The 72,089-nt window shown below is 45.3% G+C and overlaps 3 protein-coding genes and 1 long non-coding RNA gene across 4 annotated transcripts in view; 2 read left to right on the forward strand and 2 right to left on the reverse strand.

Annotated features, from left to right (window-relative positions):
• Nucleotides 1-1,858: 1,858 nt before the first annotated feature.
• LOC132461774 (uncharacterized) lies at nucleotides 1,859-20,326 on the reverse strand. Its single transcript, XR_009526677.1, has 2 exons — nucleotides 19,608-20,326; nucleotides 1,859-4,927 (listed from the first exon to the last, which is right to left on the reverse strand). It is a non-coding gene; the product is annotated as an uncharacterized LOC132461774 (long non-coding RNA).
• Nucleotides 20,327-20,450: 124 nt separating this feature from the next.
• tmem218 (transmembrane protein 218) lies at nucleotides 20,451-25,300 on the forward strand. Its single transcript, XM_060057172.1, has 3 exons — nucleotides 20,451-20,837; nucleotides 21,004-21,106; nucleotides 24,549-25,300. The coding sequence occupies exons 1-3, from the start codon at nucleotides 20,725-20,727 to the stop codon at nucleotides 24,681-24,683; spliced, it is 351 nt and encodes a 116-aa protein (XP_059913155.1). The 5' UTR covers nucleotides 20,451-20,724; the 3' UTR covers nucleotides 24,684-25,300.
• Nucleotides 25,301-30,027: 4,727 nt separating this feature from the next.
• On the forward strand, nucleotides 30,028-54,134 carry robo4 (roundabout, axon guidance receptor, homolog 4 (Drosophila)). The gene is given in 21 exon segments (XM_060056484.1): nucleotides 30,028-30,271; nucleotides 34,710-35,048; nucleotides 36,910-37,067; nucleotides 37,682-37,802; nucleotides 38,563-38,701; nucleotides 39,133-39,260; nucleotides 39,567-39,676; nucleotides 39,928-40,159; nucleotides 41,134-41,255; nucleotides 42,079-42,250; nucleotides 43,666-43,866; nucleotides 44,368-44,410; nucleotides 44,705-44,823; nucleotides 45,361-45,419; nucleotides 45,422-45,707; nucleotides 46,381-46,465; nucleotides 46,764-46,798; nucleotides 46,939-47,068; nucleotides 48,036-48,236; nucleotides 48,575-49,005; nucleotides 52,387-54,134. Coding segments are annotated over 21 exon segments (3,516 nt in total). The 5' UTR covers nucleotides 30,028-30,042; the 3' UTR covers nucleotides 52,563-54,134.
• A 3,731-nt stretch (nucleotides 54,135-57,865) lies between these two features.
• The window catches only part of robo3 (roundabout, axon guidance receptor, homolog 3 (Drosophila)), a 96,045-nt gene continuing 81,821 nt past the window's right edge, over nucleotides 57,866-72,089 (reverse strand). Inside the window, exons 11-22 of the mRNA XM_060056485.1 lie at nucleotides 72,052-72,089; nucleotides 71,179-71,218; nucleotides 70,657-70,802; nucleotides 69,947-70,246; nucleotides 69,386-69,530; nucleotides 68,339-68,551; nucleotides 67,789-67,958; nucleotides 67,070-67,165; nucleotides 64,964-65,125; nucleotides 62,940-63,094; nucleotides 59,575-59,655; nucleotides 57,866-59,008 (exon numbers count right to left, since the gene is read on the reverse strand). The exon at nucleotides 72,052-72,089 is cut by the window's right edge and continues 268 nt beyond it. Of these exons, the coding sequence (XP_059912468.1) occupies nucleotides 59,623-59,655; nucleotides 62,940-63,094; nucleotides 64,964-65,125; nucleotides 67,070-67,165; nucleotides 67,789-67,958; nucleotides 68,339-68,551; nucleotides 69,386-69,530; nucleotides 69,947-70,246; nucleotides 70,657-70,802; nucleotides 71,179-71,218; nucleotides 72,052-72,089 (1,498 nt within the window). The 3' untranslated portion in view covers nucleotides 57,866-59,008; nucleotides 59,575-59,622. The remainder of the gene's footprint in view (nucleotides 59,009-59,574; nucleotides 59,656-62,939; nucleotides 63,095-64,963; nucleotides 65,126-67,069; nucleotides 67,166-67,788; nucleotides 67,959-68,338; nucleotides 68,552-69,385; nucleotides 69,531-69,946; nucleotides 70,247-70,656; nucleotides 70,803-71,178; nucleotides 71,219-72,051) is intronic.

Raw genomic sequence — 72,089 nt, forward strand, 5'->3', positions numbered from 1 at the left:
CAATAAAACCATTCCAATGGGGTAGAACGGCTACTCCGTGTTGGATGGACAGTTTTTCCATGTGTATCAAAGGGGTCAATAGGTCCTTGTTGGACCATCCACTCTACACCCGGTAGTACTCCTAATCCAACGGATAAGATGTAGTCACGTACAGCGCATGTATTGAATTTATGAAGGAGCCTACGTACAGCACTGCATCGCAATTATTGAAATAGACGTGCAAACATATACGTTGCAACACGTCCTTACTCCTTGTTGTCTAAACGTTGGTACATTTTTATTTTATTTTTTTTGCTGGATAGTTGCTGGAGAACTATCAAGAAAAGAGAACTTTGCAGCCCATGTCTTAAAGTCACTTAGTCACTCCCTGCTTAAAGTAAGTGCGAAAAATGTGGATGCAATTGCTCTTTCCTAGGAATTGATTCTGCAACTGCCTGATTCACAACGAGTGTGGCTAAAAATAGCAATATCTCCTCGCTAACCTGATAACCAAACTCATGGTGTACTGTTTGAAATGTATCTTTTCCCTCCCAGCAACTGCAAAATGTTGAAATGGTTTTTTGGTTAGCCCAAAGAACACTCCATTGTTTTAAATCAGCCTGCTATAGAACAACAACAACCCCTCGTTACAAAAGCAACGATTTGGGCTGCCATCTTAATTTTTCCCCCCCCATCTGTTTTGTTTTTCCTTCCATCCACTTCCTTTTTGATGAGCTGGGTACCCGGCCTCCCTCCCCCTCACACCCGAAAACCCCCCCAAAAAATCCCATTAGCTCTTAATGAAGTCGGGCTCCGAGCCCCTCGGCCTCACCTCATTTAGCACAATTGTCTGGCGGCCATTAGCATGGAGGCAATTACAGCGGCGCAACAAGAGTAATGCCGACAGGGACCCTGAGAAATGCGAATAAATAAATATAAATGTTACTATATAGGCCTATGTGTGTAGATATAGACGCTAGTATAATTATATTATCTATGGTGGCACATGCCAATACCAGTACAATTACCACTCTTTCAGCCACACATTTTCTAAGAAGCTCTTTGTAATGCACACACATACTCACACAAACATACACACATATATACATGAGGAATAGTCGTTCCTAAATTCTAATTCTAATATCGGTCAAAGTTTGGCTGAACTGCCGTGATATTTACTCAGTTTCTGATATTTAAATTAGTTTTGGCAAGGGTTTTCACTGGTGCCAACTGTGAAATTTGAAATGGCAACCCACCATGTCCCTAATAGTAGAAGTTATCACTTTTACAGTTAGGGTCCAAAAACAGGCCTCTGTTTTGTTTTTGTTTTTTTAATAAGATATGCATTAAATCCATTATTGGTACTCCCCGTACATTGTACTCCTTCAGCAAGAATACTTTTATTCTGCACGTCTGTCAATCTGTATGGTTGGTGTAGAGTGCAGAGGACCATATGCAGCAGAAAATAGTTGATGCCTGTGTTAGATGTGGCTTAATGTTGCAAATAAGCAATAAAGCAGTCTGCTGGTATGTCATTTGTCCAGCCAATGAAACAAGCTAAACAGTAGAATGGAGCGGTCTGGTGTCTGAACAACACCAGGCGCTTGGGCAGGTGCCAGATTGCCATTGCGTGTCGAACCTCTGCGGACCTCCAAACCTCAATACGACCACCGACCCCGACGTCCCCCCGGCCCCGCCCATGCTCACCCTCACCCGCCCCACCCTGCCAGTCCAGCCTCTCTCCCTCCCTTCCCTTCTTCCCTCCCGCCCTAAGCTGGGGGACAGGTGGCGGAAACCCGATCGGCTGGTGGCCTTCATGGTGGAAGCACTTCCATCATAGATGGGCATGCGGCCCAAATATGCCGCCGTCCCACCCCTATGTTTGTGTGTGTGTGTGTGTGTGTGTGTGTGTGTGTGTGTGTGTGTGTGTGTGTGTGTGTGTGTGTGTGTGTGTGTGTGTGTGTGTGTGTGTGTGTGTGTGTGCGCGCGTGTGTGTGTGCGTGTGTGTGTGTGTCCGTGTGTGTGTGTGTGTGTGTGTGTGTGCGCGTGTGTGTGTGTGCGTGTGTGTGTGTGTCCGTGTGTGTGTGCGTGTGTGTGGGTAGAGGGAGAGAGTTGTTGGAAGAGAGGGATTGATGGTTGAGTGAATGTGGTAGAGAGCCTGCCCAAAAAGGGAGAGCGAGAGGGAAAGAGAGGGCGTAGAATGGACCTCTAAGGTCAGAGGAACCGTGGTGCGGACCTGGCAACGCTCTCCACGTAACCAAGGGGAAACCGGAGGGGCCGGCGTCCAACAATAGTACCGCTCAGCGTCCTCTGAGGGTCAGCTCGACAATAGCAGGACAAGCGGCCCGCACATTGTCAACAATGACCCAAAGCGAGGCTCCGCCACCACTCAGCGCCACACAAAAGTACCCTTGTAGCCTCGCAACGCGACCGGGAGATTCCAGGATATTCACTTTATACAAACAAGGCTCGCTGACACATAATGCCTTATTCGTCTGGGCTCGGAGGCTCATGATCACTTCCCCAGGTCAAATTGACTAGGATACGGGAAGAGGGATGGTCCAGATGTCTTCCTTAATCACAGTGAATGCTTCGCTTAATGCTTGGGAGGTAGGTTTCTTTATCGGGGAACTGGTCTCTATTTAAAAATATAATGACCACAAAACAACATAAAAAGCTTAGGGAGAAGGCATTGGAATGACACCTCCCCACCACCCCCCGTGCTGGGACCCCCTCCGAGCCCCCCCGCCTTGGTGCTGAAACGCTGGAGGCTATCAGACATGCAGCGAAGCAGTTTGCCGCGAAATTGGAAAAGACGATAGACGGAAACATAAGCCCCCCTTGACCCATCGTAGCGATAACCCGCCGTACCAGGTCTCGCTAATGAAAATGTTTTGTGTAAAATAGGGCCGCGAGCATCCCCTGCCTCCGCCTGGAAGAAAGAGAGAGAGCAAAGGGGGCCGTGTAGCATTAAGCTAGGTGGGTGCCTGTTTTAGAGTATAGGGGGCAGGGGGGCTGCTGGATTGCGGGGGTCTCCAACTGAGAGGATATTTAATTAGTGAAATCACATTAAGGCTAACAAAATTACATGTAAACCTATCCTTGGCGGGGACTCTGGAAGCGCGGCAGGAATTTGAGGTCCAGGCCCGGCGGTGGGGAGGAACACGACGTGGGTTCATGGAGGGCTGCTATCACCGCTGTCAATAGCAATTAGGATGGGAGGACTGAGGCTATCAAGTTTTACTTTGAGGAATTAGATGGTGTGAAACAGCAATTGGGGTTCCCTAGTAGTGCTACTAAAAGGCATTAAAATACACTGAACATACAATCCACAGACCGTCGCTTAGAATCAGATTAACTCTCCCCTCGTTAGATTTCGTCATTTAAAAGCAGGAATAAAACCTTCTATTTTCATATTTTAAGGTTTTTTTCAACTTTTTTTATTAATTGTATATGTTAATTAGTTTTCAAGACTTAATAAGAAAAGCATGTGAAAGGAGTCGTCCTTCATGTTTCTGTTAACAAGCTTGAAGTCGTAGATCAGTCATCGCTCTTTGAAGTTAAAATGGTCTTCCCTCCAAATGGGCTGAAATCACATGCGGCCCATGCACAATGAATCCTTCAAAACCACTGACACCAGCCGCTTTAAGTTATAATTGTGTTTTACTACTGTCTATATAATAAGTCAAAATATGTATTTAGTCTGTGCACTCCCGTCAGGTATAATTGAAAGGGTGTATGCTGAGCTACGGTGATTGTTTTAACATATTCACTCATTTAACTCTGAAGGACTTATTATGAACCATGAGATTTAATATGTCTAATCCCTGTGCTCCCAGCTGTCAGCAGGAGCGAGGAGGAGGTCTGGGAAGGGGTTGCGGAGGTGGTTGGGGGTGTCGAGTAAAACCATCATCACCTCGAGCGAAAACGCCTCACACACACACAGACACACACACACACACACGCGCACACACACACACACACACACACACACACACACACACACACACACACACACACACACACACACACACACACACACACACACACACACACACACACACACACACCATGTGACTCGAATCTCAGAACTTTAGACCGTGTTGTGAAGCATGCCTCCCTGAAACTCAGCAGTGTTGTCTAAATTGAGTGTGGTGTCAGAAGAATTGACGTCTTTTATTTTAACAGCAGCACCGTTCCCCGGCCCTCCCCCGGCCCCCCAACTACAACACACACACCCGGTACCCTCTCAAGAGACCACTCTTCCACAGCACCTAGCGTGTTAAACAGGGAACACCTACAGTAATAACCACAGTTTGAAACAAGCACACAGAATTTGTGGGACCGAGCAGGAAGCAGAAGAGATCATTTTGGATGGCAGGCATGTAAGGAAGATGTTTCGGGGTTGTCGTTTGTTTTTTCCCTTATTGAAATGATTATTTGGCTTTGGCAGACTCGGTTGCGCAGCGACAGGGAATGGGAAATCAATAAACATGAGTCGGGCGTGAATCGGGTTTATAGCGTGAGTTACATTTGATTGTGTGCTCCTAAATTAATTCACAGACTGATGTTGGTGACTACAGAACCATTATCTCTGCAAGATGTGCCAACAGAGGGTGCAACAAGGCAAAATGAATATGTTTGAGCGCACGCACGCACGCACGCAAACACACCAACACACACACACACACACACACTCACACACACACACACACACACACATGCACACACACACACACACGTCTAAGTACTACTTCTGTGGTTGGTTGAGCATGTTGGCCTGGTATTGACACACACAAATAAACACATTAAGTAGAAAAAGAGCTTTTCCATTTAATATAAAGGTGGCAGGAGACTTACAGTTGCTTTTGGCCCACAGCAATACAGGAGCGCTCGACGTACGTTCTTCTCCTCTGGATGATCGCTCACACAGCTCTCCACGCAAAGCCTGTTAACAGATGAGCACCGGCGTCATATCAACAACCCAGAGTCCCATTTATCACGTCTCAGCCGACTTCTAAATAACCGTAAATCCAAACAAAACCAGGTTCATTGCCGCATTCAATTGGTTTCTCATCTCAACGACAGCAAAATATTGGTTGCATTTTTCTTTTTTTAAGTCATAACAAACATTATTTTTCTTTTACTGAAAAAGGTAATTCATGGAATGTCATTTTAAATGACTCTCAATGAGCACATTCGCCCGCCCGGACCCAGCCACCCCCGAAGTGTGAAACGGGTCGAGGAGCCGCGGTGGTGCACATGTGAACGATTTAAGTTCAATCAACCATTGAGCGGTCGACACCTGATCTTTCGCTTAAACCTCTCCGAGCCAGTGGGAGTGTGGCAAGGCCTCACAGTGGGCTAGCGAGCTCGGGCTACCTGTTAACAGAGAGCCTCTCAAGGCACTTATTTACCCAGCCGGGCACGAAGCCCTGGGCAGACCTGTATGTGGTGGGTAGGTATGTCGGTAGGTATGGGTATAGGTATTAGGCTGCCTCGCAGGGGGCAAGGACAACGGGGGAATAGATTGGAATGAGAGTTGTGTTGATTTTTTTTCAACCAAGACTTCTTTTGGTCGTTTTCTGAATACTGCTGAAAGATAAGGAACTATAATTAAAGCCTTATAACTGATACACTATGTTCATGTCCAGACTTTAACACACATACTTCCCATGTAGATGACAGTTTTTTCAAGTTATATCCAATTCAGTTAGTATGATTACTGGTGGTATTAGTATTATTATAATACAATATAAAACATATCTCTATTATCTCTATTATAATATATAATCTATAATGAACTCATAAACAAACAAACCTGAGTATTTGTGATAATGGATATAGTATGCATCAACACATTGCCTTAAATGTTTATTTAACATGAAAGGCAAAAAGTAACAAGAATTGAGGAACCAGTAATTATTGGCCATGAAAAATAATTTCAACAAAAACAGTAAAGTTGAGTGCATCCTACGCACTCTCACTTTCCGCCTCCTTTGCATGCATGTCAAAAACAAACAGTTTGGCCCAAACTGGGTGTTTTGAAGCCAGATCACACATTGCTAACTGTAACACAAGAGATAAGACACTTTTTTAGTGTGTTGTTAGTTTTCTTAAATAAGGGAAGCCTAGAAACCTCCCGCCGAAAACAGAGATCCTCAGTCCATGGGAGATTTGGACGAGGGTCTTTCCTAGGTTTCCTCCAGCTACTAAGAAAACATTTTAACCCTCCTGGTAATCCTCTGGGAAGCCCTCCCTAAGCTCAGAGGGTCCTTCCTTTCCCCGGGACCCTATCCCAAACCCCCTTTCCCCCTGTCTGTCCGTCCGTCCGGGAGATCGGACTAGTGTTTCTTCCTAACCCCACCCAACTTCTCCACCTCCACCCTCTCCACTCATCCCCCCCCCCCCCACACACACTCCCTGGAAAGAAAAACATCTCTCAGTGACCCTGCTTGTGGGAGCTGGCCGTCCTTCCTGTTGATGCTGGAGTAAATCAGAGCGAGGCCACCGCTGCAGCGAGGGGCTCCCCCCAGGGGACTGGAGGTCTAATCGCGGCGCTCAGCTCAAAACAATACAACCCACTGAGGGAGATATTAGCCCTGCGTGTCATTCAGACCACACCGTTCTACAACTGGTTGACCTTACCGACCGTGTGCATGTGTACACGTACACGTAAAAACACAAACATACCTACGGGGATGGCACAGGCACATGACCCACGCATGCGCGCGCGCGCACACACACACACTGGTAGACGCAGGCACACGCAATCAGCAATTCATGCACGCACACGCAAACACAAACACACACACACACACACACACACACACTGGCACACACAATCAGCCACGCACACACACACACAAACTGATACACGCAGGCGCACGCAATCAGCCACGTACGTACACAAGCAAACACACACTCGCTTGTGTGCACACAAACACACACACACACACACACACACACACACACACACACACACACACACACACACACACACACACACACACACTGCATCCTTCCCCGTTATTGAAATCTGAAATCTGCATGAAATCGAAGGGAGGGGGAGAAGAAGCGGTTGTGCTGGCGCTCAGGTTACATTCTGTCTTTATTAATGCCGAACGGAACTGGAGACACCGACAAGCTACACTCCCTCGACAAGTTGTTGTGCTCCTTGCACGTCGAGTGGTTTATTGTCGCCCTGTGTACAACATTTGCTTGAATCAATAATGGGATACGCTCCGACGCCTCAGGCAAACCCATAGGAGAGACCTCCAGCTCATTTGAATCACTTCATTTTTACTGTTTGCATCCATTTTCTTTACTGAGCAGATTGAGAGAGGAGACTCTATGAATATTCAGAGATTATCCCCTACATTTTAATCACACAAAGGCTGCACTGGTGAAAGATTCCAGATGGAAAACTTTAAGATTTCGAAATCCTGCTAATTTGGCGAGGAGTTTTGAGGTCAAGGTGTGAAGGGACGGCCAGAAGACTCATCTCCCACAATCCCCGGCGAGCCATAGCCCCCCAGCTGTTCCAGGACTTCCATAACAACAGCTGCGCAGAGGTTTAGTGCTTCACGTTGCCATGACAACTGGCGGGCACGTTTGCATGCAGCGGCTCTTGGCGCTATTAGCGAAAGTGACATTATGCCATAATACAATTTCCATAAAAACAGAAAAAAACCAGCAGTTTTTACTGCGCTAAGATTCTGTGAACATAAAAGGAAGACACTATTCCTTATTTTGCATGATAACGTGTGCCTGTGTGTGGATCGGCATCCTAAACATGTCGGTAAATCGCCCCCACACAAATGAAAACAACGAAGCTTACACCTTAGCATCATTGTGTCCATAACATTAATAGGAAATTCCCTCCTCCTCAGCATGAATGTTTTTCCGGCATTGTACAATAGAATCTGAATGCATTGTTCTCATGCGTGGTCAGCTATATGTGCCACAGATCGCTCTCAGACAGGATGTGCAACAATCAGACATATTTCAGGATTCCTGACAAACAGGATATCAGGTCACCCGGTGGGCTGTCATGGTGGCTGTGCGGATCCAGATACACTGGGACACTGGGGGATTCCTTTCAAATAATACGGCAAGGGCGCAGGAGTAAATGCACCTCCGTTTATGTTTTAATTTAGACAAGTCATCTTGATTTCATGATTCCTGTTTCATTTGTCAATGTCAACCAAGGCAGCATGGGTCAAATATCATGTGAATAATACAAAGACGGTGAAGAAATCCCTCTGAAATAAAATACGACAAGGACAGATAGGAGAAAAAACTGTAATTTTAAGCTTGTTCTCGGGACAACCACGCCTTGACCGTGTGGTTTGAGGCTAACAACTACAAAATTCCAGGGAATTACAAGGGCTCGGGATGACAATGGCAGGTAGGCTATTCCCACGGGAGGGTAACTGAAGTCAGAGTGGCGTCACAGCCAGCTTAAGCCCTCACTTTAACGAGCACACAGCTGATAGAGGCAGCTGTGTCAATTGGAGAACAGCGCACGCATTTAGCTAGCAAAGACACACCGTGTGAATAAGCTAGACCATGACATCATCTACCTCCGCGGATGGTATAACTTGCCTCGGGTAACCGAATTCCCAATCAAAGATGGTGACCAGACCAGCAATGTCTGTTTTACGGTAGTGATTATTCTTGTGTTGCTGCTAAAACATACTAAAGTTAGCATCTTTGAAATGTCCACTCACTTGGTATTCTCCTCTCAAGGTTGGAATTTCAGGGAAGTCTAGGATTTCCTTATATAATCCAAGATTTCCGGCCATTGTTTTCATTATCTTCATGCCTATTTTTTTTTCGTACCTTTTATCAAAGACAAATGTGAGAATGATGGAGCAGTACTCAGAGACCCCTGCGTGTTTAACAGTATGCAGTTCTCTGTAGAGTTACTGTATCCTAGCATTGTCTCTTGAATGCTATAAACACCTCAATAGATACCAAGAAAGTACAGAAAATGTCTTGGTAAGAATTAAGAACGTTAATTTGAGTAATTTAAGCGTAATTAATTTGAAATGCCATAGCCATCCGAAAATGTTGATATTTAGACTGATCCTGGTTGGGTTCAGATCAATCAGGACATTGCTTCCCTGATTGGTTCAGGGAATCCATCTTGCCATTCCACATATGCCCACACAGAGTTATCATCTCAATGGTGGCGAAAAGTAGGGAGCTAGGGCACAGAGGATAGATGCGTTTTAATTAGGTTGCTCATCATTGTCAAATTCTTCCACTCCACTTTACTACTGCCAGATCGTACCTTCAGCACCTTCCCATGGTCTTCTCTGTTTAATCCGTTGTTGAATTAACCAAACGAATAAGATGAACCAGTTCTTGTTGAATTTAGACATCGACAGGCACATAACTGTAGGCTATCAGACTACTCTTTTTTAGTAAAGACAAAATTGTATTTTTGTTCTTTGAATAATGACCTTGACTTATGCTCAAGCGAAGCACCCTTACAACACCAGAAGAGCACTTAGGTGGAGGCTACGGTACATTGACTCCTCTCGCCTAGCCAAATAGTGTAAGCCAATAGTAGTGTTGTTACCATAGGAAGGGAAGACACTGAAAGAAAGAAAAAAGGTTGTAGTTGTTGAATGCTAACAAAAAAAGACTCAGTTTAAGGTGAACAGGTTTGTCACCCTAAAGAAAGAGCTCCAGATGTTAATTAATATCACGGCTAAATTATTGTTATTTAGTTATCGAAATCTAACTGGCAGCTAATCTAACTAAACAGCTCCAGTAACCTGATACACCAAATTAATTTTACATAGGCCTATTAAATAAATAAACAAAAAGGTAGGCTTAGTAAGACAAATATGTGGTCAATTTGTGAATAATATTTAAACCGTGAATTATTGTGTTGGTCTGTACACAACACATAAAAACACACAGGCACAAACACAATTGCTTGTAGGATTACATTAAGTAATTTGCCTGGTATTTAAAGTAAATAAAATAAAAAATGTACCCTGAAGTTTGTTATAGTGTGGTACAGAAGGAGGACCATGGAAGTAAGATACAGAGGAATTCTCAGGTCAGAGCCTGTTTTCTCACTCTCTCTCCCTCTCTCGATCGCTTTTCTTCTGCCGTCTCATTGCCTCCCATTGAGTGCATAGGAAAAAGGTTAACCCTTCTGGAGAAGCTCTGGGGCACAGCTTTCATCTTACTTTCCATCTTTTGAGTTGAGATTTGAACGACGACGTCTGCCTTTTGACAGATGACTAAAACGGGACAAAAGGGTCTAGCCGCTGAGAAGATCAGTCTACCTGTCTACTGACCTCTCTTTACAACTGGCTTTCTGAGAGAGGGTAAAACTGCAACAGGAAAAATGCAGTTATAGCGGCTAAGACATCCATGGCACAAGATCTCACACATGTGAAAAATAAATACAATAAATCTCTTTCTCAGATTGGCAGATTGTAGAAAGCTTTTACTGTTCATTTGTATATCAATAGAAATAAATAAATCTCCTGATCTGCAATAAATGGTAAACCTGTTTTATCAATACCCCTGACTGCAGGAGGCAAGGAAGGTAGGTATGACAGACAGACACACACACACACACACACACACACACACACACACACACACACACACACACACACACACACACACACACACACAAAGGGTGGGAGGCAGGTGCAAGTCATCCCTCATCTCTTGCCATGGTACATCTCTCCTTTATAGTCCCACTAGGGCTCTGGAGCCCCCTCCTGCACCACACACACACACACACACACACACACACACACACACACACACACACACACACACACACACACACACACACACACACACACACACACACACACACACACACAACTGAAGCATCTCACCCCCCGCTCTATTCTCACCTTACCCACTGAGACAAAACAAAAAGACCTGGCCTCAGATCAGAGCTCTCTCATTTCAAAATGCATTTTCTTACACCACGCTGACACCGCAGCAATGCCAGGCAGCAGCCAGCGAAAGAGGACACCGGCACACATACAGTGGGCACACACACAAAAGCATGCATGCAGAACGTACACACACACACGTGTGTGTGTGTGTGTGTGTGGGGGGTGTGTGCGCGTGTGTGTGTGTGTGTGGGCCTGTGTGTGTGTGACGTGTCTCTCGCTCTCTATCTCTGTTGGCACGGATGGCGATTGACCATAGGCCCCACTCCTCCGCCAGCCAAGATTGTGTCATCGTATGGACAGACGGGTTGCAGTATCTACATAGCTAGGCTGCTGTGTTTAATACCATACACCTTTCACCTTCTCTCTCTCAAGAACACACACACACACACACACACACAACACACACACAAACACACAGCTGTGTCCGTCTATTTTAGCATAGTGGTGTCATGTCCTTTTTGTAGTTGAACCTTTTATGTTTTTAAAGAGCTTAATATAATGCCGGAGAAAGGGAGTGTGTATGTGCACGTGTGCATGCGTGTGTGTGTCAAGAAGTGGCAGTGGGAAGGCTCTGTGAGGTTGGTGACAGCATTAGCTAACAAAATCTTGTTTTCCACTGTAATTGAAATAAATAAATATTCTGTGGCAACATTCACACTAAATAAACCTACTTGGAGTACCAATTTAATTCCAACTTGTGAAAATCGACAGTTTGACTAATCTTGAGATGTGGGATGTACTCAGTCGGAGGTGTCATCTCACTCACACTCAGTAAGACATCGAATTTAAATAGACCTCAGATGGATCCAAACTGTGTTTTTTTTAAAGATAATTTTACTTCCCTCAAATAGAAGCAGGATTGTATCGACGATAGAGGAACCGGGGCTCATTATGAAAATATGGTAATCTACGGAGAATATCAGGCTACACATCTACCATCTTGCCCTCAACAAGACACAAGGACAACAGGAACAGATTGGATAAATTGCCAACATCATTCTACCAATCCATACGTCTTCTTAATGTATTAATATATATATATATAATTGCAAAAACAGCGAACGGCTAAATAAAATATAATTTACATCACTTGCTATCAGCTCACATGCTGTGTTGTCCCTCAGACAACGTGCTTGAATCATTCTGGTTCTCTTATCTAGGGCTACAAGGTGGGTCTGAGTGGACTCAGTGCACAGCATTAAAAACCTTATCTCTGCATTCGTAAACACATCCATGTGGCGATGCACTGCCCCTTTCTGTGATGCGGTTGGCTTTCACGGAACAAGCTGCTGGGGCTGACGTAGAAAATCTCATCTGTTCTGGGAATCTGTTTCTATTGAGGTATGCAAGCTTACACTTTCTCATAAACCATGCGTTTAAAGGTTAATACATTAAAAACGATATGACGTAAAGCTAACAATAAAAAAAGAAAATGTGGCAAACTCGCATTAGAACTGGAAGATAATAAATTTGGTGGATATAAGGGAAAACTGCAAAAAATATTAATATATATACATAACCTTTTGCCGCTAATAGATTTTCACTGCATCTTTTCGCTTTTCAGGAATGTCCTAAAACAATACAATCATTATGAACGCTGTACTCTTAACATTGCACATATCCGAGCATGCTAATTACCCCACACACAGTTTGAGTTCATTTATTATGCATGAAATAATCTAATATGATGGCTCTGATAATTATGCGCACACAGACACGATAAAAGAGTGGTAACCAATTATGGCAAAAGAGAGCCAGAGTCAAGGAAAAAGTAATTATTCTTTGTAGTATGGTGTAAAAATTAGGGTTCTGTCCGTGCTGTTTAATACAGTCACACAAATGTGTGTCTTGTTAAATTTTTCCGTATGTGTTCCCCAAGCCTCCCTTTCAGCACTCGGGAAATCTTCCATCTTTACATTCAAGCTGAAAAGGGCATATGACTTAATAACTCACAGGAAAAATCATCCTTAACCGAAAGGGAATAGAATTAGAGTTAAACGCTACAAGTCAGACAAATGTTGTGCGCGTCATTTAAACATCGCCCCGTTATTGTGTATAAGAAATGACGTGAGGTTAAAAGCAGGAAATTGCTGTTTACACCCTTGACACAGAGCAGCATTCATCAAAGACTTGTATGGTATGAAAAATGTATGGTGACAGGGGGAATGTTGGAGTTGAACTACGTTCTCAATCAGCCTGCTATTTCATTAAGCTGCAGGGATTCAGAAATAAGTCTTCTTTTTGTTATTCTATCAAACAAGACTAACATTGAAGCTTGTCTAGTTTGAAAAAAAAACACAACATCCCTCAGAGTTATGTCACTCTGGAGCAATACTTCTAGTGGAAGTGGCCTCAGACTAGTGTGACCCAGTGGAGTGACTAGGAAGCGAAAGAGGTCAACTTCACACCTCCACAGAGACCAGGAGGCCGTGGAAAGCAGTAGCAGACCCAGAGGTGTATAGGCCTGCACATGATGGCTTGCAGAAAGGCTCGGCACTCTGCGGTGAAACGCAAGGCTGTGCCCCGCAGCTTGCTGATCAGCGATCAACCAATCGCCACAGTTCCCCAGGAGAAGAAGCCTCCGCACCACAAACGGAGTCAAGATGGGAATCTTTTAAAAAGCGGAATGATGTGTAAAAATGTTTATAGAGTATATAGTATAGGATAACAGAAGGATCACTATGGTGGGTCAAACTCAGGACTAAATCAATTCAATCATTTTTGAAAATTAAAGAAATCTGTTTTTGCATTTATTAATTGAATTGCCTGACATCATTATTTGCAGGTTATTTTGGCCATGTGGCTGTTTATATATACCAATTGGTTTATCATCTATCTACAACTGCAGCACAGATGCAGGTCTTTAATATTCAGGATTATACAAGGTTTAGGTTTAAGGTTAAGGTTTAGGCATTACAAGTTTTGTTATCGTCTCTCATATTGCCTACCAGATTTAGTTTTAGAAGTTACACTTCTCATTTGAATAAATACAAAATAAATGAATGATTATTAATATATTATGACAAATGATTATATACAGACAAATTACAGTAAATCATAGTAAAATATCTAAAATGTATATTCGTTAAATTACATTTATAAATGTTCCTTCAAGTATATATGTGATTCATTATGTATTAACATACACACATTTTTGTTCCATTCATCTGTTCTTGATTTTTAACAGAGACCAATGTGCTGAAAGATAGATCATAGTTATTTCAAATTCAAATAATCAAGAAGATTAAGGAAACAACTCAAATATCACATATTTTAAGTACCAACGGGTTTGGTAGTAGCCCGGTACTGTTCATTTAAACGTTTCTGTCTTCAGGGGTCTAGTGAACACACAAACACACACACACACACACACACACACACACACACACACACACACACACACACACACACACACACACACACACACACACACACTAGTAGCAGTTCAATATACTTCTTACTGTCTGAATGCTATTTTTATCAACATTATATTTGCTAGCCATAGTAATATGATGCAATGATATACAAATGAAGCATACACAAGTGTTATACCTGGAACTATAGTTATGTGAGTGTAAAATATAAAAAGGGCATCCAACTTGCAGCTGCTTCAAACTCTGTAATCAGGTGTTTCATTTTACTTTGCCGTCTCTGAGTTTGGCAGGGCTCAATGAAAGGGACATTTAACAGCCAAAAGACTTCAGCTGCACTCAAAAATGTAAGAAAGAAAGTGTATTTAAATAGCCAAAATTGAACATACTGAGGCGAAGGATATGAGTCAGAACAGAACAGCTCACCTACATTTGAAGGGGATTTTGAAAAAAATACAAAAAGATTTGCGCTTTAATATCCTTTTTGAGGTTACAACTTGGCTCGGTAAATTTAACTCACCTAAATTAGACCTAATCCTTTTTTAAGTTACAGACAATTTGCCTACTCTATAGCATACAGATGAACAAGAAGTGTGTTGAACAAACTAAACACCAAACACTGGAACAAATGACCAAAGACAACCACAAAAGGTAAAACTGATTGCATTGGTGCCATGGAGTCTATTTACACATTGAACTGTCGATTAATTGTTTGGAAATAATATTTGTGGATGCAATGTTCATGTGTCAATACTAGCAATTCTATGCGGCAAACCTAGATTTTAAGCTATGAAAAGAGATTTATATTTTGTAAATATGTTGAATGGCTATTTCTCTTTTGTTACAGATTCATCCCTAAGAGATTACCACACACTAATCAATTTTTCCTATACATTTATTCATTTTGCAGGAGCCACATGAATAGGAAGCTACAGTATGCTTGGTGATTTTTTTTGGCGTTGCTTTAATCTGCTGATGAATTTAAATCCAATATTTTGAACTTCACAATGCTCAGCTGTTCCCGGGACTCAAACATATATTACATTCAGGATTTAGTGCATGCTTCATACTTTTTTCTGTGTGAAGCAGCAGACTATTTATTTATATGGATTATCTGCTTTCTCCAAGAAATGGCTACACCTTTGGCACAATGCTGTTCCCTCAATAATGACCATCCCAGTATGAAAATACTTAATCGTTTCTTCATCTAGTCTGAGAGATAAAAATATCGCAAAACGTGATTCAAACATTAACAAAGTATGGTGGAGTAAAGTGCTACGCATGAACCAATCTATCCAAGTGAAAAAGTGGTACCATCTTTGCGTTCCTTTTGTGGAAATCTATGAAGCTTGCCCTTCAATGCAGCCTAGTATTGTGGAATGTGCGCCTGCTGTTTTCTCATTTCCTCTTTGTGGATATAAAGGGGAACGCAATCAGAGGACTGTTGTTAAAATCATTAGCTAATGACTAAAGCTTTTATACCACTTATTTCATGGTGCTGTGTCTTCCTTATGGATCACTCCGGCGAGTGTTCCTCAAGAATAGTGCTTTCTCAAAGTTTGCTCGAGACCAACAGGGCATCATTCAAATCTGAAGCCAGATGAATCAATGCAACCATCCTGTATGACCCTTTTCAAAAGAAGGAGGTATCGATTAGCAACAGGGGAATCTCAAGAGCCTCTTAACACAGGCAAAAGACTATCGTGGGATTTTCAGCATTTGTTGCGTGTGACATATTTGTGTCCAAATATGTCTATATGCAAATAAGTCATATATGCCTACTCTATACGAAGTTATACCTTTATGCACATTTGAAGATAATATATATTTTAATTCAAAACACAAAACACCAATAGTAATCAGGCCAAAAGGCATTTGGATACAGAATGTATATATTAAAGGCATGAGCCAAACCTTCTAGGCCAAACAAAATTTTAATTACATGTATGAAAACAGATTGGATCAGTCATCTCTAACGACAACACCCGTTCCTCCAAATATATTTTCATCGTGGCATCCATGTCATTATGTTGTTTTTTCGTATTTCACGAGAAGGGGGGAGCGGACGTACGATGAATCGCTCTATCTGCCGGATGCCTCTGCCGGAGGAGCATAAAGCCAGCCGCCCCATCCATCTCCATCTCTGATTCCCCGTCCCCTGGTGACGACTTGCTGCCGAGCCGTGCCAACGCAGCAGTAGCGGTGGAATGAGAAAAGGGTAAGTATGCAAGGGGCCAGCTCTAAGCTCAGCCATCTGACGGCATAAACAGGCTTCCTGGCCTCCTCCAGAGAGCAATAGGGATCAAGCTAGATTAGTGGCCACGGCGTATGTAGGGACTGGACGGGGCCAGAGCAACACATTTGTCTAAAGGGTCGGTGTAAGAATGAGCATCAGAGAGGGGGGGGGATAAAAAAAGACCCCCCAACCCCCCTCATTGCTTGAGGGGCTTCAGAACAGGACCTTGATGCACTCTGCCAGCGGATACCCAATAGACTAATGCCTTATGAATAATTCCCAACACTTTCTTATCTTCGTTTTCTAGGGCAGTTTATAGGCAAGAAAGGCAGCTCGAAAAACAATTACAGGTTCCACCATTTGCATGCCAGAAGACAGAGGAGGCAGGCGGCCACCTACAAGTTCAAGTATACAAGAACCCCCCGAAGAAAATGAGTCTGATTTTATGCATGCGCTACATTGAGGGACCGTGAAGGGTAGAGTGTTGCAGGCAAAGGCGAGGGGGAAATGACAAGACATTTGTAAGCGGTTTAATTTCCCCCAATTGCATTATTGCCCTACATAAACGCCTAAATTGGTTTGTAACATATGCTTTCCTCGCACCACTCACTTCCTTCATTTAGTGTGACTGAATCGCTTCTTTAGTAATTATCCTCCACACAGAGAAACTGCAGGAACGCACAGCATCACACCACATAATGTCATTTACTCATAATGCAAAGGCTGGGAGTATATGCAAATAATGTGTCTGGGTATTTTGCAGTCTCAAATGCGCCCCCAGGCTTCTTGTCCAATGACACAAATCATCAATTAAGATCTCAGCGGGGTTTAGTGGCATCGTCTAAATTGGCATCATCCCTATCTAGCAATATTCAGGGCTGTGTGGGGGGCGCGACGCAACAAAGAACAAACATCACTACGGGTGATTGGTGGAGGCAGCGGTGAGGTTGTCTTTAAACCCGGTCTTGGGGAATAAGCATGTGTTTGGGTGTGGGTCCTCCTTTATCATAGATATCTTTTGCATCTTGGCCGAAAACAAAAGTACAAAAAACACAATTAAAAGGACTTAGGTGCCCGTACTTTGGATAACACACACACACACACACACAGGTATGGTAGTCTAAGTAGAGTATGAGAGGAGCCTAAATGAACATTCTTTGGAAAAGGCAGAGTGAGGTTCCTTCTGAGATTTATGCTCAGCATTCCACGCCTCCCTAGCGCCTTAGCTGTGAGAGACTAATATTGTTTAAATTGCCTTTGTGAATTCTCAGTGAGGCAGATGAATAATAAATAAACAGCTCAGACATGTTTAATTGAGCCAATTCTTAGACCACATTCTCGGGTCCCACTCAAGCTATTATTATATTGAATGCTAAATGATATGCCAGTCATAGAAAAAATGGATGGAAGATAATAGGAACGGACTGATGGATAGCTAATGTTAGCTGTGATTCCAGTAATTGAACTAATTTATCTATTTCTATTTCAACTTACTTCCTCCCTTAGCTTACATGCTAGACAGGAAACCTGGGAACCTTTTTTGTCAAGAAAGGAAATGATTACTGGCCAAACGATGGTGTTTGAGCATGCCTCTTGATGCGTAGCTCAATTGAGTCAGACTAATGTCATTTTTATGTAAGCAAAACATCTTATGGTGAAATAGCTCATTCCTTTGCATCGTTGGAGTATAGGTCAGTGATCCGAACTAAAAGACAATAAGTGGTGCTTAAAAAAAGGACACTGTGCTCTCTGCTAAAGGTAAACATTAGAGCTAGCTGACTGATCCAGGCTGGGGTTAGGGAGGCCTACTAGATTTCCTAACCCTGATAAAGAACCATCTTAGATTGGCTCTATTACATTAGACGAATGTGTTCAGTTGCAAGGTTGCTTATTATATTATATTTAATGCTACATATATCATACTGAGATAAAATGATATAAGGCCTGACTTCAATTTTTTCAAGGATGATTAAGGATGACATTTAGTTTGAATCGGTATGCTAGAATGACTTGCTATTACATTTTGTATGAGTTCTACATTATAAGTATTATTTTTTAATATGTGCAAGGATACTAAAAATCTTTTTATTTCTATTTTTTTTTCCAAATTTCAAATAAAAGTTGTCCACAAAATGTAACACACGCACGAACGCGCACACACAGAAAACACACACACACACACACACACACACACACACACACACACACACACACACACACACACACACACACACACACATATCGTGGCAAAAATCTTTCCACATGATGCTCACTCTGATGTGCAAAATATTTTCAACACATAAGAAATGACAAAGTCGCTTTGGAAACATTTGAGCGGCAACAAACAACACAACTTAAAAGATCCAAAACAAAAGCCTTCTACCAAAATAAAACAAATCAATGGTCTTGGACAATATAGTATCGAATGGTCAACACACTGCAGCCTACTGAGTGCACACATGACATTAAACACGACAAACATTATTTCATGCAATAGATAATCCTTTCAATTAAAATGGATCCTATAAAATCATCCGGATAGTTATTCAGGTAGCCTAGTCTAGATTTCTCGCATGCAACCATTTCCGCGACCAAAAAACATTGTTTTTTTGTTGATTCTCCGAAAGAGGCACGACTAGTATTATTTTGCCTCGCCTATATCTCAAACAAGCTACACGCACCGACACAAATTGCCAACACAATTAATTCCAAACGCCGAATCCAACGGTATTTTAGTCCGCTACAAGAAGGCATATCCGTTACGTTCCCTCTCTTTCTCTGTACCCCCTCCCGTACTCCCTCCCTCCCTCTCTCTCGTTCTCTCTTCCTTTCTCTCTCACTCTTACTACTCTGTCTCTCTCACTTACTCTTTTTCTGTCTCTCTCGCTCTCACTCGCTCCCTCTCTCTCTCTCTTTCCCTCTCACTCTCTCGCCCCTCACATTGGCCCTGGCTGTCTGGCTGTATGAATAATGTCCTGCCTTTTATAATGAGGGGAAGAAAGACGCTGCCGGAGTGCCCCCCCCCCCCCCCCCCCCCAGTCCATGCTCTGACATTGAAAATGAATGACAGCTTACCTGAATGCCAATCTTCATCAGACTGACACCAGGCTGACAGTACAGCCTATACTCCTCGGCACAGGCGATGACGTCTGGCATGCAAGACCCCTCCCACCACCAACCCCTCTCCTCCTCTTCTCCTCTCCACGTTTTCTCGGAGAAAGAAAAAAAACACAACATGTAGGCTTCCGTGTTTTCCCCCACTCCAGTAAAAGCCACGCACTCAACCACGACCGCCGCAAGTACCATGAGTGCACGTGCGCGTGTGCATTTACACACACTGATACACGCACGCACGCGGGACGGTAGCTCGCACGCGCAGACGCACGTGAGGTTTTTGCACGGATCTGGCCAGCATCTGGTGGGTGCATATTGATAATCGCATATCTTGAAATACTCACCCAGAGTAGGCCTACTTAAAAACCAAAACGACACGGATGTGGTTCACAAAACAATACCATGTGTATGTGTAGGCCAATTCAATTAACCGAAAACAATTAAAAAGACAAAGACATACTATAACGTAATACACGTTGGATTATGTGTTTGAAAAGACTGAGTCCCTCAATTATTGAGTTGCAAACCTTGCATAAATAAGCACGCAGAATATTTGTCGACACTTAATCAGCGATAGGCTTAACAAATGGCTCACAATACGCCGCTACTAAATTATCTTCATAATGTATTTCAATATTAACTGTCATTCCTCATGAAGTGCCCATGCTATCCTGTCATTGATTACTCGTCAAACTCTAACTTTGATTCGCCCTATTTGCTGTTAACCGCCGTTGGACTTCACTTCCCGGCAGGCTTTGCGACTAGTTGCAGTAAGGACCTGTCTGAGTGGCTAGCAGACACCCCCGTTGTCCTGTTACGTTCAGTGTTATTGTTACTGGGACTCAGCGTTTCGTTACCAGGAAGAAACCATTATCTGAGGCATCCTACTTAACGTGAACTGCAACGGTTGGAAATTAATAGAAAATGACTGAACCGAAAAGTTTTTATGCATTTGCAGATATGCAGCTATGCATATCTAACCAATAGCTATTGGGTCAAAATAGGGCTATACATTGCCGGATTCATCGAAACAAGTGACAGCAAATAACAGCAAAATCTCTAACCAACCTGCATAGCAATGGCAAATACAGTGCTAGGAGGAGTTGGTACTGGTGTTTTCCTTATAGTCCTCATCTGGATCTTGGCTTTAATATTCGGGATCATCCTTTTGAGGGGCTCTGGGCCAATCAGGTATCTACGTTAAAGTTAATAGACTCAAATACATAACTTACCGTCAAGACGATGATGTTGTCGAAGTGAGGATCTAAACTGTCCAACGTCATAGTGCTATATTTTAATGTACAATAGTGCTGTCATAATGTAATTTTATCTTTTTGTTTTTTTTATATTTTGATAGACTAGGAGTGGTTCCGGTGTTTCTCGTGGCTCTCATCATCACACTGGTACTGGTGTTTTTCCCCCGGACATCGGAGAACATCCCTCCATTCCAAGAGGCGGAGGTATTTACGATATTTGATAATAAAGGTCAATGCAAGATTTGCTCTATGCTACACAATGGGTCAGAGGGGCAGGGGATACAAATACAGTCAGATACTGGTTATCAAAAGGTGTTTTATACTCTTCTGTTACAATGTTTCAGAGCATTACTCCACTTACAACTTCCTTAGTTTTTTGTATTTTAGGATATGTAGGCTCAAAATGTGAGGCTCTCTCTTATAGATCAAATCATGCAGTTCACACAATTACAATTTCCCTAACAAAAATATATTATATCAACAATTTGGGGGAAATGCAAAACCACACCTGGATGCCACAACTCCAACCCATGCATGTGCAGCCTGCTTCATGAACAGGGTCAAGCGCTGGCTCAGCCAATGGGAGAGTCTGTTCAATCATTTCATTACAGTAGCCAAGTGCATCTGCCAATATAAATACACCCTGTTATTATATATATCACGCTGATCTTCTAAAATAGGCCTATACTGTTGCTCCATGCCAGGGAAGATTTGTTTAAGTAAGCCCAGCTTGGGGATTTGGATGTTTTGGATGGGAACATTTTTATTCATATCACAGTATGCTCCGCATTGGTCTACGCTAGATTGTGTTGCCACTTAAAATGTACATACTTTTATCATGTATGTGGCAATATATGCAATGCTATGCACAAATGTAGCTATTTATACACATGTGCATTGTGCATTCAAGTCAGGTGACCAATTATGCAGAACCAGTACTGTTGTGAATATCTGTGTGTGTGTGTGTGTGTGTGTGTGTGTGTGTGTGTGTGTGTGTGTGTGTGTGTGTGTGTGTGTGTGTGTGTGTGTGTGTGTGTGTGTGTGTGTGTGTGTGTGTGTGTTAAGGATCTGTCTTGGCTTACCGTCTCTTCATGCATGTACAAGTGGTCAGCAGCCCTGAGACAACAAGATTCTAAATGGGGAAAAAAATCATAGCTTCATGCTGCATAAATATCACATTCAGAATAGAGATGGAGTTAAAGCAAAAGAATAGCGAGTTTTACTTTTGCTATTCAGCATGGAAATATTGTTTTAATAAGGACATTGTGGTGGGGAAATCTAAAATATTTATTTATAAATATTTTTATTATTCTGCCAATCAATCATTTCCATCCCGATCTGTCGTTTAATGAACTTCTGCAACACAAGTGTGTTGTCTTGATGTTTTACTAAGACAATTTAGGGGGACAGAATACTCACTACGTGTGTGTGTGTGTGTGTGTGTGTGTGTGTGTGTGTGTGTGTGTGTGTGTGTGTGTGTGTGTGTGTGTGTGTGTGTGTGTGTGTGTGTGTGTGTGTGTGTCTGTGTGTGTGTGTGGTTCAACAACCCTTGTCGTACAGCGCAGCTCCGCTTTATCTAATTCCAACAGCCCCAGAACAAACATCCCAGTGTTGGCTGCTGGCTGTTGTCAATAAGCCAGACAGATTTGCCAGGGCCAAGATGCTAGTCCATAGAACACAGCCTGGTGGAGACCTGCTGTGGTCAACCTACTGTTTACATTGCCTGTAAAAACCTGCATAACCGAGTTTGAATTACTTTCTTGATTTAAGTTTATTGCTCTTTGTGATGGGATGGCTAATGGGATTTCTTATTAATTAAATTTGACTTTTTTGTTGATAAAAAGGGTGTAAAGTTTGAATGGACAAATTAAACCGCTTTTAATGGAACATCTTCCTTTGGTAGACCAAAGCCAAACCAGAAAGTCTTGGTACTGTTGTAAACTAACACTATTTCCTATGCAAACCTGGCCGTGGGTGTGTTACCTCAATAACCTCTTTATTTGTGCAGTGTCAGACTTGTTGTGTTCAAAACATGGTAGAACATGAACATGGCCACCTGCCAGCGGGTACACACAGATTTGATATCATACAGCTCCAATCTGGATTAATTACGAAGACGCCGACAGCCATTCAGCATTAGAGTGTTGGCGCGGTTGGCATGGCAACCATACATGAGCTTTCTGATTTAATGACTGCCGGCTTTGTTGCATGCACAGCAGTCTCCCAACGTTTGTCGCGTGTGTGTACCTTGTCGAAGGCGCGTGTGCTGTGTACCTGCGCATACGTCTTTCGTTATATTTATCTCTGTATGCCTTTGGTGTGTAGGTAACTTTGTGTGAGATACGTCTGGTCTAACCTCTTGCTTTCAAACAACGGTAAAGTATCATAGTGCCAATTAGGCCTGTCCCTGAGTGGGGGGAAGGGAGGTGGATGGATAGGCGTTACACACACACACACACACACACACACACACACACACACACACACACACACACACACACACACACACTCGTGCTCAATGCCACATTAATAATACATGGTGCCGCTCTGGGTTCCCATCGCCGGCCTAATTGGCAAATTAAAGTGAGATGTGTTAAATGTATCCATAAGAGCCTGTATATTCCAAATAACGATTCTCAGGCCACATTCACACACACACACACACACATACACATACACATACACATACACACGCACGCACGCACGCAGGCAAGCATACACTTGCATACACTGTATGTCTTGTGGCAGAATTGCAGTCTTGCATTTTGTGACACAATTTAACATCAATAATATTGTTTGCATAACGCAGAGCGCCAGCATATCTATGGATTCATGACCAACCGACCTGAAAAGAAACCCTAAATGTCCAGTCGTATTTCTGTATTTATGGCAGAGGTGACATGTCACAGTAATTCGGTGACCTGTCCAATATTGAGTGAATTTATTGGAAGAATCAACATGGAGATGAATCTCCCGTCCCTGGCTTGTGCTTTGTTAATACCGGTGTATACCCTCTTTTAATGCATCCATGCTCCACTCCGATACTGATGAAAGCCGGACTATCTCCTAGCTGTACCAAAGAGAGGTTGCGCCATCTAGTGGTTAGATTGCAGATGTTAAAATGGATGAATGGATATTCAGTTTCAATATGCGGTGCAATTCACTCTTCATAATACTTTTGTAGCCGCCTTCAGTGGCAAAAACAAACACATTGTTATGGCAAATTGAAAACAATTATTCATACCTAAAAAAAACATAACCTTATTTATATCCACAGTTATTGTATGGCTTCCACAAGACAAATGTGCGAGTGTAATGGAATCCAATGGTCCAATGGTCATGCCACACTGCAGGGAATGGGGTAACAAGTATCCTGATAGTTAAGTTCATTAGTTAGACTTAGAGGGAGCTCTATGTCCCTGGTGTCCCCTGAGTTATCCAAGACTATCAGAGGTAGATCATGGGTACAATGAGTTCCTGCAGTCGTTCAATGAATGAAAGAGATCTGTCAACCATAAACGTATTGTATATATGACGGATTATTGCCTGTATGACGGATCTGTCTCCGTCATCCGTCATACAGGCAATAATCTCCCCTGGTCTGAAGTCCCATCCGATAGAGTTTGAACTATCTTGTCCCCCACAGATCGTGGATCAGCTGTTTATCGGTCGCTACGTGCTGCTCTCCGTGGCCAGCGTGGCCTTCCTGGCAGCCCTCTTCATGCTGCTGCCCTATCACCTCCTGGAGCCTGTTTACGCCAAGCCCCTCCGGACCCGCTAGATCTGGCTCCGCCCTCTCCACACTAGGGGGATGGCCAAAGAGGAAGAGGAAGTGGACCCTGGTTGGGTCCTGCAAGATCCTTCAAGACCCTTTCACCTGGGAGTGGACAAAAACAGACTCGGATGAAAAAAAAAAATTCCCCATGCCTGACTTGTGTGGTTTGGTAGGTTAGGTCGAGTGTACACTCCAAAGAGTGGAGGATTTTAATGATAGCATGTGTTTATATATATTTTGTGTTGATTGATATACTGTATTTTATTTATATTGAAGAGTTTTTGGAGTTTGTGGTATTCCTGCTTCACACAAATATCAACTCTTTCGAGAGATGGGAAACAGGAACTCACAAAGGCCAAACTGGGAAGCCCATTATAGGATGCTAACAGAGTTAACAATTTTCTACCTGTCAGTTTTTCCCACTTACGCTGATGATAAGTGTGAATGGTGAGGAACCTACAGAGCGATCGCTCTATACTGACTGCGCCTAACATTCGGTCCACTCTGGCAGCTACAGTGACAGATGGAAATTGTGCTGTCCATAAGTGTCTGTGACCAAATGGGCCCAACAGGGGACTCCGTTTTATCTGGGTCAAAAATAAAGCAAACAACAGTTATCACAATGTTTTATCTTTTATTTTTTAATCCCCTTTATAATGATTCACATTATGGCTCATAGATGGGGCTTGGCAGGTGGTTGCTAATGAACGTATATCAATACAACTTTAACCAACCTGCCAAAAAATTACTCACAGGATAGCCTCCACCCCTCCCTTAACACGTAAAACGTGTTTGTTACTTGGCTTCAATCCTAGAATTCATCCACGGCAGGCTGTAAAAAATGTCCTGATCTTGATCTATTTTTGGTGTTCTCGTTTTATAGGTAAGCCCAATTAAGCAGTTTTAACCAAGGAATTAAAGCAAATCAGTAAACTATGGTTTGAAGACCTCCTGTGGTGGAAAACTTTATATCAGTGCAGTGGGATTTTGCTATTCTGGGGCAAATATATGAAATCACAGCCTATAAAAAAGGTAGTATGTTTTACTACGCCTTTAGATGGGATTTGTCACCTTAAGATGTAGTGACCCTTTAACATACAAACGATAGAACTACATTTCTTCACCCAGGGTTTGTTGATCGACAGCATAATTCCTCTCTTCCCGGCTTGTTACCGCCCGCCCTGGTTACGCCGGCGATTCCGTCCTCGATAAATATGCAAACAATCTAACAGAGCATAATGAGCCGTAGCCGTCTGGAGGTCTAATTATAAACACTCGCGCCCACCACCAACGGGCAGCCTATCCACCAGCAGCAGCAGCACCACCTACCTACCGTTTGTTAAAGTGTGAAGTCCAGAGAGACGTGGAGTGGAATTCCAACCAGATGATAAAAGAGAATGTAATGAATCAAAACCAATCCTATTAGTTCCGGCCCACATCCCTATACAGGGCCTCCCTCTCTCCAGCACAACAATCCACTGCACAATTTCACACTAACTGGGTGGGGTTGAGGAGGAGGTGGTGGTGGTGGTGATGGGGTGTGTCTATGTGTGTGTTGTTGGGGTGGGTGGGGGGGGGGGGGGGGGGAAAGGGATCAGTTGAAAGAAGAAAAGTTAAACCCGGAAGGGCCGCGTTGTCTGTAATTGGCCGTGTGATTACTTCAAAACCTGTTACTCCCTCTGTAATGATATAGTTTCGAGAGCATCTCTTGAGAAATTTTCATTTTGTGCTTCTCATATTGAAACTTTTAAGGGTGAGAAATTTGATATCGACATATTGGAAGACATTTGCTCAAATATTTAGCAAGATCCAATGAAATTAGGGTTAGGTTAGGTGCCATGACTTGCCAGAGATTGACCTGACCGTTAAACATTATTGAACCTAAACTATATAATTCCAACAGTAGGTGAGTCTATACATCAAACTAAGACAATACAATCTCAAGAGCTTCTGCCTCTTGAAAGTAAAAATGTTTGCAGAAGAGTCTAAAGTAAATGATAAATCGATCTGTCTATCTATCTAGCATCTATCTCTGTCTGGCCGTGTATCTATCCATCCATCTGTATATCTGACTGATAGATGTACTGATTTTGTTTCATCAATCCTTCTCATTCTCTCTCCTCTTCATCACTATTCCTTATTGTAATTTTTTGCTTCAAAACTCCCACTGTGGTGAGTGGGAAAATAGGTAGAACAAAGCTTGGAGGAGGTTGTGTGTGTGCGCGTGTGTGTGTGTGTGTGTGTGTGTGTGTGTGTGTGTGTGTGTGTGTGTGTGTGTGTGTGTGTGTGTGTGTGTGTGCCTGTGTGTCCCTGTGTGTGTTTGTGTCGGGCGGAGGCGGGTGTCACTTGGAACTCAGAGAAAAAGTCTTTGTGAAACAGCCAGCTGGGCATTTTAAAAGATGGGGAGGCGGGTGAGATTGAGATAGAGGAGAAAAAGAGAGAGAGGACACAGTAGTGCGAAGAGGAAAGTTCAGGGAGCTTGGGTTTTAAAGTCTGCTGGAGGGGATTGGGGCGTGCCCCCACTTTAGAAGATCCCACATTGAAGCCCACTCAAGCAGAACTACTGCTTAGATTTTCACATCCTCACGCCTCTCACCCCCACCCCCTAGTTTGTGATATGGATACCAGCCCCCCCCCCCCCCCCCCCGCCCCCAAAACCCCCTCTTCCTCACGCAACTACACAGAGAACCGGACGAGCCTTGTCTAAATATTAAGGAAACTTAGCAGGCCCTTGTGACAATGTGGCTTCGCTTTGGCTGGCACCGTTCCATTGTGTTTGTGATTTGCCAGCGTTTGTCTCTACGAGGGAGAGGGAGAAAAAACCCCAGATATCCTCAACAGCCTTTGGTTGTGGGCAAGGCTGAAAAAAAGAACCAATGAGCTTATTCTGAGAAGCATCTAAGCTTGAATTAGCGATGGTATTATTGGCCAACAAGCGCAATGGTGGCCAACTCGGAGATACCAACCCCCATGCATTCCTTCCTAGGTGTCTCACCCAGGGCTGGATGGTGGGAGAACGAGGAAATCAGGAAACAAGTTGCCCAGTTTCCACGGTTACAAACTTTTGCCGCCAAGAATAGTGTTGTTTTTTTTCTTCCCATGTCTGCGTTGTTTGGTTGGGCCATAGCGTACCCCCTTGTTTCTCAGTGGAGCTGGAGAGCGCGGCTACAGGCGGAAGTTGTGAAACACACAAGAAGGGGTTGAACTCAACCACTGCGGTGGGTTGAGAGTATGGCTTTCACACTCCTTTACCTCGACCTCTGCTACTCGCGGCTGCCGCAGAGTTTAGTCGCTCGGGGGTACAGGTCAATGCTGCTTGATCGCCCATGGCTCTGTTTTTTTCCTTTTTCTTTGTTTGTTTGTTGCTTTACCATTTGGACATGACGCCCCCGTGGCGCGACGTAGCAGGGGCCGGCGGGCAGGGGGTGGTCACTTTCACAGTGGCAAAGTAAATGGTTGGATTTGGATGGGCTTAGAAAGGCAAAGGGTTAGGAAGGATCAAAAGGGACCGGTCACAATGGTGGACATGGGTGGGCCAAAGTGTTGCAAGGGCACGCTGGCCCACGGGACCACTGCGATGCACAGCGATGTGTGATACCCAACACAGCTCTTCATTAAAGGTTGTGGTTGGAAGGCGTTGAACTTCGAAGTGCCTGCAGCATATTGAATGAAATAATGAAATATTGCCCAGTAGTTTTTTACATTGTTTTTCCTTATTACTAGTTTCTCAAAGAAAAATATTTTTCAGAACCAGGCTTGTATTATAAACAAAATAAATTATTAAAAAGTAATTGAGTTTATTGTGTTTCATCCAACGGATTTGAAATTAGCGTACCAAAGTGGATAACCTGGAAACCAAATTCAATTCTGATTTTTTTCAAACTTTAAGTTACTTGCAACCAATTTCTTAGGCTGTAGTCAGAAAGGGTACGCCAAAGCTGTTTGAAATGAGAGGCTCAACTCTAGACCAGGTTGCTTCGTAACTTTCTTCTGCCTGTGCTTTTCTTTTTTCGTTGGCAAGCCAAGTTGATATATGAGTCTCATACTGTGCAGACAGGCAGTTACAAATTTGGCCAGCTAGTTTACTGGCAGGGGGTCCCGCCTGCGAAGGGACCACTGATGTCTCATTAAAAGTGGACAGTGAATGAAAGAAGAAGGCTTTGTACTCGCGTACCCTCATTCAGCTGTTGCTCGTCAAAAGAAACACCATTCTTGAGGTCCGGCAAATTCCATTGGAGCTCAACAATTGAATTTCTCACTATTGAGCTGAAATGAATTATCTGCATTTTCACTCTGGTTGATAAAGGGAATTCCTGTGTCAAAGGTTCCACCGCTTCGGAAAATATCACAATTGAATTGAATTTGATTCTAACGATTAGCACTCTCCAATGACGTTCCTAATGAAAGACTTCTGTGCTTCTGTGTTCTTAATTGGTACTTTCTTTAATCGCCCTGTGGTATCCAAGTTGTTACAAAACACTCACTGCTAAGTATTTGCTTTTGAAAAGTTTCATTCTGCATGTTTGAAGAGATAGGTAACAACCAACAGCCTGAAAACTCCCAAAAGCCCACCATACTCCACACTTTGTTCTGAATCATTTCAGAACAAGCCTTACTAACTCGGCATTGGTTGCAGGTAAAGGGCCTGTGTGGTGACACTGGATTTGATGGGAAATATCCGACAGGAGGACAACCCCACCCTCAATTTCATCCCCCCCTCCCTCCTCCCTCCCACGAACCAGGTCTTGTTTTGCAACACCCCCTAACCCCCAAAATAAGACCCCCACCAACCACCCACTACTGAATGAATGCCACAGATGTTGTTGGACAAGACAGTGCCCCCTTGGTTCCCTTCCAGTCACTCCCTGGCCCAGCATGGGGTCTGAAACTTGTTTTTTAATCATTTTCTCCCTCCCATCTTGCCCCCTCTCAGAGGGAGGGTGACCGGGCGGTGTTTGGGGGATATAGAGCGGTCCCATAGAGAGAGAGACGCCAGGGAGGCCAAAGGGAGTCGTATGAGGCAGGAGGAGCACCCAATCCGGGATACGGACTACATCGGATATTTATTCCAACAGAATCGTTTCGTTTTCAACTTATTTAAGTGTCGATATTTCCTTAGAAGTCATCTTGATCTCAAAGGTGAATCGTGGAGCAGAAGTCAACTCTGGAACAGAGAAGGAAGCGCTGAGGCGTGCAACATGGGGGTGGGTGAAGCGAGAGGTTGACGCGCATCCTTTGATAGTACTATGGACGGCACGAAAGCAGGCGTCGCGGCACCTTAGAGCCGTACGATACTTTCCACCCGGGGGGGGGACACGCAGACGAGGGGGGAGGGCGAGCGGGTTTTGGGGGTGCACCCGTGAAGATGTGGCTGCGCGCATGGCTGCTCTGGGCCGGCCTGCTCCACACCTGGGCGGATTGCGCGCGCCACGCCGAACAGGAAGGCAGGCACCTGTGTGCAGCAGAGCAAGGCTCGGACGCCAGGTCAAAGGGCCACAGGGGGCCCAAGGAGCGTACCGGGGAGGGTCAGGGCCCGGAGCAGAAGAACCACCACGTACCGCCTCGTAAGATGAGGAGAATGCAGCGGAGAAAAGGTAGGTTGTCTTCCTCCCTCCCTCTATCTGTTTGTGTGTGTGTGTGTGTGTGTGTGTGTGTGTGTGTGTGTGTGTGTGTGTGTGTGTGTGTGTGTGTGTGTGTGTGTGTGTGTGTGTGTGTGTGTGTGTGTGTGTGTGTGTGTGTGTGTGTTCAATGCCTGCTGCTTTGGCCGCGGCGGTCCGGACCAGAAAGACCTCATCCCTCTCTGAATGAGGGTAGCTCAGGGGGGTTGCTCCGTGAGTTTAGGTGTAATGGAAAGAGAGGGATGACAGATAAACATCTCTTTTGTGGGGAATGGGAAATGACGAGAAGTCATGATTAAAGATTTGTTTTATTTCAACAAAACTCTTTTTTATAGCGTACCAACGTTGATGAATTCTAGGCAAATCGAAAGTGCATGAAGTTAAAAATGAACTTAGACTTTGATGCGGTTATGTATTTATTTTCCATTATGAATTCATTAGTTGAATCTGCCTTTAAAAACTATTTCAGGGCACTGTTGATGTTTTTAACATTTTGCCTTTTCAATGTGAGGTATAAAAAATCCAAACTGGATGACCTCATCAGAGGTCAACTTATTGTATTCTGCATCGGAGACATCATTGCAATAAAAACAATTCAGTCAATCAACATGGCTGGCACTTCCCAATCTCAACATACCCCTCTTCAACGACACCCTCAGGGCAACAGTTACAATTAACTCTCAAGTCACTGCCAGGCGCATTCCTTAACATCCCTGATACGTCCATTTCTTTTCTGTCACCCCTTTTTTTTTTCCTCTCCTCTCCCTCCATCCCTCCCTCTCCCCCCCTGCTCAAACACTTCTCCTGACCTCTGTGACGGCCTCATGAAAGAGCTCCATTCTGTGGGCCCGTCTCAGCCCTGCCGCCCCATTCCCATGGGTGGTGTTGACTAGGGGGGGGGGGGGGGGGGGGGTGCGATGGACTCCATCCCTCATCCTCCTCCCGTCAACCTTTTGTTAGCCGGGGCTGAAAAGGCCGGACGGTACCGCCGGGGCTATCTAGTTGTTGGATCAATATAAGCATCCATCACTTAGCCCCCACCCCCCACCCCCCACCCCCTTTAAACAATGAACCGTTCACTGAACAGTTGACTCAACAAAGCTTTGGTGTTGTGTTCTCTGGAGAAAGATGAACTAGCTGTGGTTGTAGGTTCATTTTTAGGGGTTGTCGTGGTGGTGGTGATGGTGTTGGTGCTGCTGGTGGTGGTGTTTGTATTTGTCTTCTGTTGGACCGTGCTTAACAATTTTTGTTGAGATGAAACGTTTTTGAGCCAACAGCTTTGAGCATCTAGGGACATTATTATTTTTTATTATCTGTTTGATTTGAGGATAAAAATACTAGTGATTTCAATGTTATAATTATTGGACAATTAGGGTTGGTCGGTTTAAGAAAATCACACATCCAACTTTGAGTCTCAAATCCTAAGGAACATGAAGAAAAACGAATTATTTTGTGCTTCCGAGTAAAGAATGTTGTAGATGTAATTTAGAAGTACAGAAGAGAGAAGGTGATCAAACCACGTTCCTGTGAATAGTGTTAGTGAAATACCAACACATCTTTCCACACATACATCGTAAACACATTACCTCAGTGAAATATATATATTTCCTTTGATTGTTTGGAGGCAGCAAATGACACACCCCGTCTTCCCGAACTCTCCCCTTTACAACCTTGGACAACACGTTACTGGGGAACCACACTTGAATATTAATTTCAGAACATGAATAAATACATTACAGTGCATTCATATACCAACAATTATAATAAACCAAAAAACCAACAACTTTTAATAGATTGTCTAACTTATTTAAATGTATAAGAAATATGATATTGTGTTCAGCTAAATAAACAACTGTTGAATGATTTGCTTACGAAGCCTACTCATTATGAATTCTTGTATGCATATCAATATTATTTTCTTTATGGAAAGTTGATATGCTTATCTGGTATGGAAACATTATAATTATTTAAAACTTAAACTTAAACCTAAAGCTAGAATTAGTGCCTTGAAAGAAATTGAACGACCGATTGATTATGCATGTTTGGTGTCTCACTCGTGTCCGTGTTGTTACAGCGCCATCTAGTGGTTTAAATAAAGAACACATCAGGGACGAGTGGGATGATGGGATCGGTGTGGTGACGGATGCCTTTCAAATGAAGTCATTCCTTGTGAAAAATCGACTCTTCTTTCTTAAATAGCAAAAAACAAAAGTATCTTTACAATCGCTTCTCTAGCCTAATGAAATTCAAATGACTATCATGCCTCGAGACAAATGTGTATGCCTTTAGGTCCCGCACCGGATCTTGGCCCCTGGGAGTGGGAATATGATTGGTGTTGGCGCTCACTATTATTTACTTTGAGTTCTCTTTGGATGTCATCCTCGGAAATCTGTTCCTCGCTATGCTGGACCTATAAACAACCATAACATTGGACCACCATTAGATGTATAGACTTTAAAAGAAGCAAGATGACCACAATTAACTTTATTATTATTACGTCGTTTTTTGGAGTGCTTGGTAACATAGCAGGTAGGCTACGTGCTTTTTTTTTATTTATTCTCAAAGCGATTAGCCTCACCCTCACTCTGACTCTCATCATGTTAGTGAACGAACCATAACTTTTAGTTTTAGTCGATTTTTTTCTGAATTGTTACTAAAGTTACATTACAGTTTGTATTTACTTCGTTTTTTTTCAACATCTTAGACATTTAGAACTCTTGCTTTGACCCTATTGAACGGTATTATGTGCATTCCAATTCATACATACTATACCAATTATAAGGCCTTCCACAAGTTGTTTTGTCCCTTTCTCATAGAGAAAACAGCCCCTGCGGAAAAGCCATGTCAATATATTATTGTCATATATAATAGATGAGAGAACAAGAAGCCATAATCATCTTCTGGTGGGGCTAATGGATGGAATAACCATCTTTAGTCAAACATCCTCTGAGCTCCATGGCTTATAAGTGATGAACTGAAAATGTCTCCCTTGTTTCACTCCAGAAAATATCTCTAATGATGATAACGATTATGATCCGTGAAGGGTTTTGCTTATTAAAGCTAGTTTGACAGTATTCATTGGAGTGCTCACTTACGTCCTTAAAGCATGCACACCCATTGTATAGCAATGTCTCATAGGAACATGTTTTTAAGTTCAAATGAAAATAGCATAAACACACAACTTATAATGATGTCATTAATGCTTCAGTAGCCTCTATTTGTATGGATATTTTATTGTTTGTGTGAGTGCCTGCATATGTGCCTCCATGTATGCCTGTGTGTATGTGCGTGCATATTTGTGCCTATGTCTGCCTGTGTGTGTGTAGAACAACAATTAAAGAGCCTGTATGTATCAATATGTATCGAGAAAAACAATATTTCCCCCATAAAAAAAAATCCCCAAAGATTTCAGCTATGTAGCTACTGAATCAACAAAAACATTTGCAATTCTAAGCAAGGAAAATAATTGGGCATTATTTTAGAACGCAACTCGTACTTTTCCATATCTTTACTCGACAAAGGTCCTTTTGTTTCTAAATAGTTTTGAGGGAGGTCGCCTTTGTTCCTGACCATAACAGAAGCTCAAGACTTCCTCTCCTCTGCAAAGGAAGCTGGGAGTTCAGTCCGTCTGCCCCCCCTCCCCACCTCACCCACTTCCTCCCTAGCCCTCCCTCCCTTTCCCCTGAAGGTAGTCATCACCAACGGGAAACTCAAACAATGGCATTCCAAGGTTGGCTGTAAATAGACGTCATTGTTTATCTATAGAAGACCCTCAGAGATGTTGGTAGCGGGTGTGGCCCTGTGCGTGTGCATGCGTGTGCGCGTACGTGTGCGTGTGTGTGTGTGTGTGCACTTTGGTTGTCGTACTTCATAATCGATCCAGTACTTTGGGGTCTCATCTCGAGTTTACTTCCCATGAAGTTCTGTATGTCAACAAGAGCAATGTGCTTCTGTCGAGAAGAACTGGCAGAACATGGCAATAACACTCTCAGCGGGGTTCATATCACACTGATCGCCCATGCTAAGAATCTATGCATTCACGCCATCGTACGACCAAAAGCGGCCAACAAATGGCATACACAACAAAAACAAAAACAACAATAATTTCCTTCTTTTATCGTCTCAATCCTGTTGCGCACAGCAGGGCCTTGAGTCCTACTTGGGAACAGGTGCTGGCACTTGAAATTAAGGATATTATTCTTCCAATGCCTACACTAGTGTATTGTAGAGTAGTATATATCATAAAGACATGAACCACCTTCTCCGTCTGCTTCCCCCATTCTTAACCAACCGTCCATGTCTCAATTCAACGTCAATGGCGTCTTGAGAATTCTGCGTGAGTGTTCTGATAGCTTGTCCCTCGATACATGTTCCTCGTACGACCTTCATTTGTTTCTTCTCTCGTTTTCTGCAGGTTGGAGGGTGCATGCGGAGGAGGAGGAAGGGGGGGTGGTCCCCCGCATCCTCCACCACCCCTCCGACGTGGTGGTCATGCTGGGCTACCCGGCCACCCTCTCCTGCCGGGCTGAAGGCACGCCCAAGCCCGCCATCCAGTGGCTGCGCAACGGCCAGCCGCTGGAGACCAACAGGAGGGACGGCCAATCGCAGACCATGGTGCTGTCGGAGGGCAGCCTGTTCTTCCTGAGTGTGGGCGGCGGGAGGCGGGGTCAGACGCATGAGGGCGTGTACACCTGCGTGGCGAGGAACAGCGTCGGCATGGCGACTAGCCGCAACGCCTCCCTGTACATCGGAGGTGAGAGTATGGATGTTCGGTGCAGGCGAGTGGTTTTACTGCCGGGATGCGGTTCAGTGGATACGATTTAAATTAGGTTATATTTGGATCGTCCTCCAGAGAGGGAACTCATCGTTACCACAGGTGAACATCATGTAGTACATTAACTACATGGAGAACCCGGAGAACATGGAACAAATAAAAAAGCTAAACTTGCAGTTATGCTGTCACATAACATCAAAACACAACCATCAAATAGGGCCTAAAGTAATGTTCACCAATCCACTGATATTTTCTCCCATTCACAAGCTCGCCTCTTGGGTTATCTTGGGTCCCCATGCGGTTAAACAGATGTTAGGTTACAGAGATTAGAGCCCGTAAATAATCAAAGGAAGGGGTTGCGGATCAGTCGTGGGTTTGCCTTCAACACAGGACTAAAAATCTCCCTCTCTCTTCCTTCCTCTCTCTCACTCGCACATACACTCTGTGACACAAAATACACGCAAACACGCTCTCTCTGCCACACACACACACACACACACACACACACACACACACACACACACCCATACACACACACACACACACACACACACACACACACACACACACACACACACACACACACACACACACACACACAAAGATTTATATGGTGTGACAAGGGGGGGGGGGCATGTCCATGCTAGGACAGGACTGGGCTGTGACTGCCAATGTCAATGTTTGCCTGGCAGGGGGGGGGGGGGGGTAGACACTTGTGGCAGTTGACCTCTGACCTCTTCTGTTGTGCTCACTTAATTAGAATCCACAGGAAGCTGTTTCTCGCAGGACCACCACCATTCACCGGTTAAAATGAACAGAGATACAGTGTCACAATAGACACTAGCTTTTTTATTCAAATGACATATAGTCACACTATTAGTATTCATTCATTAGTTGTCTGGCTTCTCTGTTATACCACGCATCGGGATTAGGAGTTAATCAAATCATTTTGGGATTGGAAGTAAGAAGAGAAGTCATTTGAACGGTGGTTAAAGGCTGATCACTGAATCACTTTGTTTCCAGTAATGAGCAAAACGTAAAGGAGGTTTAATCAAAAACCAGCCATGTGTGCATGTATTACGCAGCGGTAATACACTTAATGGTTGATGTTTCTTTTTTTGCCTAATTTATATTTCTAACAAGCTAGCAGGACACTCAGAACAGTTTCCAATTTCACTATCAATTATTGCGGGCCCGCACACAGAGACGTGTGTTTAATGAATAATAAGATGGGTTAGCACTGGGGCAGGCAGACGGGAGATGAAGAGGAATACATCAATAACTTAACACGAAGAACGCGTGCGTTACATTTATCTGAAGAAGAAGTTAAATTAACTTCATTTCATGTGCCAGCTGAATTAGACGAAATGTAATAAAAGTAAATATTCCATTATTGAATTGCTTTAAAGGGGTTATCTCTCATTTATGTGAATGAATGTCTGTTAAGTCACTAATAATGATTGAGCATGTAACATTTTTCTATTATTATGAATGTTACAAACTGGGGGTCAGCAATAAATAAATCAAATCAAATTTAATTTGGCCCCAATTAAATGGTAGTTGGCCTGCCTTTCTGTCTACCTTCCTAGCCGGCTACCTGCTGGCCTTTTGGACTTTTCCAGAAGGCTAGGCAGACCTATTGCTGAAGCTAGCAAGCTAGTCCTGTGTGCTGGGGGATTGGCTTTGCCTGAGGTGAGGGGTTGCATTTTTTTTGGTCGGACACTTTCAAAATCCAGCTCACTCTGGCTGGTTTCTCCAAATGAGTTTTCCTAATTTAGAAAATTAAATAAAGAAATCAAAACCCAGCGACCACTCAGCCCCCCCCGGTGGTGTGTTTCAGTACTGCGACAGGAGTTTGTCGCGCAGCCTGAGGACGTTGAGGTGGACGAGGGGGAGGTGGCCGTCCTCAACTGTGTCCCCCCGGAGGGACACCCCGAGCCCAGCGTCACCTGGAGGAAGAACGGTCTCCCCATCAACACCAGTGACCCCAAATACACAGTAAGACCCCCCCCCCCCGCACACTCACGCACACACACACACACACACACACACACACACACACACACACACACACACACACACACACACACACACACACACACACACAGACACAATGCAACTTTAGGTGATGGTAATGCATTCCTAACTACCAGGACCTTAGGGGTGCAAGATAATCCGCCCCTAGTCCAAGTCCAACCTGATTCCTAATCACTCCAACCTTTATGTACAGATCCTCATCCACCATACTGTTCTGAAAACCTTCTGAACCTCGAGAGGGTTCAGGAAACCTCTAAGCCCTCTTACTTTTGTTTGCTTTGACCTTCTCATTTGTATTGTGTTTGTTTGTGTATCACTGTAACATTGTGTAACTTGGCATACGTAATATATGCGATGCTAATGATGATGAGGAAAATGATGATGATGAGGAGGAGGACAATGAGGATGATGATGATGACAATGATGATGATGATGATGATGATGATGGTGATGAGAACAATGATGATTGAGGATGATGACGACGAAGATGATCAGGACTATGATGATGATGATGATGATGATGAAGATAATGATGATGATGATGATGATTAATCCCAGCGTGCTTGTGCTCATAGGAGCGGAGTGGAACGCTCACCATCTCCCCGTCAGAGAAGAAGCACTCTGGGATGTATGTGTGTGTTGCCTCCAACGCTTTGGGGACCAGAGAGAGCCGGGCCGCACACCTCTCCGTTCTGGGTAGGAGAACCCTCACTTCCTGTGTATTCATTAGCATTAACACATGCATGCAACGTGACATGTAGTTGGGACATGGTTATTAGCAAATGCAAAGCTTGTGGTAATCGTTTGGACATTGTGTTACGTGTAAAACATATTGACATTATGTTAAAAAAGAAACTAGTTTCATAGAGTTAAACATAAACAACGTGTGTGATATGCTGTAGGTACGAACATAAAGCATGTCAATTAGCGATAAACACAATACTTTAATGTATCTACAGTTTTATACACAGATTTGCTTTATAGCCTGAGGAACTGTTCTGTATCAGATCAGTATTGTCCCTTGGTGAATGCCAAGGAATATCCCTGATGCAATCTGAGGAGACAGAACATGGAACCACTTTATAAGCAACCTGCAAGTTGGCATCCGCAGTTAGTTCCTGTGGGGAAGCAAATTGACATTCTTTATTTCATTTGGTTTCGGTCTACAGATTAGAAGAACTAATTCCTCTTAAAAATATCATAATTTTTTAATTAGATTTGCTACATACTTTCCCCAAATGAATAAATCAACCTGCAAAATGCTCTTTAATGACAGCACCTGCGATAGCCTGCGTTTTATGTCGCAGTCCTCACAGTTGGATTTTAGTGACTCTTTTAAACTTTGCGATTTCGTACTTTAGACACTCACTCAAACACGCATTCCTTATCACAAAACCACACGCCTGCAGAGAAGCCCCAGCACACACTCTGTCCCTCCCTCATGCCCCCCCCCCAGCCAGGCCCCTGCTGCTGCAGAAGCCAGAGGACGTGACGGTGAGGCAGGGGGAGTCCGCTACCTTCTACTGCCAGGCCCGCGGAGACCCAGCGCCCGCGGTGGAGTGGAGCAGAGAGCAGGGCCCGCTGCCCAACGGCAGGTAGGAGGAACCAGGGACACACACAGCCCGCAGACTTCCATGCAAAGTTGACAATGCGAGTTGTGTGTTGTTTGGAGGAAAGTGGTTCTCCATTTAAAGTGATGAATAAACTTATCTTGAGCTAAATTGTTCTGGATTTTGTGACAAGGAATCAATAAGACTGATGCCTCACATGGGGAACCAGTTATGTAGTGTACTATGGACAATAATAATACTATGGATACTAATAATATATTAAGATGTTGGACGATTTACTATTAACATGTTTAAAAAATATTTCTTTGAGGCTATCAGTATTTTTTTCTTTTCTATTCATTTCGGAATTCCTACTGTATGCATGTCAGTGGGTGCTCTATATAAATCTATAAATCCCAATATAGGATCCCACCCCACATGGTCTTACAGACGCCCTCCTCTGTTGGTCTCCTCAGATATCTGGTGAGTCCAGACCAGAGTCTACAGGTCCACTACGTGACGCTGCAGGATGCAGGACGGTACACATGCACCGCTGTGAACGACAGAGGCATGGCAAACGCCAGCGCACATCTCACTGTCCAAGGTGAGTCCATCGCGGTCTCATCGTGCGGTATGGTGGTGTGTTGGTGTCCAAAACACAATTTAATGTAAAACTCAATAGCGAAACAAATTAATAATCCTCCACTTTAGTACGGGAATCTATTCTGAAATATTGGTATGATAAAATATTTACACATAAAATATAAAAATATTGAGAATTCATGGTTGTCATATAGGTGAACTGTGAAATATTGGAAAGAATGCTTGTATTACCATTCAAATATGCAGTTACATTGGAGGAAATACCATTTTTTTATTATAAAAACGTATATGTATTCATTTGTTTCAGACACTGGTAAACAGAAGGACCTCCACAAGGAGCTGTCAGCTCTAAGGGTGGAACTGGAAAACATCACCATTTTGGCTGCTGGATCCAAAATGGCCCATGTTCAGTGGAAGGTAGGAGAGACCCTAATCCAACCTAGCCAAATCTACTCCCGTTTAATCTGACCTATTTTTTTTTTAATATAATACCAAGTATCTAGTATTTGACTTATTAATAATATTTTTAATGTGCCTAATTTTCACAAAAAGCGAAAGCTATGGACTCTTATGTAACTGCCCATCTGTTCATCGATCCGTCAGCATCAACGTCCAACACAACCAGGATCACGCGTCTTCCTCCCCCCCCCCCCCCCCCCCCCCTGCAGCTCCAGTCCCAGCCCGCCCAGCCGCACTACCTGGACGGCTTCGAGGTGCTCTACCGCGTCCTGCAGCCAGCCGGCTCAGAGTGGGAGGCCAGGAGGGTCACCCTGCCCAGCTTCCTGACCCAAGTGGGCCCCCTGGAGAGAGGCTATCAGTACGAGTTCAAGGTCCGCCCCTACGGGGGAGACCTGTACGGCCGGGAGAGCAACACACGACACCTGAGGGTGCCTGAGATCGGTGAGGGGAGACACTTTTTGACTGTCTACTATTTTGCGGCGGGAAAGAAGCGCCTAGTAATGCTGGCAATGCCAGCATTACTAGGTGGTTATACGAAGGAGACAAGGCACGACATAACCTTTTGTTATCCCATTCCACCTCGGCAACTGAAATCCACCCCCCAAAAAGACAATTGACAATTTAAATTGACATTTATATAACTTCATACATTCATTAATTCATAAATATTGGATAATAAAAGTTGAAATTATTATGCATGTATTCCTTCCTAACGCTAACTAATCAACCTTAACAGACACAAACAACAGGGAAACAGAAAGACAGGTCTGAAGGGTGAAGTCATGCCCCGTCCCCATGTGTACCGATATGTTTTCTCAAGGCACAAAATGTAACTCTTGGAAAACACTTTTTCCAAGAGTTTTTTTAATGTGTAGTTTGTACGTGCAGTATGTGTGGACATGTGAAATGGTTATTTTTGGAAAACAGTGACATCATGACCTCAATTTACACAAAACTTGGTATGTGAATTAATGTTCTTCTGTAGATTATTGAGGGGCACCAATAGTGCTTTCAAAAATACCCGTGTCGGTTCGGACCGGGCCGGAAACTGTTTCAATAACAAAACATAACACAAACACACAAATGACCATGGGTACTACCCCCTGGTACCATGGTGATAGATTCATCCAAGTGAACCAAATTCAATTAAATGTCGACTTATTTATTTTTATTTTTATTTATGTCATAACATAAAATACAACCCATATTGCAGACTGCGAGGCATTCGCCAGTTGCTTTGAATTTCAATGAGCATTGCTTTTTTATTAGAGCATACATTATCCACGCCACAATGGGATTACATTAAACCCTGACAAGTCCATCGGGCCTTGGCTGTCCATCCCCTGCGGTGAATGAGAGTGTGACTGTGTGTCACGGAGGTGCTAATAGAAACACTTGTCTCGTCTGTCTCCCAGCGCCCGGTGAGCCCCCGTTGGCCGTGTCCATCGCTGTGCACCCCGAGCTGAACCACACCGTCCACCTGACCTGGGAGCCCCCCCCGGTCCAAGCCCACAACGGTGTGATACGGGGCTACCAGGTAGGGCCAATGCTACACTACCGTGGCTAATCCTGAACCGAAAGCGGTTGAGGAGCAACCGAGAATGGTTTCCTGCGTCTCAGCAGGCGGGAACGCTCTTGCATTGTGTTTTTCGTGTAAACAGGTTTTAAATCTAAATTGCTTTGTTGCTATGTTAAAACATGGTCGAAGGATGTAGACCATTCTCTTGTGTAAACAGGGATTATGGTGGCTGTGTTTACTATGAGAACACGTATAGGTGCAGAGCAAATACTTGCTCATGTCAAACTCCTTCAAGAGGTCTGGTGGGATGTTTTACTAAGATACAAGTGAGCTGTTTGATATCATGATGATTTGAATGATCAGAAAAACAGGATGGTTGTCTTTTAGTTGACCTCTTTTACGATTTTGAGATCAAAGCAATAAACGGTTAAATGGAAATCATTGAGCTCTTTTAGGTACGGGCAATATAACAGAGTGTAGTGCAAATGTATTCATCATGATGTTTCATTTATATTCCATTCTGAATTGTATTAACCATGGGCAGCTTACTCAATAATTCACAAGGTCCGCTTAAATGTTCAAAAACCCCATCAATACCCTTTTAGATTAAACATTTAAATAAATGCCAAAGTCGGCACGATACAACACTCAAACTCATAATATGAGATTTAGCGTCGCTGTTATAAGAATGCAGCTAACGGACAAGAAGCGATAATATTTATGCATAACCAAGTCCCCTAGATCATTGCATGCGTCGACAGACCACACGTTACCAGACAGAACCCAGCACCGGTCTCCATCTCCCCGTCTCCCCCTCCCTCTCTCTCTCGCTGGGCTCCAGGTCTGGTGTGTGGAGCAGCAGGAGAAGCGGTACCAGAACTGGACGGTGGACCGCGGGCGCCACCGGCTGGAGATCTCCGCCCTCACCCCCGACAGGCGCTACTCCGTCACGGTGGCCGCCGTCAACGGAGCGGGGGTGGGAACACGCAGCGAGGCCCTCGGCTTTTACATGGGTGAGCGCTGGCTGATGACCCTATGGTGTCACTGTGACAGTGCTTAGAGGGGCGGCGTCACGCTCGGCTACATGGAGAGAGCACTGCTTACAGTTTTTCTCGATTTGTATCCACGCAAAAAAATGGAACTATGCCCAAAATTCTGAAAACTGTATCAACTACAAGAACACCAGAATGCTAAACTCTAGGCACAATTACACTGTTTTCACACATATAGACATTTTAAATCACATTTTTGCAAAACTCTAAGCACTAATCTCATCATTTAGCACACTTGGTTCACCTGGAAACACTGGCCTTCAAAATGCAACAACTAATTACCAATAAGTCGAACTCACTTCTCACCTGTTCAAACTTAACTGGCAAAACACTTCAATCATGTGTCAGAGCATAAAAGAGGCCTCAGGTGAGCTCTGCTGTGTTGTAGATATGGTCCTCTGGCCTGATCAGGATCGGAGGTGGAATACAGACTGATTTACATGCAGATCTGTTTCACCTCATTTCTATTCTTATTTTTGTTGGCCTACAAAAAGCTTTTTACGCAGTCAGTTCAGCGGAACATTTTACTGTATTACAGTAACAAATAAATATTTGCTTTGTTACCTTTTTGTACTTGTGCACAGATTTCATCATTACATCACCCGAAAGACAGTCTAAACATTTTCTTACTCTAGTGTTTTTCATTTTACTTATAAGTGCAATTACTTTACTGTGAGTCTTGCCCAAATATGTAACATTGGTGTATTCTCAGAACAATGTTGCAGTATCAACTAGGTGTACAGTATGACTCTGGGAAGCTGGTATAGTGAGTTTAGCCCATTGGAGCTCATTGAATTGACAAATATGCATTGTATCCTATTCTGATGCGATTGTGTCATTTCAATATTTATATGACACATTCACAATATTGTATTACAACATGGCAACAGTCTTTATACTATATGTACCACCTAATTGCAACTTTAAAAAGCTATTTCTAAACAATCAGACGAGGTATGAGATAAGGTTCTACATATGCAGCATAGCATTTAAGGGTAGCAACTTTGTGAAGTTTGGTCTTTTTCATCACTGTTGAATTGGACCACCGTCGTAGATCGACACGGACACATATGGGGGTAGAGCACTGTAGTGGTTCCCAGCCGGAAGGAACTTGATTAAATGTCGACCTGCTACAGGCATCCTTGAGCAAGATTCCCTCACACCTCCCTTCTCCTTAATGCCAGGGGTCTCACTCCACTTTTGCTTCGAAAAAAGCATCCGCTAAAATGCAGAAGAGTACTAAATAAATATACACTCTCCACCTCATTCTGTCCAGACTTTTCAATTAAATCCTTATCTCGTCACACTCCCTACCGGAACACCACCATTGTCCACCATTTAACCCTCCTTCTCCTTCTCCTCCTCCATGTCTGCAGACAGTGAGAAGCGCATCGCCCCCGGGTCGGGCGACAGGAGCGGAGACACGTCCTCCGAGCTCGTGGCGGTCCTAAAGAACCCCTTGCTGATCGGCAGTGCTTGCGCCCTCTTGTGGTGCATCTTGATGACGGCGGCCCTCTGCCTCTACAGACGTTACTCCAGCTCAGGCTTCCTGGGGTCGGGGCGCAAGAGGAGCAAAGGTGGGAGACGGCCGGCGATGCCTTGGCCTCGTGATTTATGACATGTATTTATGTTATGCTATGATACCATTCTTATGGGGTCGGCTTAGCTCAGGAGGTTGAGGCAAGTCTTTGTTACCGGAAGGTTGATCGTTACCGGCTCCTCCTAGCTGAGGGTCGAGGTGTCCCTGAGCAAGACACCTGACCATTACTGCTGTCGTCTTGCACGGTTGACTCCGCCGTCGGTGTGTGAATGTGTGTATGAACCGTCACATTGAATTAAAGCTAGATTCAATATTTAAGTTTCTTATAATGACCCGTCCTCTGTGGCGATTTATTATATTTTTGTAAAAAATTCTATATTATTATGTTCTTCAACATTGATATGATTATATTATCATTTGTCACGTGGTACTCCATATTATCAAACTATATATATTATTATTCAACAGTTCCAGCTGATTCGGAAGTTGACCACCATATATCTTAGTGATTCTATTATGCATCTATCTATCTGTCTAGGTTTGCATCGGCTAGCCAGTGAAGACCTCATCATTAAACACAGGTAACCTATAAGGAGCCGTCTGGACCGTTCATACACACAATGTCAGTGGTCCAAGTAACATGATAGATTGCTATAATCCAGATTACATTGCCACTATTGCGAGCTATGCTTCTTCTAAGAAATATAAACCAAACAAGAAGAATATGTTAATCTCTTTTGCATTCTATTCAACCTATTTCGCTTTCAATAACAAGAAACACTACACCTCAGATATGTATTAATTATTTCATTTGGTGCCTGATCACACAACGCTTTTCAATTGCGTCCAGTCCTGTTAACATGACTGTGTTGCAGGATGGCGACGCCCGATTCCCCGTGGATGTCGGGCGCCTGGAGACCCATGCACTGTAACCCTGAGGTGTACAAGAGCCTGTGGGCGGGGGGCCAGGAGAAGGCCTTCAACAGGGGCTCCAGTGAGTACAGCCAGACCCACACACCCAGTCTTTCACCGTTCCTAACATCCTGCGTGTCCCAAGTTTTTGCTCACATTTTCACAATCGGATGAAGTTGAAATCGGATGACATTTTGCAAAGCACGCAGTTTACCTCGACGTCAAACTATATCGATCCTCTTCCTGCTTAATGCTCCAGACAAACACATATTTTGTATCTTATTCTTCTGCCAACCATTGTATTGTTTTATTCACTTTATGTATCGCAGTGTTGTTCTGGTTGTTTGACCGACTATTCATCTCTGATGTGCATTTGGATTTCTGTTTTTATTTCTATATGTTGTAATCAGGGCGTCATTGAAAAAGAGAGCCTGCTTTCAATCGCCTTCTCCTGAATAAATAAAGGTGCAATAATAATATTCGAACACATTTCCTCGAAGGCGCTGTTATCCAAAGCGCTGTACAGTATAGTGAATATTGAGATTCGAACCCAGAACCTGCCGAGTCATCGTCCAGCCCCCTCACCCTATATGACGACCCTTCCTATCCCCCCACCCAGGTCTCCCGGTCATGAGCAAGAAGGACGTGGGCTACCTGGACTCGTCGGTGCGCATCGTGCCTCCGACAGCTGCGGCGTCTACGGCACCTTCTACGTGGACCTGGTGGGCGGCGGCCTCAAGACCTTCAACAGCCCCGCCCGCCGTCCCAGGATGCACCACGGCCCTCCGGAGCAGCAGCAACGCCACGACGGCAGTGACGGTGTCCGCGGAGGCGAGACCATCTGCATTGCGGCCGGACCGGTTGCCAAGGCGACCCCGCCTGCGTTGCCGTGGAAACAGGCCGTGCCTCCGCGGCCCAGGATGGGCGTGCTGAGAGAGCCTTGGGAGAGGAGCCAGAGCAAGCAAGGTGAGGGGTGGAGGTGGGGGTGGGGGCGGTGGTGGACAGGGGTGGTGGGTGAGCCCCTGTTATAGTAGGTCACTGCAACAGAGAGCATTAAAAGAGAACCGCATTGTGGAGGCCTCCCTACCTGGCTGAACACATGCCACGGCATGCGCCATCTCTTATTGGCTGCTGGGATTACCCGGTATCCTGCTGATTAAGTGTTGATGGGACAGCTGTCTTATCTATGATTAGCTTATTGAAGCTGAATTAGGGAGTGTTTACAGCCCCGCCCCAGAATAAAAAAGATCTGAAAACTTTTAAAGGCATTGATGTGCTGAACCTTTTTTTTTACCAAGCATTTCAGACAGAGACTCTATTCCCTGGTTGCAGTGTCTCAGATTCAATGCGTTTTATTTATCTTCATCACCATCCGCATGCTACCATAAAGAAAGAACTGCTGGGCTCATCGTGTCTGGCAATATCCTGCTGGAATGATGTGTGTGTCCACAAACACGTCTGAGTTATGATCTCCATCCTCATTTCATTTGAATTGGTGACATCGCCACAGCCCTCCCTCAGAGGGAGCTACGCCTGATGTGGAGTCAGTAGAGCGGGCTTTATCCATCATCCCTTAACTCTCCTCCTCTACCCCCCCCCCCCCCCCCCCCCCCCCCACCCCCCCCCCCCCCTCCTCCAGAGCTGCATGCAGTCAAGAGCGTTCCCCTGTTGAACACCACCCACCAGAGCCAGAGACCCCGGACAGCTGCCCCCGCGACGACCAGGTACCCTGGAACATGAACCATAACCCACCCAACACCCTCCCTCCCTGAGCTCGTCAGTCATATGCACGGGTCAGAGATAAGAGACAATAAATGGGATTATGGCCCCACAATATCAGACAGAGAGAGAGAGAGAGAGAGAGAGAGAGAGAGAGAGAGAGAGAGAGAGAGAGAGAGAGAGAGAGAGAGAGAGAGAGAGAGAGAGAGAGAGAGAGAGAGAGAGAGAGAGAGAGAGAGAGAGAGAGAGACTCTATTAGATGTGTTATTATCCATAAGGTTAACTGGATGGTGTGGTGGTTAGGGTGTTTGACTCCCAGCTGAAATCTACAATGTATGGCAAACGTCCCGTCTTTATACCTAAATAAAATAAAGAACACCTTGTTAAAAGAACCATCATGACAAAATGAAAGTGGATTGTAATGTCATTGTGTTTTACCGTCGTTTCCTCTCTGTTCTGTGCGGAGGCGTGTGCCCAGAGGGGGCCCAGCTAATGGGCTCCCCCCGGCTGCTCCACTACTCGGCCTCCCTCCACCTGGTGGACACGCTGCCCCCTCCCCCCGTACCCCCACCCACGGAGGACACACACAGCCTCAGCTCGGACGAAGGGTGAGGCGCCGCGGGGCACACAGACCGCAGACAGAGGCTGCCGATGGAGGATCCAGACTGTGTATAGTTAGAGGGTACAGGCGGGGTCGACGGGGCGTTTGTTGGGTTGGTGGGGTTGGTTATGGGATGCCCGTTATGTGTGTGTGAAACATTACTCAATGGGGATATTGTTGCTTGATTTAGTCTGATTTGAAACAAGAAATCATAGAAAATTGGGATTGAACATTTTAGTCATCCTTTGAATTTATATTTAACCTGTTGCTATATTCATCTTGTTACATTTCAAGGCGCCAGTAGATAGATACTATGAATATAGTAGAGATTAATAAAAAAATATATATTTAGATTACATATATTATGGTATTAAGATGGGCTGTGGCGTTATAAGCGTTCATTGTGTCCACTGTCGATGAGGTCAAAGTTTCTCACTAATGACACGGGTAGAGTCAACGTTTCAAGGAAGGGCCGTCATTAAAACAACACCTTCCTGCATTACACACATCCTGCCAGGGGGTTTTATTTTGTGAAGAGGATTACGGCTCCTTCCTCTCAGGCTCCTGCACCTCTCAAGTTTTCCACCCCATTAGAGATGAACAGTGAGAGAGAGATAAAGACAATAAAAGTCCAGGGAGCAGAACAAGAGGGGATTAAATAAATGTTTCGATTGCATCATAGTGTTAAAATAAATTATTTAATTCATAGATGGGTGGAGGCAGAAGTTGTGGTTTCTCATTACGAACTAGGAAACAAACTGGTTCCCAATCAAAGAGGGAAACTGGGGTTAGCAAGTTGAGATGCATGTACTGTAGACTGGGATGGGATGTCAAAATACAGTTTGAAACTTTTTTGTGTTATTTATTCAAACGACGATAAGGAAAACATTAAACTTTCAGGTCAACTCGACTGTGTTCTTCTTTAAACACAATTCAAAGCGGCGTCCCCTTCTGTCCGCCATCTCCCCCCCCAGCTCCAGCCGCTCCACCAGGGTCACTGGAGACACGGGTTCCCTGCAGACGCTCCACGAGCCCGAGCCCGACCCTGAGGCGGACGGAGCCTCGTACAGCCGCCAGTCCACCGTGTCCTACTGCCCCTCGCTGGACAAAAGCGCCATGACATCACAGGAAGCCACCGCGTACCTGGAGCTCAGCCACAGTCCAGAGACGCGCCGGTGATGGTTCACACATGCTCTTTGTGGAACCTTTATTTGGGTCAATCACCAATTTGGGTTAAAGGAAATAAAGGGGGTCTGGTTTTTGTTTGATTTACCCAAATAATGGTTTATGAGGAGGTTTCAGATACAGTCTTAGTGCAGACATTCTGGGTATTTGTAGTAGTGTGTAGACGTATTGTATTTGGCGTTGTCGGTGTAGACTTGTAGTCATAGATTCTAAAAGATCTCTCAACTGCACAAAACTACACGCACACACACAAAGACACGCTGCCATACACTCTCTCACTCTCTCACTCTCTCTCTCTCTTTCTTCCTCTCACTCTCTCACCCGACAGCGGCCAATCAGAACAGCCCCCCACCTCGGGCCCCCACGGCTCCTTCTCCCCGGACCTGGGCTTCGTCCGCGGGCCCCTGCTGGCCGAACCCCAGGGGGGCATAGACCACCAGCACCTCCAGAGCCTCCAGCACCTCCACAACCTCCACCACCGCCGTGACGAGCCCCCGACGACGACGACGACGGCGGCGGTGGCCGCGCCCGGCCCCAACATCTGGCGGCGAGCGCGCCTCTGGAGCTCGCCCTCGTCCTGCTACAGCGAGACGGACGGGGGGTCCGTGTGGAGCACCTGGGGGTCTCTGACGGAGGGCAGCGGCAGCGCCCGCACCAGCGTGGTCAGCTCGGTGGACGGCTCCTCCATCAGCGACGGGAACTTCGCCCACTTCATGACGCTGGCGAGCGGCGGGTCGGTCAGCGGGGCGTCCATGTCGGGTAAGATAGGGTGGTGGTGGTGGAGGAGGGTGTGGTGGTGGTGGAGGAGGGTGTGGTGGTGGTGGAGGAGGGTGTGGTGGTGGTGGAGGAGGGTGTGGTGGTGGTGGAGGAGGGTGTGGTGGTGGTGGAGGAGGGTGTGGTGGTGGTGGAGGAGGGTGTGGTGGTGGTGGAGGAGGGTGTGGTGGTGGTGGAGGAGGGTGTGGTGGTGGTGGAGGAGGGTGTGGTGGTGGTGGAGGAGGGTGTGGTGGTGGTGGAGGAGGGTGTGGTGGTGGAGGAGGAGGAGGAGGAGGGTGTGGTGGTGGTGGAGGAGGAGGAGGAGGGTGTGGTGGTGGTGGAGGATGGTGTATTGGTAAGATAGGGTGTGGTGGTGGAGGAGGGTGTGGTGGTGGTGGAGGAGGGTGTGGTGGTGGTGGAGGAGGGTGTGGTGGTGGTGGAGGAGGGTGTGGTGGTGGTGGAGGAGGGTGTGGTGGTGGTGGTGGAGGAGGGTGTGGTGGTGGTGGAGGAGGGTGTGGTGGTGGTGGAGGAGGGTGTGGTGGTGGTGGAGGAGGGTGTGGTGATGGTGGTTGAGGAGGAGGGTGTGGTGGTGGTGGAGGAGGGTGTGGTGGTGGTGGAGGAGGGTGTGGTGGTGGTGGAGGAGGGTGTGGTGGTGGTGGAGGAGGGTGTGGTGGTGGTGGAGGAGGGTGTGGTGGTGGTGGAGGAGGGTGTGGTGGTGGTGGAGGAGGAGGGTGTGGTGGTGGTGGAGGAGGGTGTGGTGATGGTGGTTGAGGAGGAGGGTGTGGTGGTGGTGGAGGAGGGTGTGGTGGTGGAGGAGGAGGAGGAGGAGGGTGTGGTGGTGGTGGAGGAGGAGGAGGAGGGTGTGGTGGTGGTGGAGGATGGTGTATTGGTAAGATAGGGTGGTGGTGGTGGAGGAGGGTGTGGTGGTGGTGGAGGAGGGTGTGGTGGTGGTGGAGGAGGGTGTGGTGGTGGAGGAGGGTGTGGTGGTGGTGGAGGAGGGTGTGGTGGTGGTGGAGGAGGAGGGTGTGGTGGTGGTGGAGGAGGGTGTGGTGGTGGTGGAGGAGGGTGTGGTGGTGGTGGAGGAGGAGGGTGTGGTGGTGGTGGAGGAGGGTGTGGTGGTGGTGGAGGAGGGTGTGGTGGTGGTGGAGGAGGAGGGTGTGGTGGTGGTGGAGGAGGGTGTGGTGGTGGTGGTGGAGGATGGTGTATTGGTAAGATAGGGTGGTGGTGGTGGAGGAGGGTGTGGTGGTGGAGGAGGAGGAGGAGGGTGTGGTGGTGGTGGAGGAGGAGGAGGAGGGCGTGGTGGGGGTGAAGGAGGGTGTGGTGGTGGAGGAGGAGGAGGAGGAGGAGGGCGTGGTGGTGGAGGAGGTGGAGGAGGAGGAGGAGGAGGAGGGTGTGTGTGGTGGGGGTGGTGGAGGGTGTGGTGATGTAGGGGATGGTGTTTTGGTAACTTTGGAGCTTACCAAACGATGAAAGGATTTCATCGTGCACAATTTTTTGTGAGGAATTCACTAAATAAGTCGGAAGTGCTACGGTCTATAATTCCGCTGATTGTTACTGTAAACAGAACATTCTATGTATTGTAATTATTGTCAATGCTTAATTCAAGTTCTAGAAATAGTGCAAAGATAGCACTGCTATCTTTGAGGCGAGATGGGAAGAGAAATGCATAGCTTATAAACATAGTTTTCTTTCACAGTATTGAGTTTGTCTGCTAAATGCAGTGATTCAATCCCTCCACTAGAGGGTGGTGTCAGTCTGTATTTATCTAATAACGTCCTCAGAAAGCCTGAGCTTCTCAAGTCCTGACTCCGGTATTTGCACTTTGTCATTCAATTTTGTGGCTCTCATAGGAATATTCTACCATTACCAGTCTATCACACCTTGTAAAACATTAATGAATTCCAATCTTGTACAAAATGTGTTTATGGGCATGCCTTCCTGCATATTCGGTGCCTTGGGCACTCGGGAGTGTGTGTCAGCGTTGTTTGTGCAAATGTATGCATGTGTGTTTGCATTTATTGAAACATATTAGCGATTCATCAGATTTAAAGAAGAATGCACAAACCAAGTCCCTGTGCAGAAGGATGCCAGAATGTGTGTGTGCTTGTGAGTGTGTGTGTGTGTGTGTGTGTGTGTGTGTGTGTGTGTGTGTGTGTGTGTGTGTGTGTGTGTGTGTGTGTGTGTGTGTGTGTGTGTGTGTGTGTGTGTGTGTGTGTGTGTGTGGGATTGATTCCACAGATGGGAGCCTTCCTAGTAGTCCGAGTTGGGTCTGAGGGGCCTGGGAAATCAGTCTGCGCAATATACAAGGTGGCACCAGGCAATCACTTAGAACCGCTCAGCAAATTGAATGGCCAGACAAGTCACTCTTGCCCCTCTGTCCCCTCATCCGTCAACCCCCCCCCCCACACCCCCATCCCCCCCAAACATCTCTCATCCCCAGGACCCAAACACTTCCATCCCACAGTCACTCTCCCAGCCCTCTGTAACACAAACCACGGCTGTTTGGTTTTCTTCAGTGTATCGTTCATAAATATATTATGAATGTTGTCCATGAATAGAGTAGAACGGCTTGTTATTATTTAGAAAATAGTGTGTCTTTATGCATTCCATCATTGGTTTTCCATCGACGTTTTCTCTTAATGCGAGTTAGCTAAATGAACACACTGGGAGCATGGAGTAGCGGTGATGACTTCCCCTCTCCACTGTGTCCCACTGGCCTCGGCCTTCTCGCCGTACTAATTGTGTGTAAAGTTGCGCAGGCACTCTTTGCTCAGCCTCTGCATGGGTATTCATCTATTTTTTTTTTTCCCGTGGCATTGAGGTGGTCGGGGGTAGGTCTGGAGGAAAGTTCAGTGGTGCACCTCAGGTTGAAGGTTGGGAGCCAGTGGTTTGTACGTGCTGTCTCATTCAGAGTTCCTGTTCTCTCTGTCGTCGTGCGGTTGTTTTTCCATGATATCGCTCTGAATTTCTCTTCTGTTGCTTTGTCTTCCGCCTTGTTTTATCCTCAATGGAGACAGGCGCCGATGTTGGATCTAGGGGAGTTGTTTTATCGGGTTAAATATACCCATTGTCACTGTGTGGAGACACAGAGCAGGTTGTTGAGCCGATGTGGGGTTCGTAGTGAGATACTCGTTAATATTGCACAAGGATTTGGGGAAGGATTCGTATTAGGAGTGTTGGAGAATTCATAAACCGAGCGGAGAACTGCAAGTGGGTGACCCGAATTAAATGATGAATTATAAATTAAATCTAAAACGAAATGATCTTTGGGTGGCTTTTCTTCTAAAAACGAAATATAGAATAAAATATAAATATACCGTTCTGATCCCCAATGGTGCTGGTATCTTACTAAACCAAACTGCTTCTTGTCTTTTCATTCCTCCTCAGACTTCTCCCCGCCGCCCTCTCCGTTAAGCGGCCTTTTCCCGCCTTTTTACAGCGAGGGTGACGGGACAGCCGAGCGGGCGCCAGTCCCGGCGTGGGAGTGGAACCTGGCCTGGCTGGAGGAGATGGAGGCCCGCTACAGGGCCCAGTACCCCGGCCAGAAGCCCTGCGACGCCTAAGAGGGGAAACTACATAGGAAACAGAGTCGGCGGCCATTACGGAGACAAAGAGAGAGTCGGCCGGTGATCAAACTGGCAGGCGGCTGAAGTTCAGGGGGAAGTCAATCAATTGCCGCAAGGTTTTTTTGACTTAAGACAATTCATTCATTCAAGTGGTGCATACAGTATCTCATTACTATTATCCCCCTCTGTTTGACATCCACCACCCGCTGCTTGACCTACGAGACCAAACCCGACAGCGCACTGTAGCCGATACAGTGTTCACAGATTCTGCTCCCCGCTAACCCTGAGACCAAGCGCATTGCATCTCTGCAGAATGACGGAGCCTGCTTCTGTAACTGCTTGTGTTCCTCTCTTTAAAGGGCAATGCAGTGTCCAGGGATTAAATAGCAACCGTTAGGTTAGCAATGCAATTGCTGTATTTGAAGCATTGTGTCTCGAAATCCTAAAGAAACATCCAACATTCTGCAATGTAAATATGCATCATATTCAGGAAATGTTATTTAAAGAATTTCCAAATTATACTTCTCATGCATTTCTCTGTCACAACGTTTTTCTTTTGTATTTGTATGTGTGTTTTTTATTCATATTCTTTCAAGTTTTTTTTGTATTTAGAGTTTGAAAGCTGAGCCACAGTTACGAGGATAGACATCTTTGTAGGTTAGAAAGCAACATTCATTTTATTTGCTTGTGTTAACTCAATAAAATTCTGCTAATCAAAGGCACTTATTAATTAGAACCAAATTATATTTGCCTCGTTCATATTTGTACTTCTTCATAGATATTGATTAATAGATTACATTTATATTTGTTTACTTTTTATATATATAAATTGGTGCGTTATTAACTACTATAAATTCTTGCTATCTTAAAGGGATATGCTGAGTTATCTTTAAACAGGGGTTTTCCTGTTTTAACCAGATTCAGACGTGGTGTTTAGTACCAAATTCACCATTGTTCAGTAGGGGAGTTGCTGGGTTAGCATTTGCTCTCCGTTAACCACTTCCATTGACTTGTAGATTTGGAGTATACTAGCTCCAGTTGGGAATATACACTTTGAATTGCTTTCTAAAGACTTCCGAGATTTTCTGAAGAGTCGCTTATCAACAACAAAGGCCAGTAACAAAACATTACATTTCTCTACAATCACAGATAATTATCCACTATTTTTTGGCCGCGCTGTGATCATAAGGCATAGACTTCCCAGCCAGAAGCAGGGGTTGGAATCACAGGTGGTGTGATTCCCTTATAGATGCACAATGATGAATTTGGAATAAAATAAACTTGTCTGCATCTGGATAAGAAAGTTAACGCCACATGACAGAGATCTCACAGTCCCTTTAAAAGTTAAATATTTTGTAATTGCATTTTTATTGCAAAACCTATTTTTTATCTTTGAATATCAGCACAATAATCCTGTAAGTTATATTGCTAACCTGACTCAGGCTGCATGTGGGTTCTGTTCGGTGTCTTTGAATTGAAATATTCCAGCAGTGGCTTGCTTCTACAAAGGCAAGAAAGAGACACTGAACACCTTTTATCCATTTTAATAAAAGTTAAACACACAAATAATCAATCCATTCTCGTTGAATTATTCAGAGGCGTCCTATTAACTCAACACAGAGTGGTACCTTCATTGCTGTCCCCCAAATCGTTGGAAATGGCCGACAGAGTTTGGAGTAAGGAAGACATGATCCCTTTGAAGAAGCTTCTTGTTACAGATGGCTTCTAATTGGCCTGCCAGGGTGCAAGTGAACTCACCCTAGTTCCTTTGTGAAGCTTCCTTCACACCAGGCAGTTCACTGGAGCATTTTCACTGAATCTGCTCAACACAGTTGACTAATTACTTGGGAGAAGACTGGCCAAAAGGACTTAGATATAGAGATGGGAATGATACGGGAGAGAGAAGAGATGGATATTATTGAGATAAAGAAATACATGTATGGATTCATGTGCAGAGAGATAGACATAGAAGGAGGGAAATAGCAAGTAGGATATATAGATCTCTCTGACCACATTTATCCAAAATAATTGGGTTGTATTTTGTGACCGGCTGCCAGGCATCCGATTCCTTGTGGAGATGTCATTGGAATACAGTGTGTCCATAATTGTACCATACCCACCGGGAGTTGTTAAGCCACATGTAGAACTCAAGCAGAGAGACCCAGTTAAAACCAGCCCCACTGGGATTAAAGATTGTTAGTTAGTCTGTGTTGTAATGGAAATTACAAACCAAAAGGAGCCTGAAGCAAAATAGAACAACAAAATAATAGCAGTAATCCACTTATACCTGCAGGGGTTTTGTGTGTGTGTGTGTGTGTGTGTGTGTGTGTGTGTGTGTGTGTGTGTGTGTGTGTGTGTGTGCGCGTGTGTGTGCGCGTGTGCGTGCGTGCGTGTCAGCCAAAGGGGATTATAATTCATCTGGTCCACTCGCCAAGGCCATATGTTTCACACACACCCAGCCCCCCCGACGTCTCTGCATGTGCCCCACTTGTGTCTGCGTCATGCCCTCGTGACACACACACACGCCCACACACACTTAGACCACATAAAACTCAGCTGCATAATTATAAAGATAATTATCATCCTCCACTAGTCATGAGTCTGGTTGTTTCGTCTACAGGGCTCTCTTCCATGCGTTTTATGTCTCAACTTTGTTATAAGATAATCAACGTCAACATGCCAATATTTCAATGTTTTTTCTGACCGATCCTCGCACTTCTGGCCATTGGTTATTTTTCTCTCGGTGATTGAATGACAGGGGCTGCCCGAGTGACAGATTATTCATTCAACTATATCGGAATCAATGGCACGAAAGGTGATTTATTTTGATCAGTATGTCAATCTTCAACACACACACACACACACACACACACACACACACACACACACACACACACACACACACACACACACACACACACACACACACACACACACACACACACACACACAACTTCCTTTGAAAGTAGGCTACTTAGAGTGACTAATAGTGAAGTTTAATAGAATGTTCTTTTCACCACGGAAAATGGTAAAATGTGAAATAAAAGTTTAAATACTGCGTAGAATAAGCACTTAATACTTTATATGTGGAGCCTTTTGTACTCCAACGTGTTTGCCTTCGTAATGGCTTCATTTGCGACCCTCTATGTATGCATCACGTCACTCTCCCAGAAACATCAATCTTTCCTGTCGCGCGGCAAATTAACATGGAAATTGGTATATGGCGGCATGAAAAGAGCGGCGAATGAGTTTAAACGACCCGTCCCCTTCTTTTCAACGATCCGCCCCCACCTCTTCCTTTCTTGCGTTCTCTGACTACCCCGCTCTGCCTTTATCTCTCTCTCTATCGCCAGGTTTGGTTCCCTCCTCCGGACATGCCCGGATGGTCTGCTGCCCCGGTGGGCGGGGCCGCCCTGACACCGGCCTAATGAATGAGCCGGGTGATTTATTGCTTGCGATGAGACGGGAAACCGAGAGAGATCGCACCCAACCGCGAGGGGGGGTTGTGGCGGTGTGGTTCGCGATAGAGCCACGTAAATCTCCGGTTTATTTACGTCAGTTTATTTACGTCATGCCTTCTATATTCCTATATCCATTTGTGTGTGGGTTTCATTTTATAATCTAAACAGAAACATGGATTGATAAATGAGATTAAATATTAATATTGTGCATACAATCTGAATACCTAAAGCTGAAAATAAACATGTAACAGAGAAGTCAACAACCAAAATGGCCTTTAAACAGTCTATTATGCAATTTTAAGCCATAACCTACCTACCTTCCTTCCAACCCCTAGAAGGAACTCATTCATATGCAGAGGACGATCAGGTCAAGCTAATCTGGTCTCAGCAGAAACAACTGTACATTAGAGCAGCTATATACTAACATCATGAGGAGGGCATGGAAACCGACTTAATTTAAACACTTAAGTAGGCTCACATCAAAATACAGCCCTGCACTCATTAGGGTTTAGCGCTACGATCGTTTGGTAAAAACAAATGTATATCATACATTTGTTTACTACAAAACAACCCACCTGAAAGCCAAACAAAGACACAACCTGCAGAGCATGACCTGGCCCCTGGTGCTTCCACGCTGGCCTTCATATACCAGCTGCCACCTGCCGAAGCAATCATCATGTTGACATGCAGCCAAAAAACAATTAACTAATTACCTCATTAACGCTCACAGAGACAAACAGGACAATGCAAAAGGATTTTAACGGTTAACATTAGACAAACATATGACCGCATAGGTCTTAACAGCGGCCATTACAGCCTCACCTCTCACTGTAGTTTATAGCTTGGGCTTGAATGTCATCCAGCTGTAAACACCTCAAGCCAAATGTTTGTTCCTCAAAACAATCAATTAGGTTTTTCGACTCACAACAGAAAGATTTTTTTTTTAAATGACATAACTAATATATCCAAATTAGGTTGAGGATTTCTGATTATGTGACTAGATTTTTAGAGCGGAAAACATATCGGTTGTTGAATTTTGAATCAACAAATTGCAGTGATGAAACAGACCTTTGTGCTATTCATTTTTTTTGTATCTTTATAAAATGTGTTTACTTTATCTATGTGTAGATGTTTGGTCAACATTTATTGAAGTTTGTGTGGCTGTGCTTATATTAACATTTGTGTCTGTGTGTATATTCTACGTATATGTGTGGGTTTTCTGTATATGTGTAGGTGTTCCACCTACGTGTGTGTTTTACGTATCTGTGTTTTGTATATAATAAGTAGTCAGGGTTTTTTCCTTAATGTACGACTCAGTGCACCGCGTGTGGAAACAGCAACCAAGGCTACAGCAGACTGCTTCTCAGGTGGTCCCCAGTGTGTGTGTTTTGTGTGTCTGTGTGTGTGTCAGTATTAAACAAGGTGGAGCGAGATGGAGAGAACGCAGAGTGATGGTGATGATGGGGGGGGCAATTTCATGCTACTCAGTGCACACAGCACTTACCAGGGTCGAAGAGGATGTGGATGTTCGAAGAAAGAAACAAGACATTAGCAGGAGAAGACACACACACACAGACACAGAGACACAGACACACACACATCTTTTCCAGGGTTCAGCAGGAAAACAGTAGGAAAGCAATAACTAGGAGTTGCAGGGTACAGGAAGAGGAACTGGTGTAGATTGAGTAGCAGGTATTAAAAGGTGTGCGATAGAATTTTGCGTAAAACAAATTGCTCTGTACAGTGAGCAATGATAGGATTTCCGCGGATAAAACATCATTCATTATCACGTGCGTCGCAACTGCACCTTTCAGGACAAAGTGTGAGCAACAACCCATGTCGTTTGACAAATGCATTTTTATTGGACTTTACAAAACAACAAGAGTACAAAAAAGTTATTCCACAGAACTTTGCTTTTCTTTTCTTCTCATCTTTTTTTTGGGATAGAGAAGATGCAAACTTCCTCGCGCGATTGCAGCAGACACTCCGTAAAATGAACATAGGGAGGCAGGGGTCGAGGGAGGGAGGGAGGGAGGGAGGGGGAGGGGGGGGGGGGCAGCATGGGTGGTGGGGGCGGTGGTGGAGTTTACAATCAAACCTTTTATAAAGCCTGTCCGTCTTCCGACACAATCATTTCCCGGGCCGTAAATAAAACCAAAGAAGACTGAAATAAAACCCAACCGTAGCGGGGGACGACATTCATAGTGTAGCGTGCGTAGGGGGACGCCCAGTGTACAGGAGGCCAGGCAGAGGTGGTCGGTCCAGAAGCACCTCCCTACCCTCATCCCCACCCCCAGGTCACTCCCCCTTCCCAGCCCTCCCACCCTATTGCTGCTGCTCGCCCTGTACCCCCGGCCCCCCTTACATCCCGTTCAACAAACAAACACACTTTGTGCTTCAGGTTTTCTGTTGCTTCGCCATGACAACAGAGAGAGGGCCGCTGGCCGCTCTCTTTCTCAGCGTATACATTTTGAATAAAAATAATCTAAAACAAAGAAGGGAGAAGGGGGGGAGAGCAAGAGAGAGAGAGAGAGAGAGAGAGAGAGAGCAGTTGGCACATTCAAGACGACATGATATTTCTTTCATAGTAACAATAATAATAATAAGGAACCATTATTTTACATTTGTGTTCTTGATGCTTATAAATACAATATACGTCTTTCCCCCCCCTCCCCTTGTATCGAGAACTCACAAATGAACAGTACATGGATGAATATTTACAAATAAAGGAGCAAATCCGGATTAGGCCATAAATAATCAGAGTAATACCAGATGAAACTAGGATGAAAAGTCTGTTGATCTTTCACAGCCAGTGGGCTGGGTCCCCATGGAAAAAAACAACGCTGCAGAGAAGCTCAGACTCTTTTCCCTCGTCGTTTTCTTCCACTTGCTTCCATGGTGGGAAAAGCTCTGTCTGTTTGTGTGTGTGTGTGTGTGTGTGTGTGTGTGTGCGTGTGTTGAAGGTACTCCTTATCTCATGTCCTGAAAAAAAAACAGAGAAAATTGTCTTTGTTGGTATCTTTTGTAATGACAAAACAAAACACATATTGACAGAAATGACCATGCCATCTCAAGCAATTTTATTAGCATCTGATACATTCTGTACTATATTTACTCTCTAGTCCTTAAGCAGGTGCTTTTATCGAAAGCAACGTAGCCAGAATCCCTTTATACTCGTCATTAAGGAGCCTGTATTGGGGTTGGCAGATTGTTCAAGGTGCCCAGCGGTAGACTTTGGATCTTTGGGTTCAACCCTAATGTTCACCTGAGGTCAACAGGGCCGGACTGGGAAAATCATTCAGCTCGGGGAATACAGTGCACAAAATACAGCGCCAGTCAGGGCACTTTTTAAGCGGATGAGTCGGGGATCCCCCAGCAGGGAAACGTCTAGTTACCAAGATTTAATCCCCTGCATTCTGCGGAATATTTTGTGCAAATGAATCACAAACTAATGAGCCACCACAGCTTAGTATAAAGTACTGTAATGAACCTCAAACACAAACGAAAAAATAGCAATTCTTCTTGTATAAATGGAGAATGTCTTTTACCTGCCGGTCGCTCTGAACTAGTGGATTTCTGTCGTTCATCACTCACTCCTACTGAGGCACTCCCAACGCTACTCTCTCCCCCTGCACAAAGAGAAAAGCAACAACATGTTTTACACTTAAGCACTCTCTCCACCTATTCAAAGAACAGAGCAAGAGCACAATACCCCTGTATTGCTAGGGCACTACCCATCAAAAGTAGAAATAGCCCTTGAACCAACACATGAAATAACATAGACCTTTCAACAAAACTCTAATCATAGTAGCCTGAATAGTGTGTGACATGTATTGCGTGTGGCGCGGACGTAGGTACACACGCACATACACGCGTACGTACAAATAATATTGACCACATCAACTTGGCTAGATATGCCAATTATGCCACCAATGTTTCTGAGCACATTCTGCCATGTTTACATGGATTCAGGCCGACGTTTGAACGCAAACGCATATCAATGAGGAGGACGGGAGCAGGACAGTCAAATACTGTGATGCCGGCAGAAAAAATATCTGCAACAGTACTCGATAGGTCGCAATGCCTTCAAACATTAAAATACTATAACTTTGTGCTGTCGTAGCTCCCTCACCCCAGGACGAAACATGGAGGATCATTTTGGTGCGAAAACACCCGGATTGATATGATCATTCCATTTGGGTATGTTTTTTTAATCCGCTCTTTGTGAACCACACGACATCGCCATAGCAACATATCGTTCACGCGTGTTCTGTCCTGCCGTACTGCCATGCCGTCGTTGGTTTGTGTTCCCTGCGCCTGCCAGAAGGTGCGTGTCTGCCTAGCGTCTATCCTGCATTGATGTGAACGTAGCATTAGAAAGAGAACCAGCACATTGGTTACTGACCGCTCCGTGGTATCGTACTATCTCGCCGCCACGACCAGAAACACAAGCCTGGCCTGCTGCTGAGTTCAGTGGCCTGTCTGCTGACAGTAAAAAATAACAAAATGCTTAAAAAAAATAGATACATTATCTGCGGCCTGCAGGCTGCCGAGCAGGACAGCCAGTAAAAACCAGGTGTTCCCGATGGCTGGTCCGGGACCTTGTGCTTGATAGATATGCGTTGAGCTGCAACGGTGTACATACTGTAAGTACACGATTTTGTTACCACAATATCCAAACATAACCACGTTATCTCCCACTAGAGGGCATTCTTTTTTAAAGTGCCTTTGCTAATGGGAAGCCAGCCACCTTGCATGATCTAATCCCGTTCCGCTTTGCCTTCCTGCTCCTCTGCACCCAGCACCGCCGCCTCTTCAGGGGAGCAGGGAAACGCGTGTTGTCAGCGAGTCAACAGGATGTGAAACTCTACACGGCGGCTTCCCGATGGATAACCACTGGCGCCGGGAAGAGGCAGCCGGGTGGTTGATGGGAGTAAGGGGGTCATGCTTTAACGCTCCCCAGTGGGGGGGTAGGTGTTGAGCTAGTCGTCCCTAGCTGCTCAGCAGGGGGGGGGGGGGGGGGGGGGGGGGGGGGGGGGATTGCCTGCGAGTGTCCTGTGTGTACGAGTGAAGAGGGGGATTGTTTTTGTGTGCGTGCGTGCGTGTGTGTGTGTGTGTGAGACAGTGAGAGAGAGAGAGTGAGACAGAGACAGAGAGACAACAGAGTCCTTGTATGTTTGAGACTGTGTCATTTGTCTCTCTAATGTGTGTGTGTGTGTGTGTGCGTGTGCGTGTGTGTGTGTACTCTTTCTCCACTTTCAACAACAAGAAGAGACCCTGTCACATCTGTGCAGGGAAGAGGAGGTCAAAGGGCCGTGACCCCTCAAATGAGGAGGGGCCACCCTTCCCGGAGCCGCCCCTCGCAGGGCTTCAGGACGTGGGCTCAGATAAGATCAGTGGAGCTACGGCGGACACACAACAACAACCACGGCAGAGGAGACGCGCATCAGAGCCCTTCACTGTTCCCAAACACTTCGGTGCACCATTCACCACAGCTGACGACACACTGTCTCCTCTGAACCACTGGTCCTTCCCCTGGATCGGCCCACATTCCTGAAAAACGTCATCAGTCCAACGTAAATAGTGCCAGCATATCTTCTCATTATATTACGAGGGGTTTGTGTGTAGCAACGTTCTGCCTGACCTTTGAGACGCTTGTCAAGGCCTGCCACTTAGAGTCCTTCACTATCACTTTTAGTGTCTGGAGGAATCTTTGTATTTGACTTATTAAATATTGTGGTTTAGGATTGTGGTGTTTCATCCTTGCTCTAAACCAATTGAAGTGTTCTGCTTGGATCAATGCATTAAAGTAGGGCTGAATTGGATATGTAGTTGCACGCACACACACACACACACACACACACACACACACACACACACACACACACACACACACACACACACACACACACACACACACACACACACACACACACACGAGCACATCAAACATATCTCAGAGCCTTTGAAGCTATAGTTCTGTCATTGCCCGGTGACATGCAAAGTACATCTTGTTTTGAAATTAAAAAAAACTCTTGTGTTTCTTCTTCTTCTCTTCTTCCATAAATAAGACATGGCCGGCATCAGAGGGGGCCGTGTGTTTCTGTGTGTACTTCAGTGTGCTGTGTTGTATTAGGCAGGGGGTGCACTTAAAAGAAAGCTCACAGGGCGTAGTGTGCCCTCAGAAGTGCACGAGTGTCTGGGGAGAAGGAGAAGGGAGGAATGATACTAGGGCAGCTCCCCATAGGGCCATCTGTGTGTGTGTGTGTGTGTGTGTGTGTGTGTGTGTGTGTGTGTGTGTGTGTGTGTGTGTGTGTGTGTGTGTGTGTGTGTGTGTGTGTCTGTGTGTGTGTGTGTGTGTGTGTGTGTGTGTGTGTGTAGGTGTGTGTGTGTGTGTGTTTGTAGGTGTGTGTGTGTGTGTGTCTGTGTGTGTATATGTGTATGTGTGTGTGTATGTGTGTGTGTATGTGTGTGTGTGTGTGAGCCTGAAGAAACATGGATATTAAGAAGTTTTCAAAAAAAGTTTTAAGAACTTTGAACTTTTTTTATTCTTCCTTAAATCTTTATTTTTTTTTTTTTAAATGCGAGACTACTGAGCCTGATTTGAAGAAGACTGAGCCTGAGAGAAGTCTCTCTCGGAGAGAAATGAAGCATCGGAGGTACCATCTATTATTAAGATCAATACGCACACTTCTCTTCTCCCCTGCAGCCCTTTAAGTGGAAAATAATGTTGCTGATATTTAAAAAGAATATCTCCAACTGCCACAGATAATAATAATTACCCTTTTCTGATATTTCTTTTGGAAAAAAAAGGGCCATTAAAATAATCGCACTCGGTGCTCAAATCAATGAAGGGCGGAGATGACGAAACACAAAGAACCCGGCCTGGTGAAGAGGCGGTGTGTGCGCCCACCTCGCTGTGCTTCCTGGTGGTGGAGGAGGAGGAGGGGGGCCCCCGGGAGCCAGAGGAGCCCCGGGACGAGGAGCTGCCCGTGGTGGAGCAGCTCCCTGGCACGTGGTTCCTGGACGCGTAGGCCGCTTTGCTGCCGTACACCGCCAGGTCCTCGCCTGGAACCGGGAAGAGAGAGGGGGGGGAGGATGAAGGGGGCGAGGGTGGGCGACAGGATGGTTAGTGTCATGGATGCAATGGATAGTCAACTGTATGCATTGTTATTCCCATGCCTTAGGGGCCGCTCGACAGCACCTGTGAAGTGTTACTTGTCACATAGTTCTGGTGCTAGTAAATCGAGTTCAAATGGATATCAGTGTCTCTACCTGCATTCTTGTTAGTGTTTAATTAAGCAATAGATCCCGCCAGGCTGTGGTATGTGCTCATTATACCACTGTTAAGGGGCGTTGTCCGGCCCCGACGCGCAGCGGAGGGCCGGCGACCCCCTTCACAGTGGTATAATGTGAGCACATACCACAGCCTGGTACGGTTACTGCTATGGCGAAACGAAAGTCATAGACACACTACATTTAAAAAGAAACAAAGAAAGTCAAAGTAGCCGTTTTGTTAAAGAATACAAAAAAGTAGTCCCTCCTGGCTGCCGCTATGCATCGACGGTCGCTATGCAACACACTTTAGCGTCCCTCCGAGAGAAGGCTCCGATAGAGCGGTTCGCCGGCAATTTATCCTATGGAGCAGTTCACTCGGGTATATTTCCCCGCTGGTGAATCCCCTCCTCCATGGTCAAGCTAAATCTCCGTGTGATAAAGTTTCTTACGATACTTTGTAACGGTTTCCTCTTCAAGGCGCGGAGTGATACTTTCACAAAATGATCGGGCGTCATAGCAGTTATGTATACGCTCTTTATACAACAGTTGGGAACCAATCAGATCGCTGGATTTAGGTCCCCCATTGTATAATATCTTATATACTTTGGGCTTTTCTTTTTCTCGTGATTCAGATTTTTTTCCATTTGGATTCTGAGCTGCTGAAATAAATCGTCCGTTCCAAAACCATCTTTCCATCACATCCCAACTATCTATTAATTCGTTAAAGACACTTTTAATCCAAAGTTAATTAGAATAGGGATAGGTTTTCCGGGAGTGTGGAGTGTGAGTGTGGATGATAGCTGGTATAAGAGCCAGTTCTCCTCGGTGGAGTGTGGCGGCCATCTAGGTGGCATGTAGCAGGGGGACCTTGTTACACTCCACAGCGGTGCCTGGCCCACTGCCCCCAGGGGAGTTTTACTGGGCTCCTCCAAACACAAGGACGCACACTGGTGGAGTTGAAAGCCGGTGCATTGCACGGTTTGTCGATAATGATACATGGCGCTGTTTCCACGCAGGAGATCTGGTGTGTGTGTGGTGATGGCTGGGTTAACCTGTGCACATCGATTGCTCAATGCGTGACAGGTCTGCAGCTTGCCCCAGCCCCAGAGTCCAATCAGCCTGACTCGGGCCAGGTTGGGCTGCCTAAACAAGCCATCATCCACACACACTCCCACAAGAAGCAATGTAGGATGTTAGGTGTCTTACTCAAGGATGCCTACAGGTGAGTGGACATTGGGGATCTAACCCAGTACCTTTACCACCACCACCCTGTCCTTAACCGCACCGTACACATCCTGTACCTAATGAACGTAAACCTGACGATATCAACCATCCTCCCTTATCTTAACTTTCTCAGACAGTTCCCTAAACCTGACCCTCTCTGGCCTCATAGGCCACCATCATACATATCTAACCTAACTAATACCTCATTATAAAAATACATAACCTGAATTCATGTGCAGTGTCGCACCCCCACCAAAAACGCAGGTCCACCATCAGTCATATCTAACCTGTTACCTAACAAATACCTCAAATATAAAAACATATAACCCGAATTCATGTGTAGTGTCACACTTCCACCATCTTCCACACATGGTTGATAACAGAAGCCTGCAGCGCCTGTGATAAATGTGTGGTTAAAGTCTGTCTCTCCCTCACCGTCCGTGAGCCGCGGGCCCGAGCCTTTCCTTTGGTGGTTCAAGCCGTTGTGTTCCCTCTTCTCCAGGGACGACACTGCTGCTCCAGGGGGCCTATCGCCGGCCCCGAGGCCCTTCAACCGGTCCCCCTCCTCTGGGGGAGGCTCCGGCGGTGGGGGCAAGTCTGTAGACACAAACACACACACACACACACACACACACACACACACACACACACACACACACACATTTGAATCTTTGGTTAATGTCCACATAAATACAATTTGAGGATACAGGACAGCAATATAGGAAGATGCAATCAAATGGAATGACAAGCACAAGCACATGTGTACAAAAACACGCACAGACAGAGATGTGTACACACACACACACACACACACACACACACACACACACACACACACACACACACACACACACACACACACACACACACACACGCACACACACACACACACACACACACACACACACACACACAGTCCCATACAGACAGACACACACATGGAACAAAGGGCAATGATGAGAAAACTGGGAATAGGGCAGCCATTCGGCAATATTAGACAATGGATCAAAACAACGTCTGCTGTCGACAACACAATCTGCCCTGTGAAAAGTTATGAGAAGTTTGTCACCGAAAATACTTTCTGTGTGTGTGTGTGTGTGTGTGTGTGTGTGTGTGTGTGTGTGTGTGTGTGTGTGTGTGTGTGTGTGTGTGTGTGTGTGTGTGTGTGTGTGTGTGTGTGTGTGTGTGTGGGTGTCTACATTGTGTGTTATTTTTTCAAAAAAGTTTGGTTTTATTTCCAGTAAAAGCTTTGTAATTCCTTGTGTTTAATGTGTGTGTATGTGAGGGAGACAGAACGGTTAGGGTTTAATATCCACTTTTGGTTGTGTTCTTGTGTTCTTCTTGTTCTTTTATTAAAGTTGGGCGCTGGGCAGCCAAAACAAAATTTGTTATGCCTTATCTGTATTTCCCTCAAATCCCAACTATGAGCAGCTTGCAGTGAAGTCAGATACACATCTTTAAGGAGCAGGTTTGTGTTAGGGCTTCTTACTCTTGAACGCCTTACCTGCAGGTAGACTGCACACAATGGGGATCGAACCCTGAACCTTCACCACTACTCTACTCTCCTTAATTGCAACACAACTATCATCAAACTAATCAACATTAACCTAATTATCTCCAAACGTACCGCTAGTAGACAGAACAGCCTACGGCCTACTAACTGGGAAAGGCTCAACTGTACACATCCCGACTTGAGCTGTCTCTCAGATAATTACCAAACCTCAAACCCTCTATTCTCATAGGAAACCTCAGCCATATAGCCTTTCTTCTAGAATAGTGGTTTGAATTTCCTGACAAAACTATTATGGCAATTCCTTTTGTTGAATGTGTGTTTCAAAGTGACTGGCTCTATGATCGTCACAAATTGCTTTACAAGTTGTGATACAACCACCGGGCTACCATTAAAACCAAATTAAGTCACCAACACATCGCTTTTCATCGCCTTCGCAAAGCAGATTTGTAATAACTGAAGATTATGCTAAAAGCTAGCCCTTAGCGTTTCGATTATCTCAACAGATATTTTCACTCAGTAACAATGACAATGTACGACCGATTTAACCTAGATAGCCTGAAAAAATAACGTCAGAGCTTGAAGATCTGTTGTCGCTGGCCAGACACACACAAACACCCCCACAGAGAAAGACACACACACACACACACACACACACACACACACACACACACACACACACACACACACACACACACACACACACACACACACACACACACACACACACACACACACACACAAACATCCCCACAGAGAAAGACACACACACACACACACACACACACACAAACAAACACATAAACAAACACACACACACACACACCAAGTAAACACCACCTGTGCATAATGAACAGATTTGTACAATAGAGTGGGTGTGTTGTTGCATTGATATTGAGTCATCCACACCGCTCTCAGTCGGTGGACCAATCGATGGCACCGGGAAACATCTGAGCGTTCACAGTGGGAAGGCTCGTTCACACACAAACAGGAGGGGACAGCCGGGGGGGGGGGGGGGGAGCAGCACTCACCTCCTTGTATGTCTCTCCGGTACGGTCCGCTCTTGGAAGCCTTCTTCTTCAGACGGGACTTTTGGCTGCCGAGGCCGTGCACGTCACGTCCGTGAACTGTTACGAGGATGGGGGAGAGGAGAGGGGAGGGGGGTGAGGGGGAGGGAGACGGGGTGAGAATTCTCTCGAGAAAATGAATTTGAAAAAGATCGAAGAGATATATTAAGAAGCCTTCGATGCAGTGGCCCGTAGCTTTTGCAAAATTAAAATCAATAGAATCCTGAACACACGCGTGTTCTGATAGATGGCCTTTAATAGATTGAATTGAATGTTTGATGTAATGTCTTGCGTCTGTGTGCGTGCGTGCGTGGTGGGGGAGCGGGTGTGCGAGTCAACTTTTTCCATTTTCAATTCTGGCTTGGAAAGCTGCTGCGGTGTTTGTGCAGGGACTGCTTTGTAAAGTGTGTCTCTTCATGTGTAGGTCTGGAAAGACCTTGATCTCGGTTCTCCTGCTCTTGTTTTGCATGGCTTTGTCTCTTCTATAATCCAAGTCTTAGTTGAACTGCCTGTCTGGAACCTCTATTTCCTATGCCTCATCGAGACATCTATTCACACGCATTTATGGTGTGTAAGTTCGGAGTTGAGCTTTTAATTTTAAAATCAATTGGTGTCTATGTATTCTTTTATGATCACAGCTTCAGACACACAGAGCACGTCCTGATCAATGCTAAGGCGTTCACCAGGGGTGGCGGGGCTGCTGTCGCTGCCCTCCAGGGTCCCACCGGGGCTGTGCGGGTTGCGGTGGGCCGGACTCTGGCAGTAAGGGCCCACGCTCAGGTTGGGGTTGGACTGGGTGAGGGGAGCTCCCGGGGCCTGGGGCATCGGCACGGGGCCGCAGGGTAGCCTCCTCCTACCGGATGGAGAGAAAGCCACAAAAATAAAAGCATGAAAATATAAAAGTGAGAAGAACGTCTGAGCTTTTTCACAAAAACATAATTTTTGGTAAAAAGCAGTATTGAAACCAAACAATGGCTCTACATAATTTATCCCTCACTCCTTGAAAGTGGCAAAGAAATACGAGTAAAATATTCATAAAAAATTCAAGTTCTCAACAGACAAAGAACCCAACAAAGCAGAGCTCATTTCCAACCGTTAAAACAAGTTGTTCCAACCCACATCAACGCCTCTACCGTGTCTCCATTCTGAACACAAAGCGTGTCCCCAGACAGCAGTCATTCACGCCATCTTGGAGGGCGGATGTGGGTTCTGATCCTGGATAGCGGTCCATACCGTGCCGGGTGCTGCGGTCCGTCCAGCAGGCTGAAGTGGGCTGCGTGGTGGGGGGCTGGCGTCTCCTCGTGGGGGGAGGGGGTGAGCGTGGCGGTGGACTGGTGGCTGTAGGAGGTGGCCGGCGAGCAGGCGTCCTCCATCAGGTAGGTCCTCTCGGGGAGCGGGGGGCACCACTCCTCCTCCTCCTCCTCCTCCTCCTCCTCCTCCTCCGAGCTGCGGAAGGCGGGAAGAGACGGGAGAGGACGTGCTCAAGGACCAGCTGCTGGGGTGCGGACATTTTGTTTCCCCCCCCCCCACAATCGGCTTGCAATGGACAACTTGGGAGATGTTCCTTCGTGGACACAACTCGAGTTCCTTCGTTTGTGTCCATGATACCGATTCTGGAGTCGAAGGGCATGACGACCTTGTCGGCGGCGGCTTCGAATCCGCCGACGCTCCAACGCAAGCGGCGATCTATTTCGAGCGTTTTAAACGTGTTCTAATGGGACTTGGTGGATAGCGGCTAGCCAGTGGCTACGCTACGAGAGAGAGAGAGAGAGAGAGAGAGAGAGAGAGAGAGAGAGAGAGAGAGAGAGAGAGAGAGAGAGAGGCCGTGTGCCCAGCGGTCCGGGGAGATGACTGCATTATCAAAGGATAATTCAGTTAGTAGGGGGCCGAGCGAGAGGGTGTCAAGAGACGCGGGACACGGTTAATAGCATTTCCAACCGCCTGTTGTGAGGACGTAACTAAATATCCAAGGCGACGGTGCGGGGATAAAGGTAATTGAGTTATCTAGGAGCCAGAGGGCACGGGAAACGCCGGGCTCAAAGTTAAAATGGATCCGCTTGGAGGGGCGGAACAACCGAAATGACGTTTTTGGAAAGACTTAATCAAGAACTGTGTGTGTGTGTGTGTGTGTGTGTGTGTGTGTGTGTGTGTGTGTGTGTGTGTGTGTGTGTGTGTGTGTGTGTGTGTGTGTGTGTGTGTGTTCGTGTGTGTGTGTGTGTGTGTGTGTGTGTGTGTGTGTGTGTGTGTGTGTGTGTGTTCGTGTGTGTGTGTGTGACTCACCCTATCTCCATATCCTGGAGCTCCGGGGGGTCCAGCAACACACAGTGGTCCAGCTCTTCGGTCGGTGGGGGCGGGGGGAGGACTTCGGTCCAGGACAGGGAGGGGGTCTTCACTGCCTTGCCCATGGGCTTCTGCTTGGGCTTGCCTTCAGAAGACACACACAGGGACACACAGATACTGTCACGGTCAAGACAATTACTCTGAAGCTGACCCTTTCTTTTTGTATGAATTATTATTCATTTATTCAATTCATTATTCGTGTCATTTTTGAGTATCGACTCTATACTATTTGGTCATTTAGCAGAAGGAGCAGGCAGGTGTCAGGGCATCTTGCTCAAGGATGCCTACAGGTTAGGCCACGTACATCGGGGGTCGAACCCGGAACCCTTCTGCTTGGAATCGACAAACCCTCGACATATTCTATCCCACTAAGAGATCGAATAAAAAATCGTTGTTTCTTCTTGAAGAACCAAACAACGTGGCTCTACGCTAACCCTTCTCTAACTCATCCCTACAGAGAAATGCCTCTCCCTTCCCGGGGTCTTCCTGGGGGTTCCTTACCACTGCAGCGGTCCGGCAGGGCGTACTGGGCCCCCGAAGGGCCCGGCTGGGTGGCCCAGTGGCCCTCCTCGGGCTGGAGGAGCTGCTGCTGGAGCTGCTGTCCGGTCGGGCCGAGCTCAGGGTTCTGGGCGGCGTAAGGGGTGAGGGAGGTGGAGGCGTAGGGCGTGGCGTGCTGGCCGTAGCCGTGGAAGCTGGCCAGGTCCTCCCCAGTGGGGTCGATGGTGCTGTAGATGGGGCCTTCGGTGGAGTCGCCCAGGCTGCACTTCTCCGTCTGACTCAGGTAGTTGGAGATGCCGGCCTCTGGATGGGGGAGGGTGGAGGGGGGAGGGTGGAGGGTGGAGGAGGGAGGATGGTAGAGGACGGTTATTCATTTGGTTTACTTTTTACTGTCATATATATAAATTGGGTGGATAGGGGTTAGGTATCTTTTGTGAAACAACTAAAACTACTGTAAACAAGAGCCTTATTTTGTTGCTATTTTTTTTTTGTCAGTTGCTGAATAATACGAAACAGACGTCATCAATCAAACAATGATTAGTATTTTGACTCACATGAGCAGCGACAGTAATCCATCACAACCTACCCTGTCGTTGACATTACCACTACCGTCTCCCTGATAATGCAGTCACCCATCTACACATCACGGTGGAGACATTACAGGTGACCCCCAAGCCTCCCTCTCCCCCCGGCAGCGCGCCCCCCGGTCCTACCGTTGTAGTATCTGTCAGTGGCGTCGTGCTTTGCGGGGCAGCAGTCCACAGCTTCCTTGCTGTTGTGCACCAGGTTGGTGGTGGTGGTGGGCCAGGAGTCGGCCAGCCATGGGTAGTTCCCCATGCTCCCGGCCATCATGCCAGGCCTAGACGCAAACCAGGGCAGGGTTATTCATATGTAATGTCTATTTTATGGGACATATGGGTCTTTATTATGATACTTTGCTTTCTTGAACTGTCAAATTTCTGGCTGTTGTTATTTTACGTCATTTTTGGAATTTTTTGCAAAAAATGTCAATATATATATATATATGTCAATATATATGTCAATATATTTATAGCTTTGGTATAAATAGAGTAATATCTTCTCTTAGGAAGATATGTTTTATGTTATGATTCAAAAATAATGAAAAAATAAATAAATTGCATGCAGCAATATTTTAGGTCCAAAGCAAGTTCAAAATGTGAACATAAAATAATTATATTAATAATAAATAATAATACAAATATGGAGATATTTACCTTCCATTGAGCCCTGATCCGTCTCCATGTGGGAAACCCACTGGAGAAAAGAGTGAGCAAAAGATACAGTCAGAACAAAACCAACACAAACTGGGGCTTCATTGATTGGGCTCTTTCTTCATGGACCCCTTTTATTTGGTTTTAAAGTTTTTCTTTGGAAAATGTTTAAGCCTCTAGCAAGTTAAATATAAAGCTCAATAATTCATTTTCTGAATGAGTAGTTTCTGCTGTCCGCTTTACCTGCCTAAGGAAATTGGTGTTACGATAGAGTCTTGGTGGGTGCATGTATTTAATTAACAGCGGAACCATTACTCAGCAATGACAGGACTTCTTCCAACTGCACTGGCAAAGAGAATTGATTGTGATTTTAGTGATTGATTTTTTCTCGGGTCTATCTGCCAGAAAGACAATTAGCGTGAAGAGAAACCACAGAAAGAAGGTCTGCAGACAATAGGTGGCACGCCGCCAGATATCATATTAACCCCGAGCACTTTGGGGTGAATACAGACAACATGAGGAAACAATAACCAGCAAATCAAATCCGCCACAAACAAAGCAATACAGTCATACTGTTGGTTCACAAACAGTTCAGAGCCATTCACCCAAACAACAAACCAACCAACCAACCAACCATCCTGCCAACCATCCAACCAAACATCCATCCATCCATCCAACCGACCAACCAACCAAACATCCATCCATCCATCCAACCGACCAACCAACCAACCAAACATCCATCCATCCATCCAACCAATCCATTCAACCATCTAACCACCCCAGCCCATACCAACCCAACCATGGAACCAACTAACCAAACCAACCCAACCATTCACACACCTAACCCCCAACCTCCACCCCCCTTCCCCCTCTCACCGGCGGGGGTGTAGGCGAAGGAGGCGGTGTAGTGGCTC

The sequence above is a fragment of the Gadus macrocephalus genome, chromosome 7 (genome assembly GCF_031168955.1).
Source record: "Gadus macrocephalus chromosome 7, ASM3116895v1".
NCBI classification, from domain to species: domain Eukaryota; kingdom Metazoa; phylum Chordata; class Actinopteri; order Gadiformes; family Gadidae; genus Gadus; species Gadus macrocephalus.

Coding starts and splice junctions, on each gene's coding strand:
- tmem218 (XM_060057172.1), top strand. CDS start 20,725: ATGGCAAATACAGTGCTAGGAGGAGTTGGTACTGGTGTTTTCCTTATA. Junction 20,838..21,003: donor AGGGGCTCTGGGCCAATCAG/GTATCTACGTTA, acceptor ATATTTTGATAG/ACTAGGAGTGGTTCCGGTGT. Junction 21,107..24,548: donor CTCCATTCCAAGAGGCGGAG/GTATTTACGATA, acceptor TGTCCCCCACAG/ATCGTGGATCAGCTGTTTAT.